Source organism: Podarcis liolepis, assembly GCF_965112155.1.
Source record: "Podarcis liolepis genome assembly, chromosome: 17".
NCBI lineage: Eukaryota > Metazoa > Chordata > Lepidosauria > Squamata > Lacertidae > Podarcis > Podarcis liolepis.
In genome coordinates this window covers 28,566,491-28,627,438 of record NC_139571.1, presented here as the reverse complement: position 1 = coordinate 28,627,438, position 60,948 = coordinate 28,566,491, and the positions used below count along the sequence as shown (strand labels likewise).

General features: G+C 43.3%; 1 protein-coding gene across 1 annotated transcript; it reads left to right on the top strand.

The window, feature by feature from the left end:
* Positions 1-1,556: 1,556 nt before the first annotated feature.
* SUSD1 (sushi domain containing 1) lies at positions 1,557-37,959 on the top strand (the record flags this gene model as incomplete). The annotated part of the gene is made up of 16 exons (XM_083481413.1): positions 1,557-1,851; positions 4,507-4,638; positions 7,343-7,498; positions 10,634-10,786; positions 14,735-14,911; positions 15,218-15,400; positions 16,501-16,680; positions 17,454-17,545; positions 19,240-19,426; positions 20,461-20,549; positions 22,308-22,494; positions 26,281-26,374; positions 27,841-28,099; positions 33,112-33,151; positions 34,360-34,453; positions 37,238-37,959. 16 exons carry the CDS (start codon positions 1,557-1,559, stop codon positions 37,380-37,382), a joined length of 2,463 nt encoding a protein of 820 aa, XP_083337539.1. The 3' UTR covers positions 37,383-37,959.
* Between the last annotated feature and the right edge of the window lie 22,989 nt (positions 37,960-60,948).

The following is a 60,948-nucleotide window of genomic DNA, read 5'->3' as shown; positions in this document are numbered from 1 at the left end:
TTTCTGGGGAATACACCCCACCACTGAATTCATCCGGACTTACTTCTGAGCAGGCATGGTTAGTGTTATGTACTGAGTTGAATAGGATCCAAAATGCAGCAGTCAGATTGGTCCTAGAACAATAGGATTCAGAATGCAGCAGTCTGATTGGTCCTAGAACAATAGGATTCAGAATGCAGCAGTCTGATTGGTCCTAGAACAATGCAGCAGTATGATTGGTCTGCAGGAGCCACCCAATCCAGCTCCAGATGGAAGTGAATCCACAACCTGATTGGCTTACAGGAGAATTCCAGAATTAGCCAATCACGTGCAGCCCATTGTGTAAATAATGTATATAAAGCAGATACTGTGAAGAAACAATTCATTTTCCTCCTCACCACTATGAGCTGAATAAAGAGCATGAAATCCACTCTCGACTCTATGAGTATATTTCAGTTAGAATTGCACAGTACAGCTCGGTAACATGTTGCAACAGACCTTTTGGTTTCCCTTTTTAAAATCCCATGTGCAGGGAAGCATATGACCAAGGAATCGACTGAAATGCTGTTGCAACCACTTCCAAAATGTGAGGTTCTCGTTTCCTGACCATGTTTCCCGCTGCAAGCATTGCAAAACACACTGAAGTGTGTGACAAACTGTAACACCCTGCAGCCCTTATGATCTCAAACATTGTAGCTTCCAAATAACTATCTTTGTCTATACTATTCTTATAATTTGGGCTCATCAGGTAGCCATTTACTTGTGACATTTGTTTGCAACCCTGTAACATAAAGTTATTGGGATTGCTTACAAGAAAGTAGCCAAAAGGAAGCAAACAATTGATTTATAGCTATTTTGCTTCAGAGCTCGCCCACTCACTGCTGATTTTAATTAGGTGAGAGAGATGACACTGGAAAAGGCTTTGTTTTTAAACTCTGTGCTGTTATCCTGACCTAAATTATACTTGTTAGCTGTCCTGCTGTGAAAAAAACAAAGGTATTTTTGAAGATTGCGACTGGATTTTTCAGATGCTTTTTTTCAGACTGTAACTACATATTCCATTTAGAAAATACGACTTTTCAGTTTGAACAGGAAGAATAAGGGGATTTACAGAAACAAAGAATCACCATTTTGGCTGCTAGCTGAAAATAAGCACCGTTTCGTAAAGCCACAAATAATTCTTATCAGTACGGCCACTTGTGTGTTTCAAACAGAGACCGCAAGCAAGGGTGGCATATGGAAAGAAGATAGGCAATATTCAAGGAATAATAGCGCAGGACTGAAACCCCAAATGTCGAAACAAAGCAAGGAAACATAGTTCAGAGTTGGGCTTAGTCATCATGACACGAGCTTAAAAGTTGTTGCACTTACACCTGGGCATGGGCATTGCCAAGGGAAGGTGGGCAGCTGCCCTCCCCCCAAATAAATAAAAATAAATAAAAATACATAGGAAACTGAGGTTCTGCGCCCCCACCAAAAAAATCCTGGCTGCTGCCCATGGCCCAGGCACCGAAATTTGTGGATGCCCTGCCTCTTCCTGGGGAATTTTGCTCGGGCACCCCAGGGAATTGGCACCTATGGGTGGGGACCAAAACAGTAGGCGAGGCCGCCTCCGCAGGCGGGAAGCGAGGCTTCGGGCAGGAGCCCTCCGCTCGCCGCCTGGCGGCCGAGGGGGCGTGGAGAGCGAGCCCGAGGCGCCCTTCACCCTCCGGGGCCTCAGAGCTGCGGGGAGGCGCGGAAAGGCGGACCTTGGAGGCGCCATGAGCCCGGCGGCGGAGACGCGACGGCAGCCACCACCTCCGCCTCCGTCGCTCCTGCTCCTTCTCCTCCTGCTGCTCCTCTCGTCCCCTTCAGGAGGAGAGGCGGACCCGGGTAAGCGTCGCCTCGGCCCCGCTAAAGGGAGAAATTAGCGCGCGCAGCGTGGATCTCTGCTGGAGCAAGAGTGCCTCTGGCCATGGGCAGAGGGGAGCGCGCGGAGGCGGATCTGAGCTCCAGCCACCGTGGAAACAGTGCAGAAGAAGGACGCGTTTCCAGCTTGCTTGCTTTAACTTTTCTCTAGCCCACCTTTAAAAAGAAGCTTTAAGCTAGAGGATGGTGGGATGGGGGGGGGGGTAGCACCGAAAACCAAATGTTTTCCCTATGAGTTGTGTGATTCTGTGTTGGCTGCCATAGGAGCCGAGGTCCCTTTGCCCCCCATATTTATTTTGAGGGGGTCAACCCCCCCAAGTTGATGCGCATTGCCATTCAAACGATGTGCATGTGAGAAATTATATGGTGAAGGGATTACCTGTCCCCCCCATCAATTAAAATACTTAACTAACTGACCAACTGCATCGCAGATAACTTGGTTCTGCCCCCCCAACATAAAGCCCCCCCAAATAAATCCTGGTTATGCCCATGCCCCCTCCTCCTATTTTCTTCAAATTCGCACCTCTGGTGGCTGCGCATACTTTGGCTCCAGCATGCTCCCCTTTTGGAAGCGGTGTGTGCAGGACGTGTGCCATGATCCATATCTATCCTGCTGTTCCTGGAGAAAGATGCCTGTTTGTTGCATTTCTCCTCCAAGCAGCTTCCATTGGGTTTGGAAATTTGATCCACGTTCACTTAGCAGCGGAGGGGTGTGTGTGTGTGTCGAAGACAGCCGTTGCATGTGCGCAGATGGTGACAGCTTTCACGAAAAGGGGTGGTTTTGGGGGGAGGTCTAGAGTGGGGAGAACCAGGGAAATAAAACAGGTTTAATGCACACTAGGTGAAGGCATCCCTGCCCCCTCTCTGGTGTGTACAGCAATACGTAAATATGATGGGGGAACGGACAACCTTGCCGCATTTTAAGCTGCTAATGTGTACAAATGTATAAATAGCAGTTCTCCTGAAAACCGCCCACATTTCTGCAGGGGTTTTGCCCGCTTCCAGGTTTTGTTTTGAGCGCTCAGCTGTGCATTTTTAGCATTCCGAGTAAAATTTACGTCACATCAAACAACGGTGCTCAGTATTTTCTTTAGAATGTATTTGCATGTTATGGAACCTTTGGGTTAATGTCTGCATTTAGCCTTCACTTTCCTTAAAAATGCAAATAGTAAGCGCTCATGGTGGGTAGACTAATAATTATTGGGATCACAGTTGGTGTTGTTCAAGATGCTAACCATTTCCTCCCTTGCCGTGGCCCTGAAAACTGCTGCTCCAAAACCAAGAGTTACTTGGGGACAACAGAGTAATCCTCAAAGAGTACTGGCCTACTTCCCCCCCCCCCAGTCCCCATGCCTGTGTTTGGTAGTTTTGCTCCTAGGCTGGCAGCAGCACAATGCCAGAGATGAGGGCACAAGCTTAGGCCAAGACTCAGTGTTGTAACTGGACTGTGGATTGCCCTACTTTGGAGCAGGTAGTGGCAGTATTATTGTTTTATTTAAATTTATATGTTGCCCTTGCTTCCAAAGGAGCCCAAAGCAACAAACACATCAGTGAATAAAACAATACAGTTAAAAATAAAGTAAAGCAAACATCTGACAACATTAAAAACAATATAAAATAATCCACGAGTGCTTGTTGCATCAATCAGGCTATCTTTTCTATAGTTCAGATTTCCTTCTACCCACCACTCTGTAGAATTCCAGTAAGAATTCCAGCTGATTTATTGTTCTTGTTGAATTTATACACCCAGAGGTCTCAGGGCAGTTCACTAAACAGATCACAATATATAAAAACAAAATAAAAACAATAACCCAATAATATCCCCTCCCAACGTCACATTTTAAAAGGGTATAGGATATTGATCAGGTCAACCAAAGGCCTGGTTAAAGAGGAACGTTTTCGCCTGGCACCTAAAGGTGTATAATGAAGGCAAACTTCCCTGGAGAGAGCATTCTAAAGACGGGGAGCCACTGCAGAGAAGGCCTTGTTCTCGGCTTGCCACCCTCCAGACCTCTCAAGGAGGGAAGGAGGGCCTCAGAAAATAATCTCAGAGTCCAGGTAGGTTCATATGGAAAGAGGCGGTCCTTGAGGTATTGCGGTCCTGAACCGTTTAAGGCTTTATAGGTCAAAACCAGCACTTTGAATTAGGCCTGGAAACTAATTGGTAGCCAGTGTAGTCGGACCAGAATTGGTGTAATCAAATATCTTTAATATGGTCAGTGACCAGGAAGAGAATCGGTGTAATATGCTCAAACCGTCTTGAGCAACCTGGCCGCTGAATTCTGCACCAGCTGAAGTTTCCGAACCATCTTCAGAGGCAGCCCTATGTATAACACATTGCAGTAATTATTACTCCTTAGCTTTTTCGTGGCAATGAGCCCATCCAGGCCTGTTATCTGGATAGAAGAAGGCTTGTGTCATTATGTCTGCCTTGCTTCTCTGCTCCTTGGCTCTAGAAGCACATGGTGCTGGTATGAGAACTAACATTATCTTGTGTACCTGTGTTGCAGTTATACCTGAGTGTGATTCATTGGGAGGCTGAAAATGCCCCAAATGTTAATTGTCCAGTGCATTGCTAGGTAATTACCAGTCCTAATTTACAGTGCTTTTTTTTTATAGATGCCACAAGTGCTTTACCTTCTGACGTGTGTGCCACTTGCCATGCTAATGCCACATGCCAGCAGCGAGATGGCAAAAACGTCTGCACCTGTAATTATGGATTTGTGGGCAATGGGAGGACTTACTGTCAAGGTAGGTGGACATTTGTGATTCCTTGCAACTTCACAAAGGCATGTGTGGAATAACAATTGAACTGTTACAATATAGGATTTGTTATAATAACCCAAAGGCCAACCAGGGGTGAATGGCGTGACATACTGCTGCTCACATAGAACCGCTCAGATATACTCCAGATATTAATAATATGCCTTTACTGAACAAACTGAACCCCATGAATCGTAGCTTGCAACTTTCAGTTTGCTCCACTTCTTCTCTGTGAAAGTTTGTTCCCTTAAAGAGATAGACACACCTACTAGAACATAAACCTACATATGTTAGAGTTTGGCAAGGCAGGTTTTGTGATGTGGGAAGCTTGCCCCACCAGCACTACCCTGGCATGCGAGGTTGTCTTCACAGATAGGCAGTGCCGGATTTACGTATAAGATAAACAAGCTATAGCTTAGGGCCCCACTCTCTTGGGCCCCCCCAAAAAATTTAAAGGAAAAAACCCTCAATCTACATTTCCAAAAAATGGGATGCGGGTGGCGCTGTGGGTAAATCCTCAGCGCCTAGGGCTTGCCGATCGCATGGTCGGCGGTTCGAATCCCCGCGGCGGGGTGAGCTCCCGTCTGCGGTCCCAGCTCCTGCCCACCTAGCAGTTCGAAAGCACCCTAAAAAAAGTGCAAGTAGATAAATAGGTACCGCTTTCTAGGGGGAAGGTAAATGGCGTTTCCGTGTGCTGCGCTGGTGCTGGCTCACCAGAGCAGCTTCGTCACGCTGGCCACATGACCCGGAAGTGTCTCCGGACAGCGCTGGCCCCCGGCCTCTTAAGTGAGATGGGCGCACAACCCTAGAGTCAGACACGACTGGCCTGTACGGGCAAGGGTAGCTTTTACACTTCCAAAATATAAGATAAAAAACAAATAAAATAAAACCTACATACAGTTAGAGCTTAATAGAAGACGAAGAAGAAGAGTTTGGATTTGATATCCTGCCTTTCACTCCCTTTAAGGAGTCTCAAAGCGGCTGACATTCTCCTTTCCCTTCCTCCCCCACAACAAACACTCTGTGAGGTGAGTCGGGCTGAGAGACTTCCAAGAAGTGTGACTGGCCCAAGGTCACCCAGCAGCTGCATGTGGAGGAGCGGAGATGCGAACCCGGTCCCCCAGATTACGAGACTACCGCTCTTAACCACTAGACCACACTGGCTCTCAATAATTATTAATTATTAATTAATAATTAATAACCTTAATAATTATTTCGCTATTAATATACTTTTTAATTGTATTTCAGTTCATCAATTGCTTTGATAAAATACCTATTTTGTTATGTGCAAATGGCTTTAGATACCTATTAGGTCCATAAATTAGGTTCATATAGCATATATTCAACACAAAAAACAGCGACAGTTTGTTGTTGACAAAGGACATATTAAGGGCCGCATTACCTTCAGTAGCTTAGGGCCTCATCAAACCTAAATCCAGCCCTGCAGATAGGACCCCCACAGGGGCTCACAGTAAATTGAGTGAATTATCTGAACAATTGGTTGTATACATCTAAGTTCTACTTAGAATAGACCCACTGAGACCAATGGACTTCGGTTAGTAATGTTCATTAATTTCACTGGGTCTATGCTGAGTATGGCTGAAATAGTCTTCTTCCCAAAACTACCCCGAGCCGTCGATGTGGTATGGGTGGGTGTGACAAAAAAATTTCCACACCGGGTACCACCTGACCTTGCTACACTTCTGATGGAATCAATTCTCTTTTAACAAATTCTCTTTTTAATGATGTATAGGTGGTACTTAACCCCAGTAAAACTAGCAAAGATTTACCACAACAGTGATAATCTTTGCTGGAAATGTAAAGAAAAAGAAGGCACCTTTTTTCATATGTGGTGGACCTGCCCCAAGGTGAAAGACTTCTGGGAGATGATTTATAATGAATTGGAAAAAATGTTGAGATATACATTTATTAAGAAACTAGAGGCCTTTCTTCTTGGGGTAACAGGTCTTGAATTGCCCAAGAAAGATGTTAAATTATTTTTGTATGCCACGACGGCTGCTCAAATTTTACTAGCTAAGAACTGGAAAATACAAGTATTACCAACTGTGGAAGATTGGCAGATGAAGATGATGGATTTTTCGAAGCTAGCTGACCTGACTGGAAGAATCCACGACCAGAAAGAAGAGGAATACCAAGAAGATTGGAAGAAATTTAAAGACTATTTGAATAAATAGTCTAATATAAAAAAATTAGAAATCACTTGAAAGTACCAAATAGGCCTAAGATTAAAATAGGATTTACTAAATAAATGGGGTTTAGAAAGTAAGAAAAGTGAATTAGCTAGATAATAACTGGAAATATTTTGGTTTAAGAATGATATTGGAAAGCTGTTACATAAAGACACAAGGAAATTCAGAAGGGAGGGAATGGAGGAAGTCAACCAATATGTAAATAAGTATGGGCTTTTAAAGGATTAAGTTAGCTCTTATTGTTTATCTCTTTTATGGTGGTGGATAAGATGTTTATTGTACTGTTTTCTTTTTTGATGCACTCCCCCCCCCCCTTTGTGTTATCTGTTCTGTTATGTTGTTCTGTAATTGTGGAAAACTTAACAAAAAAAAATTAAAAACAAAACAAATTCTCTTTTTAAATGGTAGAAAATAACTAGAGAATAATACTGATATTTAATGGTTTGCTTTAACCTCTGCAATTTTTTTTAATGTTTCGTCAGACAAAAACGAATGTGATATTGGGGCAAGCAAGATTTGTGGAGAGCATGCTTCATGCCACAATACACAAGGAAGCTTTTATTGCATTTGTCTAGAAGGCTTCCAGGCTTCCAGTAAAAACAAGATATTCATTCCCAATGATGGCACAAAATGTATAGGTAAGTACAGCAGCAATAAGTCATAAGGAATTTTTACTGTTTTCCTTTAAGTTCTTTTTAGAACACACACACACACACACACACAGAGAGAGAGAGAGAGAGAGAGAGAGAGTTTTAGTTTTCATCTAAAGCTGTTTCTCTCTTTAATGTATGTCCTTTCCACTCCTTGAGCATGTCTAAATTGACACTTTTCATTTTCAAAATTGCTGGGAGCTGTAATTGTTATGTAGGAGAGGGGGAATTTTCTGCTATATATTTTTGGCAGAAAGTATTTCATTTTTAGAAATGCATTGTTTCATAAAATTAATAAGATACAGGAATGACTATCATGCTGATTAAGCTGACAACTAAAATATATACCAGTCAAATCTAAAATAAAAGTTGTAGTTATTATTATTTTTAACTGATTTAGAGAAGCCTTCATTCCCCCACCTCCGAAACCTAATTAATGTTTAGGGAAGGGAATATTTCAGTCTGCAATAGATTTACAAGTTTCCCTGTAAAAATAATTTCCGGGTAAAGCTTTGAATTTGTTGCAATATATACATCTAAATCACATCAAATGTGCTATATTAGTGTTTTTTCATGAGGCAATTGGGAAACTGTTCAGATCCATGCTTTCTAAGGCACAGGACAACTGGAAGTGTGGACAAACCTTCTGTTTCCCCTACTTGCTTCCCCTGGGAAAACCAGCTCTTTCGTGCTAAATCGGAGCAAACATCAATCCACAGGAAATCCAATTGATGTTTGCTCCGGTCCAGCAGTAAAGATCAGATTTCTACAGGAGAAAGTGGCAGGACCAAGCGGGAGTCTACATGAGCCCTTATGGACTCTGGAGGCCCCAATTCAAGGCTGGTGTTGGTTTCTGTCACCCAGGCCTCTTGTGCTGCTGGTCTGACAGATCACCCCAGCCCCTCTTCATCATAGTCCAAGTCCAGGCTTACTGTTCTACATATTTTGCATCTGTTTTCTCCCACAGCTGATAACATAGCTGTTGTGTTTTGTACTCTGATATCTGAGGTCTTGTGTATGCAAGCGCATGGTTGTTACTTTCCATGTGGGAAAATTGCTTCAGTGCTGCAATATGTACGTGTGCAGATGTGAGAGACTGACTTCTTGAAGGGCACGTAGCAAATCAGTGGCAGGGGTAGAACTGGGGCGGAGGAAGGGGATGCTGGGGGGGGCAGGTTGCCCCAGGTGTCACCACTGAGGGGGGTGACAAAATGCCGGGTGGCACTCACCGTGGGGCCTGCAGCGCACCTGAGCCATAGGTCTCTCCTGGGAGTGATGCGGTGGCTTGGGTGCCCGCAGGCTCCACGCTGCCCCAAACGGTCTGCCCTCCCTCTCCCCCTCAGCTGTAGGATGGCTGAGTCGGAGGAGGCAGGCAGACTCGGAGCTGGCCCTGCCCCTCGGGTGGCTGCCCTCCCCCACGCACGCCGCCCCATGCGCCCAATCGGCTTGCTCCGCCACTGACAGGGGTAGAACATGAGTCCAAGATTTCCTGATCTAAGTCCAGCTGATGCCTTTTCTCGGATCTCTTTACTGGCTTTCCTTCCCCTTCCATGCCCAGTGTTAACTGTTTGCCCTTACCTTTGAAACTTTGGTGTGAGCTTGCCCCAGTCTTATTTATTTACATGTCTCTGATCTGTTGATATTTCCAATTTCAGCGACCTAAAAGTCCCCTGCTCTCTTAAATAGCCCTGCCCTTTCTCCCTTTCACCCCCTTCTCCAAATACTTCCTTACTGCCATCCTCCTCTTTTTCTCATTTATTTATTTATTTTTCCAGATTAACATTTTCCAGTCACATATCCAACATACAACATAAAAACAAGATTCCAAGGAATCTCCTGGACTTCCCTCCTCCTCCTTGTGGGTCCTATTGTTAATCATTTCCTCCTGCATCTTTTATGATAATCCAAAATCTTTTACATCTCCATTATGGCCAAAATTCACCATTAAACTACAAGTGTTATTCTAAACCTACCGACAATTTTAGCTGTTTACAACGGTTTTTATGATAAATTATAAATTCCCCCCATTCCTTATTAAGATTTTGGTCTTCCTGATTTCTGATCCTTCTGGTCATTTTAGCCATTTCGGCATCATCCATCAACTTAATCTGTCATTCTTCTCTGGTAGGGACTTTCCCCTCATTTCTTCCAAGAAGTCTTTGGCTTAATTCCATAGTCCTCTTATCATTTGAAACTAAGGGCGGGATTCCCCTAATGAGACACAAGTATTTCTGCTTGGGCAGTGGGGCTTCTCCCCCCTGAACGCTCCAGAATTGGCTCTGGGGGCATCAGGAGCAGGGGCGGAGGAAGGGGGGTGCGGTGGAGGTGGATCACCCTGGGTGCCTTCACTGAGGTGGGTGACATTTGGCATGCTGCCAGCCCACAATTCCCAGCCTACCCCGAGCCGTCAGGGGAAGGGGGGAGCTGCGCCGCTTTGCCGGCTGCATCCCCTCTTCCCCCTTAATTTTGACAGCTGGGGGAGGCTTGGGAGTCACGGGTGGGTGGTGCGCTGAATGTCCGCTATTGGCGGCTCGCTCCGCCCCTATGGGCAGCCCACTTGTGCCACTCTGTGCACCTGAGCAGCTATATCCCATGCCTGGGAGGGCACCCTCCATGCCCCTCCCTCTTTGGGAGCATGCCTGCCCTGGGCAGCATGGGCATATGCTCTGTCGCTGATCAGGAGAAACCCCACAGCAGCTGGAAGGGACGGGGACTTGTTCCGTCGGGCAAATTGCAATGCTTGTGTTCACAGAACAGTCATAATATTACAACACTGAATCCCACCCTTAGTCCATATTCACACACCCCGGTTATACTTCCCTCTTCATTTCTCCCCTTTCTTTTCTTGTTTCCCTCACTGTTGAAAGCCCCCTGACCCAAGGACCAGTCATTTTCATGTATGTTACAGTTTAAAGCACTATGTGTGGTAGTTGCTCAGAGCAGGCCCACTGAAATGAATGAACATGACTAAGTTAGGTCCATTAATTTCAGTGGGGCAGCTTGGTGCTAGGTAAGCTCTAAACAATAATTGTGGCTGCATGTTGGCTCTTGCCTGCCACCGGGTTCAAAATATTTGAAGCAGTCTTCATAAAAAGACGGTCACAATTGTATTACATTTTCTAGATCTTGATGAATGTGGAGTCTCAGGCATCTGTGGCCTTGGAGGACGATGTGTGAATACGTTAGGAAGCTATGAGTGCTACTGTATTGAAGGATACCAGACAGAAAATGGAGTGGAACCATTTCATTCGCGTACAGCAAATACTTCGTGCAAAGGTGAATGCTTGTATTTTTAAAAAGAGTAAAGTTTTAGGCTCCTTTGGGTATTGAAATACAAGGGAAAACATGTCTGTATGCTCTGCCCAATTGTGCAGTAAGTGGTAAACCCATCTTCCAGTATTCTAGCTGATGAGGCACCGGAATGATTGACAAGCACTCAATTACAAGGTTGAATCCCTAGTACAGTGGTACCTTGGTTCCTGAATGGCTTAGTTGTCGAACAAATCGGCTCCCGAACACCGCAAACCTGAAAGTTAAGTGTTCAGGTTTGCGAACATTTCCCCACAGTGTTTAGTGGGACTTACTCCCAGGTTCACAGGCATAAGATTGCAGCTTACATGATAAATAGGAATGCGGGTGGCGTTGTGGTCTAAACCACTGAGCTTCTCGGAAGGTCGGCTGTTTGAATCCGCACAATGCGGTGAGCTCCTTTGCTTTGTCCCAGCACCTGCCAACCTACCAGTTTGAAAGCATACCAGTGCAAGTAGATAAATAGGTACCACTGCAGCGGGAAGGTAAATGGTGTTTCCGTGCACTCTGGTTTCCATCACAGTGTTCTGTTGCGCCAGATGCAGTTTAGTCATGCTGGCCACTATTATTACTCATAGTGAAAGTAAGATTCCATTTTTTTACTAACGTAAAAAGCAAAACACTGAATGGTAGAGGTGTGTTGTTTAAAGTATTTTATACCCCCACTTTTCCTCATATAACTCACAGTGTCTTACAAAAACAAAGTAGTAGTGCATAAAATGAATAAATGCAGCAATGCATTTATTTATTTCAGTAATTAATTTTTTCCGCTCTGTTTAGCTGAAAAGAGAGTGGCTTAAAAAAAATAAAATCGGTAGTAAGACAGCCCCTGCCCTCAGGCTTAAAAGACCTGAAATGCAAAGAATAAGAGATGGGGTGGGAGGAGAAAAAATATATCCTTACGTACTAGTTTTTTATGTTAGATATATTATAACGACCAGCTGCGATGAAAAAGTTCAGGGAGATTGATGGAATGGTTGCCACTAGGTGACATCTGGGGAAGGCTGAAGGGCGGTTGGTCTCTCAGCAGAGCTGATAGCATAACTCTCCTTCTTTTCTTTCCCTCTGCCTTGTGGTCTGCAGTAAAACAGCTTAAAAACAACCATGTTATGCGCTGCTAACAAGAGAAAGAGGAGCAGAAAAGTCTGTTCCAGATACGACTCAGAAAAAATGTAGCTGCTTCTACACCCATAAAACAGCCCTCTGCTTTTTAATTTCTGTTTTCTGGAGCAGTTTGGTTTAAGACATTGTCGCTTGTGTGTTGTATGAGTGTCTGGGACTCTAAAAAGCGGAAGAACACGCAGAATTTAACTGCCAAGTTCTGTCACTTTTTTCTCTGTGAAAATGCCTAGCACGATAGTTATCTCATGGGAAAATATATAATCACAGTGACTTGTGTTTTCAGGGGGGAAATGTAAAGAAATGAAAGTAATAACAGCAGCACTGCTGCAAGAGTCAGGAGCTTTTACCACTTTGCCATGTGGAGCTGGCATAATCTTTGGATGACTCATTTTAAATAAGATAGCAGCACCTCCTGAGAACTGTGCTTTGGCAGTCATTGTAATAATATAGTAGAAATAATCATTATAATAATGATCATAAAAAGGCAGAATACTTCAAGGAGGCTATATAATTGCTTGAGTGCAAGACTCGTTGTACCAGCGCACAGGCTTTTGATGAGCCATGCCAGTAGGTGTGCCAGCACATTTCAAAAGGCAATGCTATGCAGGCATCTCAGTGGTATTATGGCAACATTGCAGGCAGGCGTGGAAATATTTTAGAACTGCGGTGAAAAAATCCAGGGCCTGTACCAGGTACCTAATTCAGCCGACTCAGGGCTTATGTGAAGTATGGGATTTTAGAGAGATGATGGTCCCATGTGCTGCAGCATGGGCCTATAGGAGCTGATAAAAGAGGGGATAGTTCCTGCCCTTGCACTAACACTGATCTGACCTAAATGCCACACCTAAAGTGCAAAAGTGTCAATCTTCTAGAGCAGTTAGTAGGCAGAGCTGGGCTTTGAATGGGCTAAATGGGCTTTGAAATCTAAATGTTTTCTTGTCTTTGTTTTCTGCAACATTTTTTTTATTAAAAAAGAGGCTTCTGCTGGAGGGCAGCTTTGGGCAGAGAGCAGAGAAGTGAATGGGAAGAGGTGCTTAGCTTCAGCTGCCATTTCTTTGCTACAGATTATCCTCATGTTCCTCTCATCTTTCAAATTAGGTGTTTTCCAGTGGTTTCAACCCATTGGGGAGAGAAAGCTGCTTGGCTTTGTGATGTGAGCAGAAAAATGGATGGGAAATGGTTTCAGGACTCTTCGCCTCCACTGCTTTTCCATTTTAAATTGACACATCACAAAGTTGCTCCCACCCCCCACCCCCCACCCAACCGCTCCAAAAAAAGTATGGCATCAAAACTATAAGCATTCTCATTAGTTACTTAACTGGGTTTGCAGGAGGGCAAGGATCCCCTAAAATTTCTGGGTGCCAGTTCTCCGCATAATGTCTGAAATCAGTAAATGTGGGGTTTGGTCAATGAGTTTAGCAAGGCCTACAAGGGACGCGGGTGGCGCTGTGATCTAAACCACTGAGCCTAGGGCTTGCCGATCGGAAGGTCGGCGGTTCGAATCCCCACAACAGGGTGAGATCCTGTTCCTCGATCCCAGCTCTTGCCAACCTAGCAGTTCAAAAACACGTCAAATTGCAAGGAGATAAATAGGTACTGCTCCCGCAGGAAGGTAAACGGCTTTTTTGTGCGCTGCTCTGGTTTCGCCAGAAGCAGCTTAGTCATGTTGGCCACATGACCTGGAAAAACTGTCTGCGGACAAACGTCGGCTCCCTCGGCCAGTAAAGCGAGATGAGCGCTGCAACCCCAGAGTTGTTTGTGACTGGACTTAACTGTCAGGGGTCCTTTACCTTTTTACAAAAGTCAAGCCAGTTTCCTCAGGAGACTGACTTGTGAGAGGTGCCATCAAAGAACAAAACAGGCGATGGCATAGTCGTTACCCATCGGGACATTCAGTAGCAGACAGGAAGTGAGGTGGAGTCCCTCCCCCAGCTGTCTGCCAGTTAGCAAAAGCCAATAGCAGAGCTGGGAGGGGGAGGTTGCCAGGGCTACGGGGTGTGTGATGTCACCACAGAAAAATGTGTCATTTTTGCATGAGGCTCGGGTTGTGTTTTAGCAAGGGTTTTGGGAAGAAGAACGGTGGAGAGAGATGCCATACAGGCTGAGGGATAGACATGGGGTGTGTGGGGGGGGGAGGCTCAGAGATGGTGTTTGGGCTGCTTTTGAACCCAATGGTGTGCTACTGTTGGGAGCAAGCCCCACGCGAGTTGCGATGCTCAGAATCCTCTCTCTATCCAAGCTCAGGTGTCAATATGTGCAAATAAACCATATTTCATAAAGGCACTACGGTCTCCACCATGCCTCATTTTCCCCAAAGGAAACACAAACTTTGATTAAATGCCGAGATCCCTGGGATCTTTCACTGCTCAGCAGAGATTGGAGTGGCTGGCAACAGTAAAGACATATAAATGTAGCAAAATGTGTTTGTAAATTCATGATTTAAGCAGCTGGGGTTGTCTCAGTTCTGTGTTGTGTACCCTAGGGCTACACACACACACACACACAATATATTTAAAGTACATTTTTCTCACCAAAGAATCCTGGATACTGTATTTTGTTGAGCGTGCTGGGAATTATAGCTTTGTGGCCTAAGCAGCCGTTCCCAATATTCTTTGGGGCGACGAATGTGCTTCAAATGTGTGATTAGTGGCAGCCATTGTTACTTTAAGAAATTGGGCCTTGCATGTTCTTTCTATGAGAAAAGAACACTTACAAATCATAGAGTGTCGTTACGAATCATAGAGTGTCTTTGCCTTATAGTGTCTTAACTTATCCCCCCCCCCTTTGTTGCAGTTGTGGACTGTGGGCTCCCGCCTTCCGTTCCAAATGCATATTCTGCAGTCAACAACACAACTTATGGAAACAAAGTTGTTTATACTTGCCAGCCTGGTTATGTCATCGAAAGTGGAAATTCCACTGCAGTTTGCAGTTCCAGTGGACAATGGAAGGAAGCTGATTTTGTATGCAAAGGTAAAGAAAACAATTAAAAAGCTTTAATGATTGCAGCATTTATTTCAACAAAGGCTATTTGTTACATTAGTTGTAAGCATATCTTAAAAAATTAGGCATGCTTAAATCGCAAGGAAATCAAAGTTTTTATAATTAAAGTCAATGGGACTTAAGTATGTAGTTAAATGGCTTGGTTCTCTTGATTTCATTAGGTCAAAGTGCTACTTCACAAAATGCTCAGCAGCAAATATTTTACTGATAAATAAATATTAATGGGGAAACCGTTATCTTAATAATGCTGTCACCTTTCTCTTTCTTTCCCATTAGAAATCGATTGTGGAAAACCACGGTGGTTTCCAAATAATACAGATATTATCTGGGATAACAGAACAACTTTAGGAAGCATGATATACTATAAATGTAGGGAAGGATTTCAGTTTTTTGGCGAGCATAATTTTTCACAATGCACAACATCTCAGAAGTGGGGAAACATCACTTTTGAATGCAAAGGTAAAAATATCATCTGTAATCTACATTAAAAACACTCATTATTTATGAATGAATACCAGCATAATAACTATCCTTTGTGAAGAAGAAAAAATGTTTTCCTGAAAACCCCAAGGTTTTCTTAATAATGGTAAAATGATTTTTAGGTATCTTGACAAGTACTAGAGGTTCAGGTTCAGACTAGTTGAGAAGTTAAGCAGCATCCCTGGAAAAAGCTTCACCTCTCATCTGCTCAGATGGCTGATTCTTGGTTTACATTTTCTATTTGGTTATGGAAATTGGAGAACACGGTATACAAGGCACGATGGTCATATTGAGAATTTTTTTATGCCTGATGTTTTACAATATTTTTATACATGCTGTAGCTGGGGAAACCCAGCCAGATGGGCGGGGTATGAATAATACAATTATTAATATTATTATTATTAAATATTCATATTCCCAGTTCTATCCCATTGCTGCTTGACAAGAGGTTTATTATTTTGTAGTCAGGTTTCTACCGTATTGGGGACACAGGTGGCACTTTGGGTCAAACCACTAAGCTTCTTGGGCTTGCCGATCAGAAGGTCGGAGGTTCGAATCCCTGCGACGGAGTGAGCTCCTGTTGATCTGTCCCATCTCCTGCCAACCTAGCAGTTTGAAAGCATGCAGTGCTTATATTTGGGCCAATATGGTAGATAAAAAAGGTAAAGGGACCCCATTAGGTCCAGTCGCGGACAACTCTGGGGTTGTGGCACTCATCTCACTTTCAGGCTGAGGGAGCTGGCGTTTGTCTACAGACAGCTTTTCGGGTGATGTGGCCAGCATGACTAGACTTCTTCTGGCGCAACAGAACACTGTGATGGAAACCAGAGCGCACAGAAACACAGTTGACCTTCCTGCCACAGCGGTACCTATTTATCTACTTGCACTGTGTGCTTTCAAACTGCTAGGTTGGCAGGAGCAGGGGCCGAGCAACGGCAGCTCACGCCATCACGGGGATTTGAACCGCCGACCTTCCGATTGGCAAGCCCAAGAGGCTCAGTGGTTTAGACTGGGATGACAAAAAGTCTAGACGACTGCAGTTGCATTTCTGAATTAAAACAGCTTCTGATCCCATTTAGAAATAAAATGTGGCAAACCTCCTGCCATACATCATTCCAACATGATATGGAATGGGATATCAAAGCCGGGAAGCCTTGTGGAATACAGATGTGTCAAGGGCTTCTACAACACGAGCATGAAAAAACATTCATTCTGCACCAAAAATGGATCGTGGGAAATCTTGGATCTAAGATGTGAAAGTAAGTGCATGGTGATAATCCTAGCACAGATGTTGTGGGCAAGTTCTAACTAAGGGACACTGGAGTTGTTATTGCTCTTGTGGCGAAGCGAGGGCACTATCCCTTTGGCAGGCGTCTACGGGTTAAGAACCAGAGGAGGTTGTTTCTTGGAATCTCCCTGGCTGAGGAGAAAGGGTTAAAGTGCTCCACTGCCTCCCGCAGTTTGGTCAAACTCATGCTGGTAGCTTTGAGAACACTGTCCAACCATCTCGTCCTCTGTCGTCCCCTTCTCCATCTTTCCCAACATCAAGGTCTTTTCCAGGGAGTCTTCTCTTCTCATGAACTACCCTCTCCCAATACTGTAGAACTTTCAGAGAGGACTCTTGAAGTTTTTGGAGCTCTGTGTTTAACAGAACAACAGTGGCATCCAGTGGATTTCTTTGTTAACAACATGCATGTGACAAATATAGTAATGATGATTGATCAAAACCGGGTTCAGCAAATAGACAAGATGTAAACTTAGAGAATATGAAGCGTTAGCAGAAGCCGTAACAGGTCTCATTCTAGAGCAATGATATGGCGGTTTCCTGTATTGTTGATGGAACAAGGTAAGTGATGATGGCAAAGGATGGCTGCCCTTTCCCTGTCAAGTTGCAAAGTTTGTACGATGAAAAAGCTGGATTTAGATTGCAGTTGTTACTAGATCCTGTAATTGAAACAGTGACAAGAAGAAACTGGCTTTTGCATGCCATTCAACAATGGGAAATGTTTTCGTTTGTTTGTTATTTTTGCAGAAGTTAAAGACTTTGTTGGTATTGCACTAAATAACTCTTGTTTGATGTGGAGGAGGCTTAATGGAAATGCAGCTGTCAACGAGACTTACCAAGTGCGTGAGTTATTTTAAATCTTTTTTTTTTTGTACTAGAAAGATTAGAGGTTCTTAGCTTTCTAGTGGGGGGCAGGCAGGTTTCTGTAAGTACGGGAGGATGTATAAACATTTTATTAAAATATTGCTAAATAACAACATCTGCAAATGTTTTTTTTTAAAAAGGATGTGATTTGATTGCTCACCGTTTCTTCTAGATGGCATAACATAGGAAGTAAAGCAGAAACAAAGAACTTCTGAGCTGCCTGGAGACATTTACAACTTGATAAATATATAACTGCTTCTTGATTGGCCAGAAGGGCTTCTGTTCTGGCAAAGTCAGTTCTGTCTTTAATGCTGATTAACCATCTTGGCCTGTCTCCTTTCCATCTCACAGTTATAGATACAAATCTAAATAGGATTTGTGGAATGATCTCCCCAGGGTCATGGGGAGGCCTGGCCGCCTTCATTACATATCCTTAGGTGCCTGGCAAAAACATTACTCTCCTCTCCTCTCAGGCCTTTGGCTATTTAAATAATCTATGGCCCTTTAAACACGCTGTGGGTGTGTTATTGTGGGCTTTCGTTACTATGTTGTATATTTTTCTGTTTTTATATTTCAAATGGCTCTGTGATCAGTGCCGGATTTATGTATAAGCTAAACAAGCTATATCTTGCCCCCCCAAAAAAAACCTAAAGAAAAAAAAACCCTGGATGTACATTTCCAAAATATAAGATAAAAACAAATAAAATAAAACCTAAAAATGATTGTATTAACTACAATTGCATTGTACAGGTTATAACACTTAATTTCATATTAATAAAGCTATTTATAATTATTAGAAGTTTGCATCATATATTTACACCTATTATTATTTCATGTTACAGCAAGTTTCTAAAGACTAGATTATGAGTCTTTGTAAATTGTGTTTCTAAAGGAACTTTTGTTATTGCCAAATGCCAATGTGTTTGCATTATTATGTTTGTTCTGAGTAAAAAATCATTTTAAATTAGAGCTTAATTATTTCACTATTAATATACTTCTTAATTGTATTTCACTATTAATATACTTCTTCTTAATTGTATTTCAGTTCAACAATTACTTTGATAAAATAAATATTTTGTTATGTACAAATGGCTTTAGATACCTATTAGGTCCATAAATTACCATATAGCATATTTTCAACACAAAAAGCAGCGACAATTTGTTTTTGACAAAGGACAGCTGGACATATAAAGGGCCCCATTACCTTCAGTAGCTTAGGGCCTCATCACAGCTAAATCCGGTCCTGTCTGTGATCCTCGGATGAAGGGCAGTATAGAAATTTAACAAATAAACAAATTTGTACCAGCTTATCTGTCTTGACTTCTTCCCCAAAGACTCCTGGAAAAACCCATGTGGTAAAAGTGTGGCCTTTTCAAAATGAACATCTCCGGAGTTCTTTGGGGAGACAAAATGGATCGTTAACCAAGTTTATATTATAAAGGTAAAGGGACCCCTGACCATTAGGTCCAGTCGTGACCGACTCTGGGGTAGCGGCGCTCATCTTGCTTCATTGGCCGAGGGAGCCGGCGTACAGCTTCCGGATCATGTGGCCAGCATGACCAAGCCGCTTCTGGCGAGCCACAGCGCCACCTGAGTTCCTCGTTTATATTATAGCTATGCCCTAAAGTTTTGTTTCTGAGAACTGACGTACTTTTCATTTCCCATACAGCTCACAATGAGAATGCTAGGGAATGATTCGAAGAAAACTGTGGCTGAATCAAAGATTAGCTATACCACAGCCGAGGAGGCTATAAAGATATGCTTGGAGCTACGTCAGGATGCAAACTACAGTGTGGAAGTAACTACAGGATCCACCAATTTGGCTTTAAAAGTCCGAATAATGCACCCAGTAGTTGGTAGGTGCTGCAGTTTGGCAAATCATCAATACTGATAGTTAGGAAATTTTACCTGAAAATCTTCAGTGCTGGTGATGACACAAAACAGTGTTCTTAAACTGGTGGCTGATAATACTGAACTGGAGGCCACTGCTCATGAGGAATGGGCTAAGATTGGCTAAGATCTGGCCATGCATCTCGTTTGCAGCAGATCATAGCAGCAAAAGGCTGCTCTACTAAGTACTAAAGATGCTTGCCATGAAGGAATTGAATAAAAGTAAGACTGGAGATGCCAGTATAAGTTGCAATTTCAGCTGAATTTGGGGGAACCACTTGAAGCATCCATTGTGTTGAGCTATTTCAATTGATTTGCTCATTTCAAACACCTGAAAGTCTGTAATTTTTTTATAATAAACCTGATTTGCAATGAGGGAGTTGAACATAGCTGTCAACTTTCAGATTTGAAAATAAGGGATCAGCAGCCTCACCTGTCCTGGAGACAGTCTATGGGATATCTAACAATCCGGGATAGCAGCGGGAAGCAGCGGGAAACGGCACTGAAATAAGGGAATTTCCTGCAAAAAAAAGGGAAGGTTGACAGCTATGGAGTTGAATAATTTCAATTGCAACTGTATGCTAAAGATTCTGTAGTGCAATGGGCTGGTGAACCCTTGTGATAATGATTAGTGGATTAAAACAAGCCAAAGAACCAAATTGGAAAGCTACATATAGGGCCTAGAGAGACTGTGTGCTTTGGACCAGGAAGAAAGAGGGCAAGCAAGGGAAGGGGCCAAAAGAGAGTTGGGTTGCAAATGAGGAATTATGCCAAATGTGTCTTCTGCAGTAGCGTTGTGACCTGGCTACCCAAAAATAGCCATGGCAGTCAAGAAACAGGTGAGTGGGCCTGAATTTTTCATATTGGATTTGCTCAAAACAAGCAGTTCTGATTGCAGGCAACTTCTTTGGTGTTGCGTTACCTGTTATTATTAATAAAATACCAGCATAGCATAGTTGATTAAGAGTTTCTCTTGCCTGCCACACTTTTCCCTCCCCAGAAAAGAAAGCTGCATTCAGCAACATCTCCATATTTAATGACACCTGTATTAAATGGCAAAGAGAATCATCATCTGAGGAAAACTATGTAGTAAGTGATGTACAGTTTCTGATTGCAGTGGGAAGTACTGGGACTAAATCTCATGTTGACATGCATGTTTCAGAGTGTTGACAGCAGTGCAGCGTCCATCCCATTGTCACCCCTGATACATGTTTTGCAGATTTTGGGTGAGTTTCAAAGAAACGGTTTGATCAGAGACAACAGGGATCTCTACTTATTCAAGAAAGTCAACAATCCCATTGTTACTGGGGCCTAGGGGCCAAATGCAGCCCCCTAGGTCTCTGTTTCACAACTGGAATTCTTCTCAGGCCACATCTGTCAGCAGCCTTCCTTCACATCCTCCTTGAGTATTTTTGCCTGGCTGCAGTGTACCCTCGAACTCTGATAATGCCTCACAGTTGAAAAACATACCAGATATAACTGTTGCAGTGACTGATTAGGTAGTGTGTAGATTTGCAAGCAAACTGCTGAATTTTTGTGAGGGACTTGCGTGCCATACATTCTTATTTGCAACATATTCTGAGGTAGATCATGTGGACATAAGATTTCTGTATAGTCTCTTGTGTGTTAGCGCTGCAGCCGTGGAGATTATCTGCCACCCTCGTTAAAATTCAGGCCCCTTTCCTGGAGTTCCATGGTGCTTATTACTCTTTTTAAAGCCAAACAGCCTACCTAATGCAGAACGCTTTGGGGGAAGAGAGAGGGCTGTCAGAACTTCTTGATCTGAGAAGCAAATTGCCAGTCAACAAAACATGCGAACCTTTATATTGTGGGTTAAGACCAGTGCTGTTTTTCTAGAGAAAGAGGTGTCAAGAGCTAAGCTCCGGTGAGCTCCAGCTGGGGAAAAAAAAAGCCCTAGTTAAGACCTTGCTCTGACAGCTCATAGAATGCTACGTTTGTCTTCACACACAGCAGGCCTTCCCTCAGGACTCAAAATGTGAATCCTGGAAATCTGGTCAGGCTGGATGAACTTGCAGGTGTGACTCAGCTGATGATGCTATCTGAAACCTGGTCTGCACAAGCTAAAGAAGGAGGTGGGAATGAGATGGTAGAAGTGGCCCAGAGGTGGTCGAATGGATTGTACCATTTCAGACCAAAAGCAGGAATTCACATTTTATTAACAGGCCCCAACATAAAAGACTCTCTGCAAATACCAAAGCTAGTACAGCAGGAAACAGGTTGTTGTTTAGTTGTCTTAGTTGTGTTTGACTCTCTGTGACCCCACGAACCAGGGTATGCCTTGGAAATTCTCACTTTCTTCTCAAAGCTCCTCCTTTTTTATGTCCATGGAGTTTTCTTGGCAAAATACTGGAGTGGTTTGCCAGTTCCTTCTCTAGGTGGATCACATGTAGTCTAAACTCTTGGCTATGACATGTCCATCTTGGGTTGCCCTGCACGGCATAGCTCATAGCTTCTTGAAGTTATTCAAGGCCCTTTGCCACAACAAGGCAGTGATCCATTAAGGGGAGGAAACAGGTTAGGTTAAAGGTTAAAACCCTTCTGTCCTGTTGTGCTAGTTTTCCATTTTCAGAGAGCACTTTACAGTGGGGCAGCATTCAAAATTGGTTTTGCACTTCCTTTCTGCTTCGTTCTGCTGGCCTTAGAAGCAGGCACTTCCAATAGATCGAGGACATTCAGACCAGACAAACGTAGTGTATTCTGCTTCCTGCTGCAACCACCAAAACATTTGCTTAGTGCACTTAAATTTAAGAGGCCCCACTAGCTAATAATATGTGCCAAATGTTTAAAGTGTTTCATTCTCGTTTGGGTCGCACACTCCATTTGCAGCTTCAGATACACGGTCTACGGTGGTATCAGAAACAATTCCGTGATAACATGACCTATAACTTCACCACAAGTTCTCAGACTCCAGCAGTGTGCCTTGACTTACTGCCGGGCACCAATTACACCGTTAACATCTCCACAACAGATCTCAACCACAGTGCTCTCATCTACATGAGAACCCCCATCACTGGTAAGGCCTTGCTTTGTATTTTTCTCCTAGTATTTTGACAAGGTTGGAAATTTAAAAGTGCAGGAGGTCAGGTCAGTTGATTTTTATACCATCTGGAAGAAAGCCATAGAATTTACTACCTTTCACTTTTCCATTCTTGCTAAGGAAGCCCCTCCCTTACTTGATCAAATAATTTTCTATGCCACTTACCCTACCGACACCACAGTGACAGCAAGTTGTGGAATATGAAGAGTGAGGTTTAGTGCTTATGTTGAGTCTTACTGCAGCAGAGGCACCAGCTCTTGCCATGATGGAACGAGAGCTACCTTTGGACTTGAGTACACGGATGGAGCTGTGGTCTAAACCACAGAACCTAGGGCTTGCCGATCAGAAGGTTGGCGGTTCAAATCCCTGTGATGGGGTGAGCTCCCATTGTTTGGTCCCAGCTCCTGCCCACCTAGCAGTTCGAAAGCACTTCAAAGTGCATGTAGATAAATAGGTACTGCTCTGGTGGGAAGGTAAACGGCATTTCCGTGCGCTGCTCTAGTTTGCCAGAAGCGGATTAGTCATGCTGGCCACATGACCCAGAAGCTGTCTGCGGACAAACACCGGCTCCCTTGGCCTATAGAGCGAGATGAGCACCGCAACCCCAGAGTTGTCCGTGACTGGACCTAACGGTCAGGGGTACCTTTACCTTTATACCTAGATTCAAATACAGTCATACCTCGGAAGTCAAATGCAATCTGTTCCGGAAGTCTGTTCGACTTCCAAAATGTTCAGAAACCAAGGCGCGGCTTCCAGTTGGCTGCAGGAAGCTCTTGCAGCCAAATGGAACCCATGGAACCCGCGTTGGATGTTCAGGTTCTAAAGAACATTCACAAACCGGAACACTCACTTCTGGGTTTGCGGCGTTTGGGAGCCAAAACGTTCCATTTGCAAGGCGGTCGACTTCCAAGATACGACTGTATATGTTTTTCCAATAACCTGCTGATTGCTGAACTAGCAGTGATGATGACAGGAACATTTTGTTTCACGTGCCATTCTTGTTCACTTATGAATAGGGGGGTGAATGGGTGGGTGGGGATTCTCAAACAGCAAAAGAAGCTTGCTGATCCCTCCCCATTCCTTACCTCCCCTAATTTTGTTGCTCCAGCCACTTTTTGCATTCTGGACTCTTTTCTGATATCAGAACCAGGAAGAGAGAAAAATGGTTGTAGCCACCAGCTGCAGGAGAGATGAGGCCCAGGAAGGAGAGGGTTGAAGTCTCCTCTCCTGTGTGCTCCTTTTACGCCTCTCACCCCTTGCTTTCAGGAGTGCCAACTAGGCCCTGCAACTGTGGGTGCCCGGGGCCGTGGGTGCCATGCAGTGTGCATGGCCTTGGCACCGAAATTTGTGGATACCTGGCCCCTTCATGGGGAATTTTTATGGGTGCTTGGGCAATCAAGACCCCAGGGAACTGGCTCCTATGCTTGCTTTAGATATGAATGGGGTAGATATGTGAGTGGGCTTCGGGAAGTTATTGACTGATTGAATAGCTTCTCTGTATGGAACACCATACGGTCTTGGTCATTGTTATGTTGCATAAACCTGAAAAAACATCCTCCTTTCTCATGCGCTGTGTGGAAAGAGGACGAGACATTGCCATTTCTCGTGCACTTTGTGGTTACTCTGTTTGCTAACCAGAAGAAGGCAGTCTTTGCAATTTCTTTACATTTCTCCCCACTCTGTAATCATCCACTAGGTGAAGCTGTTTATCTTTGGCAGATAAATTGTTTCAGCGTCTTCAGCTGTTCCTTCCTTTGTTAGGATGAAACAGAGAAGTCCCCCCCCTTAATAACCTTAACTGCTCCCACCCTTCTTTTCTTCTGCCTGTGCACTGCAGCTGAGCTTAAAACGTAAAACACAATCTAAATTTTTTATTCCGATTGATAGTCATGTGCTGCATTTGCCACATATTGTGGATAGTTCTATATTTAAAATAGCTGCTGCTGTTCTTGTCCACCAACTCGATATAACCATCTGCTGAATTATTCATCTGCCTGTATTCCAAGCCTTCAGAATTTGTGACTCACCAAGCAAAATTCATCATCATCAGCCATTCATTGTGTTCTTCCAGCTGCCTGATGCCCCCATCCCTCCCTCCATAGTTCCTACATTCCCAGGCAGCATAAACAGGAGATGTGCTGAGCTGGACTGAGTTCAGCTTAGGGCTCAACCATGTCTCTGTTTGCCCCACTGCTTTCCCCTGGGAAAACCCGCGGTTTAGCGCTGAATCGGACCAAACGGAAATTGGGTTTTCTGCCGATTGCCGTTTGTGCTAAAGAGTGGGTTTTCTGACGGGAAGCAGTGGGGCAAGGCAGAACCACTCAGACTTCTGCCTAGAGAGCGCAAGAGAGGCAGGAAATGGGTCAGATTTGTGCTTTCTAGGCACTAGTCAAGCGGAAATGTGGATGAGCCCACTTTGCAAGGATGCACAGCCTGTGCTCGTTTCCTTTTGCAGCCCACGAACAGGAAACTTCCTTATTCTGTCTGCCGGTACCCCAGTCTTTCAAATTACTGGTGCTCTCAATTCAAATACCTGCTCTTTGGGTTATGAGAAAGGGATTGATGGGCATGCTAAACAAAGCCCTGATACAAGTTTTTGTAAACAGACACAGCTTTGAGATGTGGCAGTTTTGCAGGGAGACAGAGTGGAGTTTGTGGATGTTGAGGACGTGTGGAATCCTTTCTTCAACAGCTTTTCCCCCACCTGCAACTTTCACCATTGCATATCTTTTCCCTTCGCACAGAGCACTAGTTGTATGTTTACCATTGCAAACAGGGTGGGCTGATTTAATTAATGGACAAAGCTTAAAATATAGAAAAGAATATCTTTTTAGTTGTTTGTAGAAAAAGCAACATTCATAATTCCAGAATTGAATGAATTACAGAGATTTAGAAAGGGGTAAAAGGTAAAAGTTAAAGGTAAAGGACCCCGGGATGGTTAAGTCCAGTCAAAGGTGACTTTGGGGTTGGGGCGCTCATCTCGCTTTCAGACCGAGGGAGCTGGTGTTTGTCCATAGATAGCTTTCCGGGTCATATGGCCAGCATGACTAAACCGCTTCTGCTGCAACGGGACACTGTGACAGAAACCAGAGTGCACGGAAATGCTGTTTACCTTCCCTCTGCAGCGGTACCTATTTATCTACTTGCACTGGTGTGCTTTTGAACTGCTAGGTTGAAAGGGGATAAAATATTAGGCAGGAACATTTAATTGATTCATCAGACCCATCTTTTTTTTTAAAAAAAGCAACAATGTTTACTTACCTAAAAAGGTAGCCCAATTAATTGGGAGCAGAATCAATAATTTTAATAGAAATACTTATAAAAATTAAAGATGGCACTCATAAGCCTTCAGTTTATTATCTTTAAAATGGATGGCAAATAATAGTTTTTTAAAAAGTATGTACAGCACAGTATAAATGGTCGTGTAACACATGCCTGAAGGACTAACTTGCCCTGCTTGTTCCTCTGAACATCAGAGGCTTTGCCCTGGATTTCCCAGCCAGCTGAAATGCAGTGTTGGTCTGTGAGGACCAGGGCCGCCTTGGTTGTGGCACCAATATAAGGAACACCCTTGTTCTGTTTTTTGTTCTGTTACTTTTTTGGTTTTTATCATTGCTGTTGATATTACCGTGCATTTGATTTTGCAAGTTGCTCAGCTTTCTTTGTGAAGTAGACCAGGTTATGATTTTTTTTTTAAAAAATACAAATTTAACGCATGAATAATACCATTGTAATAAGAACAACACGTGGTTTGTTTTTTAGATCCACCATCTCCGGAAGTAGACTTCATATCAGTACAAGGTTCTGCACCGTTATTCAGCCTGAGGAAGGCAGAAGACAAAAATGGACCAATAAGGTCTCTGGATTTTTGCTACACATTTAAGATACTCCCCAAACACATAATACTTACACTTCAAACTTGATTTGCTTAGATTATTTTTTTCCTTTCACATTTCATTACAATTCAAAGGATTTAATTTCCTCCATATCTGGATTTACTTTCTATCACATATAGCTAACTGCTTTTTGACCCAGAGATGCAATAATCAACAAAAACACAGAATCTTGTGCCATGTATGCAAGATTTATACCCCTTACATTCTTCTTTATTTAATCTAGACAACCCCCCTCAGTTCCATAGCTGTAGTCCACAATAGATTTTGATCTCCATTTCACCATAAGTAAGTACTCATTCCGTGAGTTCATTAGTACGGTGGTACCTTGGGTTACAAACGCTTCAGGTTACAGACTCCGCTAATCCAGAAGTAGTACCTTGGGTTAAGAACTTTACCTCAGGATGAGAACAGAAATCATGTGGTGGCAGCGGGAGGCCCCATTAGCTAAAGTGGTACCTCAGCTTAAGAACAGTTTCAGGTTAAGAACGGACCTCCAGAACGAATTAAGTTCTTAACCAGAGGTACCACTGTATGGGGAAAAGATAATAAGGGATACCTAATTTGCATTAGGGCTGGACATTGGAGGTGAAGAGGCAAGCTTGATTTACGTGGCCTCCATGGAAGCAGGGAAACCTCACAGTTGCGTTACCCAAGACTGCTAGAATAGGGGCCAGCCTGTTTTTCAAAGGGAGGGGATGGGTTTAGCTGTCTTCACCCAAATGGTTCCAGAGAGTACTGTCTTCCCTGTAAATGAGAAGCTACCATATACTTGTGTGGATTAAGGCACTGGCTGTAGCATCACCTGTCCCTAATGGTGGTTGCCTCTGTGTTCAATGGAGAGAGATGCTTAACAATAGATGGAAACATAGCTGTCAACCTTCCCTTTTTTTGGCTGGAAATACCCTTATTCCAGCACCGTTTCCCGCAGCTATCCCGGATTGTTGGATATCCCGTAGACTGTCCCCAGGACAGGTGAGGCTGCTGATCCCTTATTTTCGAGGCTGCTGATCCCTTATTTTCAAATCTGAAAGTTGATAGCTATGGATGGAATGGATCTCTCTACATGGAAGGCAAGGAGACACACTACATTCTATTGAGATCCCTGCAGTATATGCCCCTCTTTCCCAGTTTCCCAGCATTGGTAAAGTAAGCAATAAAGTCCCCCAGTTAACTTGCTCTTTTGTAAATCCAGTGCTCTGAATAGTGTGGTTTAGCCTAGCGTTATTGAAGAAAGCATAACAATTTAGGATTATAGGGTTTTTTAAAAAATAAAATAAAATACAGTACAACAAGCCATTCAGTGATGGCCTGTGATTGAGAGCTTTTAAACAAAGCAGCACGTTGAAGAAAATCAATGCAGAAATCAAAAGGCAATTGTGTATAAATCACTTCTGACACTCCTTGATGCTCTTCCATCTCTTTCTAGTTCATACCAAGTGATTGTCATTCCCTGGAGCCTACAGTGCAACTTTGATTGTTACTCCTTGACTAGGCTAGACTATTTCAGCAAAGGCACTGACTCAGAAGGCTATGTGGCAGCAGAAATCCCAGCCAAGGTCGTTGCTGACAACATGCTGGTCTTTGCCCTCGGAGACAGACTTTACTATGGGGATTTTTACAATGCTCCCCTGAAACAAGGAAAAGATTATTGTGTTATACTGAGGACAATCAGTAAATGGAATGGGGTAAGGACGCAGGCCAAAATTCTTCCTGAATAAGAATGATGCATTTATTGATTTGATTTTATACCCTACCTTTCAACAGATTCCTGTGACGACTTACAAAAAGTTAATAAATTAAAACAAAAACATGAACTTTGCAATCAATGCCGGGTTTACGTATAAGCTAAACAAGCTATAGCTCAGGGCTCCACTCTCTTGGGGGCCCCCCAAAAAATTAAAGAAAAAAACACCCGGATGTACATTTCCAAAATAGAAGATAAAAAACAAATAAAATAAAACCTACACACAGCAACAGTGTTTTGTTTTGTTTTGTGCAGGCTCCTATGGTGTAAATAATGGGCCCAGCCTGCTAGCCTGCTACCTAAAATATCACTATCACTATCACTATCACTATTAATATACTTCTTCATAATTGTATTTCACTATTAATATACTTCTTCTTAATTGTATTTCAGTTCAACAATTACTTTGATAAAATATATATTTTGTCAATGTGCAAATGGCTTTAGATACCTATTAGTTCCATAAATTGCCATGTAGCATATATTCAACACAAAAAACAGTGACAATTTGTTGTTGACAAAGGACAGCTGGACATATAAAGGGCCCCATTACCTTCAGTAGCTTAGGGCCTCATCACACCTAAATCCAGCCCTGGTTGCAATCCTATACATGTGTTTTCAGAAGTAAGTTTTATTGAGTTGGGGATGTCAGAAGCTGCCTTAGATGGAGTCAAATCATTGGTTCACCCAGCTCCTCATTGTCTACAGGATAGACCGGGTACATTCTCATCCCTACCTGGAGATGCTGGGGATTTAACCTGAGACCCTCTGCATGCAAAGGAGATGCTCTGCTACTGAGCTACAGAAGTCAGTCCCACCCATGAGGCCAGGTGAGGCGACTGCCTCAGACAGCAGGATCCACCCAGGCAGCAAGTTCTGATGTCAATCTATCTCCCCTCCCTTGTGCCTGGTGTAGACCTTTCCTCACCCCTTTTTCCTTGCCAGGGAGAGGGGCAACATTTGGGGGTCCGTCTCAGGTGACAAAATGTCTTGGGCTGGCCCCAACTCCCATTGAACTGAAAAGCTGTAGATCAGTGGTGGAGCATCTGCTTTCGGATGCAGCCTAAAAGACTACAGTCACACCTTGGTTCTGAAACAGAATGAGTCCCGGGAGTCCATTCAACTCCTGGAACCATTTGGAAACCAAGGCCCGGCTTCCAATTGGCTGCAGGAGCATCCTACATCCAATCAGAAGCTGCAGAAGCAACACCGGATGTTTCATTTTCCAAAAATCGTTCGGAAACCAGAACACTCACTTCCAGGTTTCGATCATTCGGGGGCCAATTTGTTCAGGTGCCAAGGTGTTTGAGATCCAAGGTGCGACTGTACATTGTAAATGCAGTTAGCGGAACTAAAAAACAGACACCAGGAGGCATAAAAGACTTTGTTCAGAAGATTAAGGAACTTGGGAAAATAATAATAATGATGATAATTACAGTACCTTGTGCCAAAATAACACCCGCAAGGATCCATGTAGAGAGCACTTTGCAGTTGGGCTATAACTGTGGAATTGCCCTTTGTGTACATGTAGAGATGAGCAAACCTTCAGGCATCCTAATCCCAAACTGATGGGTTTTATATGGAAAAGTTGGTATTTTATAACATGATATTAAACATTGTATATAAACATTGTATTAAATAACATTAAAGTTTTTTTAATTTTTAACATTATAACTTCTATACCCTAGTTGTCCAAAACAAGTTCAAGATTTCCAACAGAACTCCCCCAGTGTTTTGATGTAATAGGGCCTAGCTGCTTCAGTACCATAAAACTTCTAATCTATCATTTTTTTAAAAAAGGTATCCAAGTGCACTATATCCCCTGTGTGAAAATAGAACTTTCATTTATTGAAATGTCTGGTTTTCCAAATTCTTCTCAAGTCACTCACCCTTTTCAAATGAAGAAAGCTTAAGTAGTGCTTTCAGAAATCCTCGTCACATGAATAGACATATCCTTTTATATGTTAAAATAGGATTAAAAATAGAAACTTAAAGAAAAAATGATCCCGTGAGGCACATGTACCAAATCTTATTAACAGTGGAATTAAAGTTGTGCATTTTTGGTGAACAATAGTTGGTTATTGTGTGGCGTATTCTTCCAAATTGTTTCATTCCAAGATGCTGTTTTCTTTAAAGCTTTGTGCTCACTTCCGACTGTGGACAGGAAATTGAAGCTTTGTATCAGGACAGGTTTTTTTCTTTAGTCAGCCCAAAGTATAATTCCTCCAGGCTAAGCCATTTGTTTTGCAGGCCATTCTGTGCGATAAAATATTTTCCTCAAATCACATCAATGATACATTTGGGTTTTTCCTTCCGACCAGGTAGGAAGTAATTACAGGTAGGAGTTAGAAGAGAGACTGAGGCTGGTGGGACAGGGCCCCATTCATCCTTATGGACCAGTCTTCACTGCTTCCAACAGCAGTGAATTTTTAGACAAATAGTCTAAATCAGGGCCAGATTTAGGTTTGATGACGCCCTAAGCTACTGAAGGTAATGGGGCCCTTTATATGTCCAGCTGTCCTTTGTCGACAACAAATTGTCGCTGTTTTTTTGTGTTGAATATATGCTATACAGTGGTACCTCTGGTTGCGAACGGGATCCGTTCTGGAGGCCCGTTCGCAACATGAAAAGCCCACAACCTGAAGCGCTGTATCTGCGATTTAGTACTTCTGCGCATGCGTGAGCGGTGAAACCCAGAAGTAACCCTTTCCGGTACTTCTTGGTCACCATGGGACGCAACCTGAAAAAACGTAACATGAAGCAAATGTAACATGAGGTATGACAGTATGATAATTTATGGACATAATAGGTATCTAAAGCCATTTGCACATAACAAAATATGTATTTTTCAAAGTGATTGTTGAACTGAAATACAATTAAGAAGTATAGTAATAGTGAAATGCAATTAAGAAGAAGTATATTTTGGGGGTTGGGGCCAAGAGAGTGGGGCCCTAAGCTATAGCTTGTTTAGCTTATACGTAAATCTGGCACTGGTCTAAATGAAACATCAGAACAGTGAGTGCTATTAAGCAGAACAAAAATGTTGGCAAACACCAGCGCTCTTGGCAATTAGAAACTTGCTTTGCTCATCTATGCATTGTCATAAGCTTCAATCACTCCCCTTCAAAACATTATTAGCCAGTGTAAAAAACTTGCTCAATTGTTATTTTTGTTTCTAGTAGAAGCTTCATTTATCCTAATACCCTTTTGCTTTTCACCACTGGCTTCTTTTAAAGAAAAGATATTAGCTAAGCACTAGTAATCCCTTCTGTGACTGCTATCCTTTCCCATTGAACTAAATGAGTAAACTCACAAAGGATTGCATCTAAAACATGTTGTTGTTGTTTAGTTGTTTAGTCTTGTCCGACTCTTTGTGACCCCATGGACCAGAGCATATCAGGCACTCCTGTCTTCCACTGCCTCCCGCAGTTCGGTCAGACTCATGTTTGTAGCTTTGAGAACACTGTCCAACCATCTTGTCCTCTGTCGTCCCCTTCTCCTTGCCCTCAGTCTTTCCCATCATCAGGGTCTTTTCCAGGGAGTCTTCTCTTTTCATGAGGTGGCCAAAGTATTGGAGCCTCAGCTTCACGATCTGTCCTTCCAGTGAGCACGCAGGGCTGATTTCCTTCAGAATGGAGAGGTTTGATCTTCTTGCAGTCCATGGGACTCTCAAGAGTCTCCTCCAGCACCATAATTCAAAAGCATCAATTCTTTGGCGATCAGCCTTCTTTATGGCCCAACAGGACAATGACTTCAGTATAAAACTTCCGTGGATTAGAGCAGCCTAACTAGGTCCATCATGAACCCAGATGAATAAAGATATCTCAGGCTGCTGGCGATGGAAGCGCCACAGCGAGGCCGCTGTGGGGATGGGAGCTCCACTGCGAAGAACAGCCCACCCAACCTCCCCACAGATCTCAAAACCTAGGCTGAAATAATAGTACGCAGTGGATACTTGCCATGGCCCTGGATTCACTGAACAATGTAACTAGTTCCAGAAGTCCAAAAGAGATTTTGAATGTGGTTTCTGAGCAGCCCCATTCCCAATGATGTATGGCAAACTTCATTTGAAGCCAAAGGGTGTTTCAAAAGTCACTTATGCGTCAGCATAGGGAAAAGGAATAAAAGGAAAACCCCACAAAGTATGTCCAAACCCTAGGTTGCAGCTAATGGACCTTAGGCATTATACCTAATGATAAATGCCATTAATGGATACAATACATCATACTCAAACCTCTGAAAGAAGTAGGCTGTATTCTAGCCCATTGATGTCAATGTAGCTAGCAAGCAGTCATTGATGGTGTGCTGGGTTGCAGCCAGAGATGGACATCACAGTAATGCAAGGGTGGCAAACCTGAAACCCTAATTCCCATCTTGTTCTTGAACTGTATTAATTTGGACTGCAGGCGCAGTTCACGTGACAGAATTTTCCTCCATACAATAAATAAATAAAATTCCCTGATAGGTTATGAAGCAAGGCTAGAACACTCTCCTTGACATGCCAGCATTCTGTGTTCAAGAATTTTAATTTTCTTTATGGAGGAATATTTAGTGCTCCCTCTCCCCACTCTGCAATCTAATATAATGCAGTTCACATACACATTACAGAAAGGCTTGACCTTGTGCCTATGTTAGGAAGTTTTTGGCAAATATCTTTTTTATTCTACCAGCCTTTTTGATACATTTGGTTCAGTGCATTTTAGTCCCCTTGCTGGGTTTTATTGATTCTTGCGATGGTTTTATGCTGTGTTCTTTATGTTTTGATATTTAATTGTATGTATTGATTTTGTTTGTATTCAGTTTATTGGTGAGGGTTCCCCCCAAAAAATGTCCAGAAGACCTGGCAATTTGGTGATATATAAATGCCAAAATAAATAATTATATCTGTGTGAGCTTTCAGCCTTTGTCCCTTAGGAAAGCAATAATGCAGGTTGTGTTATTTCCCCCCCTCAGGTGAAAAAGCAATCCTGTGTAGTCTGGGCTCAAATTAAAGGTAAGTTTTCTGTTGACTGAGGAACCAACAACTAACTTCCAGTTGCTCCTGTTATGAAAATAGCAATTCATGTGGCCGTTATTTAACGAATTTATATTGTTACAAAAGTCGGATGCCTTCCCCCTCCCTCTGCCGAGCGGTGGCAAGAGCCCATGGGGTCCCAGGCACCCACACAGCGTCTCTACTCCTTTGCAGAATTGAAGACGCAGCAGAGACAGTCGTGGCTTTCATAAATATGGTTTATTCACCTATTTACACCTTCAGTCTGCATGGAGGGAGTCCAGATCTTACAGCATGGCCAACCCCAGTGCAGGCAACCTTCAGCCTGCCTGTCCAAGATGGATCTCAGCTCTTCTTCCTCTTTCTTCCCAGAAATGCTTTTCCTGTCCCCTCAAACCTTGGTAACATCTCACTCCCCAATGGCCCATCAACACCTTTTGTCATGTTAATAGGTTTGACCTTCACTCAGTCATCCAGGCTGTTTTGCATAAGCCAGCCCAGGAATTCACTGAATTCCCTATCTGGTACTGTTCTGTATTTTAACCCCTATTCCAATTAATCCAAACCCTAGCATCTATTAATTTCTAGGGTTCCTGGGGGTTCCCCCTCTTAAACCTATAACAATATGTCACACTATCATACTTCAGAACTAAAGAGGTGAAGGTCTAGAGCAGATGGGTGAATGTGACAAAACTCTCAAAATGTAGAGAAAGGAAGTCCACTCACTCACTCTGCTGGGTGCTATTGCAGGCTGGCATTCCCCTGCACACTGGGATGTGATGTGGGAACTCCCAGGGACTGTCTCTGGACCTTAGCAATCAGCTGGTCACCACTGCATGCAGTTAACAAGATCTACCTTTGCTTGAATTCATCTGCCTTGCTCAGCGTCCTGGGGATTCCTATAAGCCCCAGGATAAATGGGGAAGTTTGGGGATCACCACATTACCGTAAAGAAAGAGTGAAGCAAGAAAGCCATGGGTAAGAAGTACAACTGCTTTTGAGAAAGACAATTCCATGTAGTTCGTGTCATTTCTTCAGTTGGGTACTGGCTACTGTCTGGTTGATGTCTGGAGAGAAAAAAGCAGGAAACCCAGCATTTGAGCTTTGTTACAGTATGTAAACTTCAGTCCCTTCTGACAATGAATCACAAGACTGAACTGCGTCATTTGGTGGGCGCCTACTTGAATTTTAATTTACTTTTCTTTCAGATTTATCATCCCAGCCACAGCGTCTGACTATTGTTTTATTGGGGTCAGTTGCTGCTCTCTGCTCCATCCTGTTACTGTTGCTCTCTGTGGCATGGTATGTGGTGCTAAGAATTCACTTTGGTAACTTTCTTCTTGTCTGCTAGACTTAACTGTGTACAAAAGAATGGATAACACAGTAAATTTCTTGGAAGCTAAGAGGGAGACAGATGTAGAATTCTGAAGGGCAGTTACAGGAGACCTTTGCCTACAATGTGAACCCACTTTGAAACTTTTGTTACAGACATACATATGAGGGAGCTGAATGCTCCTCCAGCAAGTTGCCTCCCATTCCACAACATTGTTGTCTCCCCCAACCCCAAATTATGTTTTGGACGATCTGTGTCCTTTAAAAGAAAAAAGCAGTACTGCACATGCACACAAAACTGATACCTTTCACCTTCATCTTGCAAAACTAATTTGGGAACTAGGGAACTGGGACAGGCAGTGAGGTTCCTAGTGATGTCACTGACACTATTCATAAGGCTCTTAGCACCATCAGGTCAAAAAGACTCAGAGTGGCATTCAGTTAAACAATTGCGCAAGCAGAAGTACTTCCGTTTGCACAACAGGACTTCCCCATATGTGCCCTGCGTTGTCTCCAGATCTGCTCTAGAGGGTTGGTGGAACAAATTTAGGAGGGCATGGGAAAAGGAGAGGGAGGAACCTCCCACTGCACAATGAGAAATCCTTTCACTGATGGAACATGCACCTTAGAACTGTCTTGAAAATCTCACGCTGGAAAATCTGCGGAGCCTTTCAGTGACAACCAAAATGTGGCAAAGCTGTGGTCCTTTGGATTTACAGCTCCCTCCATCCCTGACCATTGGCTGGAACTGATAGGAGTTGGAGTCCAACCACATCTAGAGGACAACGTGGGCAACACTATCAGACCACCCCTGTCTCTATTACTGAGCCAGTTGTTTTGATCAAGGGAGAGAAACAGTAATTGTTTCATGCTTAAAACGTATTTCAAGGCTAAAAAAATATGGACAAGTTCAGACATAATGTGGAACCACAATTTCCTGTTATGCGAATAATCCTCAGGTTCATACGTTCCTTTTTTCTCTCTTCTTGTTTGGCCACAAGGAGGATATCAAAAGCTTCTGCTTTTAAATAAATCATTTCCCCTTTATTTTGTCCACACAAAAGGAAGTTTAAATTGTGCTTTCTTAGAACAAGCCAGAACAAGCTGGAACCATGATTTGCTCCTGTTTTGTTTTAACAATCTACAGTTTAAACAAACCACAGTTCCTGGGTTTTAGACATAATGGAGAACAGTGGTTTGCTTTAGGGCTTATTCACACTTAGCTTTTGCCCCGCTCTTACCAGGCACAGGTCCATGTGCCCAACAGCATTGTATTATTATTTTTTGCTGTGCCGCTTTCTCCATGAAAACCTGTTCTTTAGTGCTCAATCAGAGCAACCATCAGTTTGGGAAAGCTCCAGATCTAAAAAAGGATGCTCAGACACAGAGCTTCAATGTGCGGACTGTGCCTGGGAAAAGTTAGTGTGGATAAGCCCGAAAATAAGTGGATGCTTCAGATACCATCCTCATGGCCGCTCAAAAGGAGGCAGGGTAAGGAGGAAGTGTGCAATCCTGATTCTTGCTCAAGCTCTTTTACATAATCCATAGTTTCTCATTACGTCTGAACAGGCCCTCTTTCTTCAGGTAACTCCATTCAATATACAGTGGTACCTCGGGTTACAAACGATTCAGGTTACAGACTCCACTAACCCAGAAATAGTGCTTCAGTTTAAGAACTTTGCTTCAGGATGAGAACAGAAATTGTGCTCTGGCGGCGCGGCAGCAGCGGGAGGCCCCATTAGCTAAAGTGGTGCTTCAGGTTAAGAACAGTTTCAGGTTAAGTACGGACCTCCGGAACGAATTAAGTACTTAACCCGAGGTACCACTGTATAAGATCCCCTTTGCCACTTAGCTCTGCTTGTTTGGTAATTTTAAATACGTTTTCAACCAAGAGGTGTGTTTGTAGACACTTTATTTCTGTTCTCCTGTTTCATGTCTCACCCGAGAGGCAAATGGCCTGCTTATTTTTGCTTAGGAACTGGGAAGATCTAGTCAATTTAATCTGCATGTTTGGCATTCAGAATTGCACGAGAGATATTTGGAGAGAGAGGGAATAGCGAACAAGGAGGGTTTTGCTTTGGGGGTGGGGAGTTAATTAGATTCTCATGATTCAAATCCCAAAGCAAAGTTTCCCCCCCAATAGTGCCTTTGTGCTCGTAATTGGTAGTTGACCAGGAAAGCACTGATACCTGTTCCCTCCTGACTCTGGAGTGTATGATAAATCTAATGTAATTTTAAAACTCCCAACTGAGTTTTTGTTTAGAATGATAACTATCTGGAGTGCGTATTTATTTATTTATTTTACTGCAGAAGGCATTTAACGATAAAGATGATAGCAGATTAAGATAGGATTGTGCCTTTATTAGAAACGCAGGAAATTGACTTGATGTGTTGAACGTGGGGGGACTGCTAGGGAGCCAGTTGTGGGGAGGGGGAAATTGGAAAGCTTTGCAACTTTGCCTTCTGCTCAAGGGCACTATTCAGCAATATAATTTATACCCAGTTTTGCAGGACAATGTGTACCTTTTTATCATGGAGTCTTGGCTAAACAAACCCTGGCCAATTGCAGGGTTGGGTAATTATGTGCTGGATAAATTCCAGATACTGTATATTCTGGGATGTGGCCAACTGTGAATCAGATTCTTCTCTATGCAGATTTTGTAGCTCAATGCACAGAGTATTTTAACTTTAACTGTTGTTGTTTTTCCTCCCTCTGTCAACTCCTTTTCGTGGTTTCTTATCTGTACAATGCAGCACGACACAGCACATATCTCCATCTTCACTGCCCAGAAAAGCATTTTCCAACGATACTGGACATTTATCAATCACTGTCGATATTGCCAGGAAGAACATTGCATCGTCTTCTTCTCCCATGCTTCAGACCGTCTCTCTTCTCTAATGTGTGCATCCACTAATAACCTGTAAAGAGAGAATCATGTTTTTAAAATGGCAGTCCCTGTCTTGGGTGCTTGGAACAAGCAAATCCACCCACAGAATGTCAGCTACTGTTTCCACATTAGGAAGCCAAGGGATATTTTCTGTTTTGATTCCTCATTTCCTTTTCATTTTTGAACTGTGTTGGGGGAAAAGTTCTTCTGTATACCGACATCTTCACTTGAAATCCTTAGCAAGTGTGGCAACTTACCCTCAGCCTCTGTTTGAGGCTGTTTTTGGGGTGCTGGGGAGGTAAACAAAGGGAAAATTGCTTTTACATGCCCCAGTAAAAAGTATATATGAATAAGGAAATACTGTCTCATTTTTCAGCTGAGCTGGTCTGTTGCATCAGGCTGCAGTCACAAAGCACTGAGCCATCTAAATCTGAGGCTTTTTTTGATAATAAAACATTCTTCTGTACTTTAGATACTGCTACATGCTTTTGATCACACTGCTGTCACTGGAAGCCTCTTCAAGGCAAAATGTTTCCAAAGCCACGCTGTTCCCTTGGGAATTAAAAGAAGAAAAGCTTTTATTTTTCACCTTGTTGTCTTTTTTCGCTTTAAAACTTGGTTTCAGTATTTCTTGAGGTGAAGCTATATATTACACCCAAGTATATAGAACTGTAGCCTTAACAGTTTTCGTCATACTGTTTTAGAAAAGTACAAGTAAAGCATCGTTAATAGTTGTCTTTTGTGTTTTAAAACCTATTTTTAGTTGAAATTTATATGAAAGGTCATAAACAAACAAAAATAAATTAAGAAAATAATAATTTGAAATGCCACTTTGGGCGGGAGAAATTAAGAAGGAAGAATTGGCAAGAGAGGGATCGCTTAACTCAGGGGTGGAAATCCTATGACCCTTCAAGTATTGCTGGAATCCAACCACTTTGATATATTTTTAATAACACAACTGATTACAAATATTTTTCAATTAATAAACATTTGTAGAGCCATGGGTTCCACACTCCAGGTTTAACCCTTTATCTACCTGCCATTGCCCTGCTCCAAATTTCAAGCATATGTTTGCAAGCAGACCTTCGTGGTGCTGAAACTTGGAGCAGCATTCATTTCTATGCAAGTGAGAGAGACTGAGCTTTCAGATGCCCCATCTCTCCTATGCCATTTCTCCTCCTCCACCGCCAACCCCCCCCCCCCACTTTGAATGCTGCAGGTTGTAGTACAGCGTTGTGCCTAAGCTGGCATATTAGAGATGCTCTGCCAAGCATCCGATTGCCACCCTACTTGCACTGGGAAAAGTTCCTTATGAAGGGCTCAGGACTGTTGATGCCAGAATACGAACAGTGCCCACTTCACCCGTGCACAAGGCAGAGCTGGATGCCAGGGCCAGAGTGAGGACATCTCCAGAACGATGTGCTGCTGGTTCTGGAGAACCAAATACATTTGTCTGCAGTTCTTCAGCCAGAAAGCCCTATGTAAGGACCTAGTTGTATGTTAGGCTGCTGCTGCTTCCTGTCTCTTCCCACTTGTCCCTTGCAGTTGTGTTACCTCCCTGTGTCTGAGTGGGAATCATTTCTCAGAATCAATGCCAGCCACATGGAAATAGCTACGTCCATCTATCAAGCTTGTGGCATAATGAAACAGTGCCATGGCAGTCTTAACTGCCCTCAGTTTCTCCTGCTTGTCTCTAGCACGGATCCAGAAGTTAATGTGCTCAAAATCCTTGTAACATCTGCAGTGGGTTGTCACATGGCAGCTGAGGACTGTGTTGACACTCTATTGTGGTTTTCACTCTATTAATGCTGCAGATACAAACCCTTCTTCTACAGCGTGAAAAGAAATCTCAACAAACTCTGTTCCAGTTAAGTTCCTGGCTGTTGTCCATCCAGCCATTTTCTCTTACGTTGCAGTCTAGTGGTTTGTTTGATTCAGAAGGAAGCTTTCTAGAGGACACCCTTAACTGAAGCACATGACAAGTCAGAGAAAAGTCAGGCGGGCATCCTTTTGATGTGGGAAATACCCAAAAATTGTTGGAGAAGGAGGTGAGCAATGACATGAGGCTTAGTGGGGATGCGGGTTGGGGCCTGGTTGGAGTCATGGGTCATGCCCAAACCCAAATATCTCTGCCACAAACATGCTGTGGGTTGTCCTGCTTTTGTCACACTGTTTCAGAAGTTCCCCTCAAGGCAACACTAATGTGGCAACACTGAGGAAGCGTCACAGAACAACTAATAAGTGAACAACTAATAGAACAACTAATAAGGGTTTTCCAGTATAAATCCACCACTCACGCACTATTATTGTGTCAGTGGCATGTTGCAGTGTCCACCTGAGGAAAAGCCAAACCATCTAGAGGGGCCTGTCGTTTAAGCTGGCAGTTAAGAATAAATATGCCATTCTTTTTACCTCTATGTTAAATAGCTTGCATATATTTTATACGCTCTGTTTTGTTTCTCTTTGTTACTGTTAGGACAGAGCACTGGGACAAGCTAGAAATAAAAAGTTGGGATATCAGCCAGAAGTTTGGAGAAGGGGTGGGGTGGGGGAGATGGCTGTTTTGCCTTCCAGTGATACATGTCTTCTCTGAAGAAAGCCTCGCTGAGCTCCACTGAACTTACTCCTAGGGAAGTGTGTATCCTATAGGATTACAGGCCTGGTTATATGCCTGAGCTGAGAAAGATGGCATTTCTCCTCATCACCACTAATAATGTGATTTGAGCTTTTCAATTTTAGGGTTTGAATATGATCTTGTCTGTTCTGGCAAAGAGGTGTGTGTATCCTTAAGAGTTTTGTGGGGGTTTTTAAAGAAGTCATATGACCTTGTGGTTTTAAGAAGGGTTTTCAAGCTTCATCAGAATACCTCTGATGGCAATGGGAGTGTCTCAAACCTTTGCACAGAAGAGTCTCAGACTTCAGCTTAAGGATGCCACCCTGGCCACAACAGTCCTTGGCAGTTTGTTTCAGGAGCTACTTCAAGTTGAACCTGTTTTGAGTTATTATGTTTTGTAACACAAATGTTGGGGCATTTGTCTCTGTTCAACAATTACTGAAAATCTGTTTAAAGATAAACAGATTCAGTTAAATTCAGAGGCTTCCACAGATGATGGAATCCACAGTTTTTCACTGGATTATTTTTCAGGATTAGGGGTAACTACTGCAAAACTGGAATTTAAAAGTAATTTGCGAAATGTATACAAATCTGTTTCTTTTGGACAGTGCCAAAGAGGCATGCTATTGTGACAGAAGTTAGCTGGTTATCTCTTTATTCAGTAAACAGCTTGTTAAGAATATTGAGTGGGCAGTTGATATCCTTTTATGGGCTTGTTAAGTGATGCATAGCTCCTAGATATAGAGGTATTTCTTATGTGTTTTGAATGGAAGATCCATCAGAATTACGGGAAGGTGATTCACCGCCATACCAGCTCAATGGAGGGGGCAGGAGTGTGTGTGTATATAGCGACACACAGAGAAGCAAACTGAGATGTGAGTTAGCTAGGCGCTATGGGTTAAACCACAGAGCCTAGGACTTGCTGATCAGAAGGTCGGCGGTTTGAATCCCCGCAACAGGGTGAGCTCCCATTGCTCGGTCCTTGCTCCTGCTCACCTAGCAGTTCGAAAGCACGTCAAAGTGCAAGAAGATAAATGGGTACTGCTCTGGCGGGAAGGTAAACGGCGTTTCCGTGCACTGCTCTGGTTCACCAGAAGCAGCTTAGTCATGCTGGCCACATGACTTGGAAGCTGTACGCCGGCTCCCTCGGCCAATAAAGGAGATGAGCCCCACAACCCCAGAGTCGGTCATGACTGGACCTAATGGTCAGGGGTCCCTTTACCTTTTTAGAAGCAACATGGGGCAAGACTAAGCATTGGAATATGGAGGGCTATTCTAGCAATGCATTGCTCAGAGGGTCACCATCAACACTGGGCATCTGGGGGCAGCCCAAACACCCTATGGGGCCCACAGCTGATGAAACTCCCCCCCCCTTTTTAAAATAATAATAATAATCCTGATATAATTATCTGAGCCATGCCATGTGACTGCGTCTATCTGCCATTTAAATTTCCCACAATACCCAGGATGTAGCATCATTCCAGAGCATTGTATGAAACTGAAATAATGGCTAGACCCAGAGTGCTGATTCTGGTCGCAAGACAACTGCAAACCATAGGTTATGAACTGATTTGTGTAGAGCAGGGTTTACCAAACTTGGGTCCCCAGCTGTTTATGGACTACAACTCCCATCATCCCTGGCTGGCAGGACCAGCAGTCAGGAATGATGGGGATTGCAGTCCCCCCGTTACTGGCTTCCAGCCTGATCTAAGGTGGGTTGCAAGTTGCAACAGCAATGATAGCACCATAGAAATACAAGAAAGAAAGAAAGAAAGAAAGAAAGAAAGAAAGAAAGAAAGAAAGAAAGAAAGAGGAAGGATGGATGGAAGGAAGGAAGGAAGGAAGGAAGGAAGGAAGGAAGGAAGGAAGGAAGGAAGGAAGGAAGGAAGTCTCTTTGGGTTGAAAGAGGTCTGAAGAGGTCAAAGACTAGTGAGTTAGAGTTACCTGCAAATGTGAGTTCTCCAATCTCCGCAATTCATTTGTAGTCTCTGACACTTTAAGACATCATATATACTTTTAAGGTTGCTTTGAGTTCTTTGCAAAATAGCTGTTTGGCATTATATATGCATTTATTGGTTACTTTTTGTTAAGTAATATTCATTAAGTAATAATGGAGAGGAGGAGAACCATGTACCCCGTTTTGAGGTCCTCAGAAGAGAAAAAAAGAAACTGACACACAGTGTAGCCATTAAAAGGTATAAAACCATAAAATGATCCCAACAGTATAAAACGCCGGCACTGCATGATTGCTAAAGCATACCTGCTTCATATCAGACTTCCAGCATAGACCAATAATAAAGATCCCCTACCTATTATTTATTTTAACACCACACACTCACAAGAGCCAAGGTATAACAGCTCAAATTACTCCACTGTGAATCGCAACAAGGACTTTCTCTTACAGTATAGGCCTCAAGGAAACACGATCTGAAAGAGAAGGGGTGTCGATTGGACAGAGCCTCTGTTGCTACTCCTTGGGAGAAGGGGGTGAAAGAACGCTTTGAGTCAGTCAGTGACTGAATCAGCAGTGCCAAAGTCCTTTGCCCTTTGTCCTTTGCTAAGAGATGGATAACCTTTTCCAGCATTGCCCCATTGTAACCCCTATGGGGGCTACAGGCTGCCAGAGGGCAGGGCACAAAAGTGGGTGTAGCCAAAAGGGATGGGAGGAGGAATCTACCTTGCTCACCTGGACTGATCCTGGTAAGTGGGATCAATGAACTACATTACTTCAGAAGCCCACCCACCCACCCACCCACCCACAAGTGCTAGCTAGCCAGGCTGTGGGTGGATGAACACACCATATCAGATGTTTTAAAGAGAAAAAGTTGGGAGGGGAACGAAGCAGCATGCAACCATTCGACTGCCTCGTTGATTTGAGCTGTGGTGAAGTAAAAGATAAATCTTTTGAACATGAACTCAGCTGGGTTGGAGAAATAACCAATGGAAAAGAGGAAGGTGTCCCAAAAGAAATTAAGGAAGAAGCAGAGAAATATGCTAAGGAATCTCTGGAAGAAGAAGATGAATCAGATGATGAAAATATATTACCGGTACTTTAAAACAAGGGTTTTGATCTATACTGCAGACCTGTGCATGCGTTTTCCATGATCTATGTGCTGGAAGACTATTTTGAGTGACCAACTCACACTAAAAAACACCAAAACTCCAATTGATGTTATTTTTTAAAAAGTGTGTTGCTAGGCTGATTTTTAAGGTACCCAATGGTATGGACACAGGGCTCACCCAGACTTCCTTCGTGTCACATTTATAGGCACAGGTCTGTGTTTTTAAGCTCCTGTGGCTTTCTCCAGAACACTCCCCCCCCCCCGCTCTTTAACACTGTGTTGGAACAAACAGCAATTCATGTTTTCTGTGGAATTGTTTTCAGTGGTAAAAAGATTTTGGCAGGGAAAGCATCAGGGCAAAAAAAAAAAAGTAAGTATTCAGACATGGACTGGGAATGCATGGATCTATGCCTACAAAGCACGGGCAAAAGGTAAGTTTGCATGAACCCCTTGTTCCCCTCTGACAACTGGGAACAAAATAGGCTCTAATGGACCCCTGTACACGTTACACATGTGCAAACCAGCCCCCACACAAATATGACTTAGACATTTAACCAAAGGAGTTAATTAGAATTGTTAATAGTTGAAGGCGACCAGGTTAACGGAGAGCCTGGACTGAAATGGAATGCTAGCTTTATTTGCCTCCCCCTTTCTCCTTGCCCGGGACACGGGTGGCGCTGTGGGTTAAACCACAGAGCCTAGGGCTTGCCGATCAGAAGGTTGGCGGTTCGAATCCCCACAACGGGGTGAGCTCCTGTTGCTCGGTCCCTGCTCCTGCCAACCTAGCAATTCAAAAGCACGTCAAAGTGCAAGTAGATAAATAGGTACCACTCTGGCGGGAAGGTAAACGGCATTTCTGTGCGCTGCTCTGGTTCGCCAGAAGCAGCTTAGTCATGCTGGCCACATGACCCGGAAGCTGTACGCCGGCTCCCTCGGCCAGGAAAGCGAGATGAGTGCCGCAACCCCAGAGTCGTCCACGACTGGACCTAATGGTCAGGGGTCCCTTTACCTTCTCCTTGCCCAGTTGGTGTTTATACAGCTAATACCACAAAGACAGCTTCTGGGAACAAAAACATTTTCACCTTTCTTGAGAGGCACCTTCAAGAAAATGACTTGTGGGTCATGGAAGGATTTCCAAAGAATCGCCATTCCATTCTGAAAATCCACACAAAGCGTTCCGTGCTTCAATCACGCCCTCACCTTAATTGTCTCCTTGCCCAAGCTAAGGAACCCTGCCCTTTTCAGTCTTGAATTATAGTCTCTTTTCAAGGACCTGGTGGTTGGTATTGTTCTCTTCCCTTATCTCTAAAAATGGATTTTTTTATGACGTTAGCCGCTCTGAGCCCAGCCTCAGCTGGGGAGGGTGGTATACAAATAAAAAATCATCATCATTATTATTAAAATATTTATTCTCTTGTGAGATGAAATGACAAGAACTGCATTAAGTGCACACAGAGGACCCCGTGTGTCTCTCGACATGACGATATTTCTCTCTTACTACTTTCTATCCTGTCACCAATTATCTCTTAATATTCTATTACGAAATCTGGGACATTGTTTGCTATACTTTGAACCAATGAAAAGCAGAAGGCCGGCCGGAGCCGTGATCTCTCCTTGTTCTGTTCTGACACATGCTTTGAGCCACAGGGGACGTGCCAGGATGCTACAGACTCATCGGTCCAACGCTGAGTTAAGGGAATGAGGTCACTGCTGTCTTTATCTCTGTACTGGGTGCAGACATCACTGCCTTTATGTTTTGTTTTGCCAGCAAGGACGCTTGGACAGTCTTCCGATGTATGCCCCGGCAGCTGTGCTTTAGTTCTCCATGAGAGCATTGCCAGGTTCTCATTTACACTGTAGGTCGGATCATGTCTCCCACACTGAGCAAGTGGCAAGACGTAAGCCAAGCTTCCTCTGGGAATCTGACCAGACTTTCTCCCCAGCCACCTGTGCCTAGGGATGGGTGACTGAATCTCTCCGTTTTGGTTTCTTATTCTCCCAATCAGTTCCAGCTCAGCTGGTTCTTCCCCCACCCCAAAAAGGTTCTCATGAAAATTAGCCAGCATTTTAGTGCTAATTTCTCATTGGATGGCACCCATCTGTCTTGGGAGACAATGGAAGACTCCACCTTCGGGGGTGAAGTCAAACCTGCTGTAGCTGTAGAGACCAATACAGGAGGGACATGTTTTGTTGCAGTTGGAGCAGATGAAGGCGTCCGGTTGTGAGAATGGGCCATTGGCAGCTACCTGATGGTGCTGAGTTCTAACACCAAGACAGTGAAGACATATTTCAAAGGAACAATCCCTCAAAAGCATTACATAAAAGCATTGCTCTCGTGCAAACATGCTTGCTTTCCCAGCAGAATCTCTGGAATGCGTTAGCTGTGCAATGACAATCTTACTGCAAAATCTGGGCGTGGGTCAGACTGAAATGGTAGAATATTAACCCGACCAGATGTCTAATACTGCTTCTCACCGTTGTTGAACGAAAGTCCCCCACACAGTCTGGGATGACAAGTCCCGTGTCCTTTAACAAGCAATGCTTCAGTGCTTTACCACGTGAATGAGAAATTCCTCTTGTCTGCGGCTGCTATAAGAACCTCCTTTCCGCTCTGGCTTCATCACGGGAATGTGATGTTTATTTTCAAAGTCTCTTCTTTCTTGGCTGGGTTTTCATGTCAGTTTTTTTTTTTTTTTTTAGCCCTTGAAATCACTCCCGACAATAATTGGTTGCAGTGAGTGAGAGGGGTTTTTTCTTTCTTTCTGGGACTGATTAGCATGTGACACACATTCCGAAGTCTTATAACATTGCTCTGACAGATTTGAGAGTCACACTGGGATATTTGAGAGAGTCACACTGTTAAAAGGCTCCTTGGTTCTACTTAGGAAGCTTTGCCACCAGGAAGAAATGCAGAGATCAAAAGCAGGATAAGCACACACAAAAAGCTTAAACAGATCATATACATAGTTTCTGCTTATGTGATAATATTCACGTATTATTTACTTTCTTTGGCTGTTGATCAGCTGGCCCTCAGTAACGGGACACGATGGGTGGCATATAATTTAAAAACCAACACAATTAAATCATCCAGACGATAAAACCACAGAATCATATTAGCAGCCAGGTATGGTGTGGGGCTGCCCTCTTTCTTCCTAGCAGGATTCTTACCTTAAATAGAACTTCACTATCTGAAATCATCACTACACTTCCACACTGGCGGAAACTGCACCAGCACATTAGAATAGCCTACCTGCTAATTGTTTCTTACTGTGTATTTTTTATATGTTTTGTTTTTGTATGTTGTTATTCTTGAAGTGCTTCTTATGTATAAACTTTGAAACTTTTTATTGTCTGTGAAACTTTAATAAATATTATTTTAAAATAGAATAGCCCACCTGTGGTGAACCTGTGAAAAGATCTAGTTTTTTGTTAGGAGAGCTGGGGGTGGTAGCAATCCTTCAAGTAGATGTATCTATGCTCTGAATTCTTCAAACAGAACCTGGACTTCAAAGCAGCCATTGGTTGGGCTCTTTGTCAAAGTTTTACTTGCAAATGGAGAGGAGCAAAACTCCATCTTATGTTAGACAGACAGTGCTTAAAGCTGCTGCTTGTTAACACTGGAATGTGATCCAGGTTCAGTAATTTCAGTGGGCCTACTCTGAGTAGGAATTAATTGCCCACAACCCCAAGTCCTCATGGGAAAAGCTTTAATTTTATTTTAGCTCTGAAAGAGAAATGTATTTTTGTTTCTATAAAAAAGACACCTTAATAAATGCTTTCTGTCAGTATTTTTTTTAAAATTATCTCTATCAGAGTTGTTAAAAAAGTATAAATCAAATGCCTTTCTTGGCAAAAGATGCTAGTTGTTGTTGTTTTTAAATGTTCACTCCACAGAAAATATGTCCATTCCACTGGGTCACTGAGGTTTATCATGGTACTGCTGCTACTCTCATGCAGCTATCCGGTCGTGTCCCTGCTGGAACATTCAGTGTCCTTGTCATCTAATTTCCTTTCTCAGTGAAGGATGATTTGTTGACAAAGGAGAGGGAGCACTTTTTAGAGTTAAAGCTATGATCAGTATGTTAAAAAAAAAAAGCTATGAATTATAAAGACCCAGTCCATCTACTAAATTGGTAGGGCAAATATCAGAATTTCAGTTTATCTCGGTTTTTCCACTATTAAATTCAGTCCCCCCCCATATATATATCCCATGAAAATGCATCAACATTTTTACAACAATTTGTCTTAATATACATGTTTCCCCTAATAATATTTTTTTGCAGTAATATTTCCAGTAGAATAATGCTTTGTTCGTGGTTTTCACGACTATACACATTTTTATGCTCACATTTACCCCAGCAATATGCATATTATTTTTTTTGGCTTAGCTGGCAGTTGTGTTCCACTGTGAAGCTAGTGTGTTGGCAGTGAATGACAGGGCCTTTTCTACAGTGGCCCCCAGGTTCACTCTCCCTAGCTTCATCATTGTATACATCTCAGTGTCAAGCCAAGGCACACCTTTTTGCACTGGCCTCCGGGGATGGAGAGTGAGTTCAGAACACCCTTCCCAACCGATGCTTAAAAAGGTAAAGGGACCCCTGACCATTAGGTCCAGTTGTGGCCGACTCTGGGATTGCGGCGCTCATCTCGCTTTATTGACCGAGGGAGCCAGCGTACATATTGCATAAAAAGATATTGACCCAGACTTCACACTCACCTACAATGAAACCTTGGGCCTCTTCTAGCTTCTTAGATTGGTTTTTGAGTCAAAGTAAGTTACTCCAAAATGTATTCTGGGTTTGCAACACACACTGGCACAGAGCCAAAGTAAACCTTTTGGTGCAGCCTTGCGTAGAGCTGATTTTGGGCAGACACACTGACAAAGCAACTGACATGTATTGTTAAGCATTTTCTTATCACAGGCTCCAGCTGCGGGAGAGTTGCATCCAAATATATTTATTAGGCTGACAGAATGCCAGCTTCCCTTCTCTGATTCTACATCCATCCAATTGATAGTACATATGTACTTACATGTAAGAGAGTTTGGATTTGATATCCCGCTTTATCGCTACCCAAAGGAGTCTCAAAGCAGCTAACATTCTCCTTTCCCTTCCTCCCCCACAACAAATACTCTGTGAGGTGAGTGGGGCTGAGAGACTTCAGAGAAGTGTTACTAGCCCAAGGTCACCCAGCAGCTGCATGCGGAGGAGCGGGGAAGTGAACCCGGTTCACCAGATTATGAGTCACCGCTCTTAACCACTACACCACACTGGCTCACTACTCCTTTCAACCCAGCTGGGAAGCTGTATGTGATTTTTTAAAAAACATGTGGGGTGAGTGGTGGGGAGAGAGATCTTTTCAGTCATCCTTAAGCTAAAATATTCCAGGAAGTGCAGCTCCTGAGCAGTAGGGGACTTTAAGTTTTAAAATAAAATAAAAAGTGGGAAAGTCTTCTCCACCTTGTAAGGGTAAGGAAACGACAATCCCCTCCCCAAAATTTTTTGGGGGGGAACCATCTTTCCTCTATGTTTGTTTTTGCTAAGCTTTTGGTTTGTCCCCAACCGTCCAGCAAATATTTGAAAAAGATATGCACCTCTGCTGGGCATTGTATTCTGTTGCACCTCCTGCCCTTGACACTATCATTACATACCCTCAGTTTAGGGAAAGGAATAGAATAAAAATGGGAATGATTTTTATTGTTATTATTTATTTGATTCATATACCACCCGTTATCAAAATATCTTAGGGCAGTGTACAACATTTTCAAACATTTTACGGAGGTTAATTATAAAACACATAAAACAAAGCATAATATTAGACAGCATACTAATAAAAATAGTCATAATAATGGTCCCCCGCCCCACAACTTTAACATTATTTAGATTATTTAATGGTTGAAGGCCTGGGAAAAGAGGAACATTTTTGCTTGGTGACTAAAGACCTGTGATGATGGTGCCAGGTGAACCTCTCTGGAGAGAGCATTCCACAGATGGGGAGCCACAGAAAAGGCCCATTCTCATGTTGTCACCCTTCAAACCTCTTGGGGAGTGGGTACATAGGGATGGGCCTCTGATGACAAGCAGAGGGTCTGGGTCAGTTCATATGGAAACAAACATATTAGCATAAGTTATCCAGCGATATGGATAGTAAAAGAGACGCGGGTGGCGCTGTGGGTTAAACCACAGAATCTAGGACTTGCCATTCAGAAGGTCGGTGGTTCGAATCCCCGCGACAGGGTGAGCTCCCGTTGCTCGGTCCCTGCTCCTGCCAACCTAGCAGTTCGAAAGCATGTCAAAGTGCAAGTAGATAAATAGGTACCACTCCGGCGGAAAGGTAAATGGCGTTTTCGTGTGCTGCTCTGGTTCGTGAGAAGTGACTTAGTCATGCTGGCCACATGACCCGGAAGCTGTACGCCGGCTCCCTCGGCCAATACAGCGAGATGAGCGCCGCAACCCCAGAGTCGGCCATGAATGGACCTAATGGTCAGGGGTCCCTTTACCTTTTTATGGCTAGTAAAGGCAGAATTCACAGAGTAGTTTACATATGGCAAAGATAGGGAACCTGTGGCCCTCCAGATTCCCAGCATTCCTAATTCTGGGTGGGGCTGATGGGAGTTGGAGCCCAACAACCGATTCAGAGACGTGAGTTCCCCACCTCTGCCCTATAAATGAGAAATGTGGAAGGTAGGATGAGGCTTTCTCACACCCTCATTAACCACTGCTTCCCTTATGTGATTGTTGACTGAGAGCAATAGTAAAATTCATGAACAAACCGGAGAGGGGAAGTTGAAAGAATGACTGCATTGAGCACATGATGAGTCACTCTGGGTATTCAGCAGCCTTGAGATGTTGATGTGGCTTTGATATGCTTTTAATCCCCAACCATTACTTCTTTTACAGACTTTGGAAAGCACCGCCCTTAAAACAAATCTTTCCATGCTCTGTTGGAATGAAGGCCACAAGTACCTCATATATAGCTTCTATGCTTTGGTCTACAAGGCTTCCCATGCAGAGGGTGTGCATTTATGTGCCTACTTATGCTTGGACATATATTATGCACACAACCACCCATCAGAGGGATATAAAACAAGACTGAGTGCTGGAACTCGATTGATGTAAACAGGGCCAGTCTTAAACATACGTTCTAAGGCAGGCTTCCTCAGACTTGGCCCGCCAGATGTTTTTGGCCTACAACGCCCATGATCCCTAGCTAGCAGGACCAGTGGTCAGGGATGATGGGTATTGTAGTCTCAAAACGTCTGGAGGGCTGAGTTTCAGGAAGCCTGTCCTAAGGAGTAAGCCCCACTGAATTCAACTGGATTTGTTGTTGTTTAGTTGTTTAGTCGTGTCCGACTCTTCGTGACCCCATGGACCAGAGCACGCCAGGCACTCCTGTCTTCCACTGCCTCCCACAGTTTGGTCAAACTCATGCTAGTAGCTTCGACAACACTATCCAACCATCTCGTCCTCTGTCGTCTCCTTCTCCTTGTGCCCTCCATCTTTCCCAGGGTCTTTTCCAGGGAGTCTTCTCTTCTCATGAGGTGGCCAAAGTATTGGAGCCTCAGCTTCAGGATCTGTCCTTCCAGTGAGCACTCAGGGCTGATTTCCTTCAGAATGGAGAGGTTTGATCTTCTTGCAGTCCATGGGACTTTCAAGAGTCTCCTCCAGCACTATAATTCAAAAGCATCAATTCTTCGGTGATTAAGCTTCTTTATGGTCCAGCTCTCACTTCCATACATCACTACTGGGAAAACCATAGCTTTAACTATACAGACCTTTGTTGGCAAGGTGATGTCTCTGCTTTTTAAGATTTACTTCTGAGTAAACATGAACATGCTTGTAGTGCATATATTGATTTGCATGTCACATGTAGTCCTATGCTGCCCAGATCTTTCGTCACACTGATTTATCAAGAGTGCCTATTCTGGAAACTCCTGAGAGAAACAAAGCTTTTTAAAAAGTCATATTTGTTTGTTTTCTTCTGGTACACAACCATTCCTCAGTGCACTTCTGTGCATGTTTACCGAGAAGTAAGCCCACTTTTGTTCAAAGGGGCTCACCCCTCTGCAGCGATGGACAGTTTCAGTCTCTCTGCTTTTTCTTATTTCTTCAATCTTCGGTTCCCTTCACCACATTTGTTATATTAAGAAAAATGCAAACCGATGCTTGAAATTGAACTTAATAACTGAGAAGAACAACAACAACAATTTCTAGGCCACCCATCTGACTGGGCTGTCCCAGCCACTCTCGGCAGCTTCCAACAAATTAAAACACCCAATGCAGTAAAACATCCAACATTAAAAACTTCCCTCTACAAAAACTTGAAATTGACAGATCCCCTGATGGGATTGGACTCAAGCAAAAAGAATTCTCAGAACAATTAGTCTGCTTTTTACTGTGTATATATATAAAGTGCATTTTTGCAAGTGAACCCTGAACAGTGAGGACTGAGCGTGCTCTGTGGCCACGAAATGCCATGGGTTAGATTAGTGAACGAGAGTCTTTTTCTATTCAGTAGTCTGTGTTTGCCTGAGCTTGAGACTGGACTAAGGATTCTGAGTCCCTGTGATCTGATTTGATACATGATATCCAATCACAGAACATTTCAGGATCTGGCCCTCTGCCATTGGCCCTTAAACTCTGAGTCATGATTTGCAGCTTGGGAGTTTAGGCAGCCAATCACGTTGAGAGTGGCCCAGGCCTTGTGAAATATATATAAGCAGTTACTTTGCCCCTGTTGTCCAGTTCTGTTAGTTCCTGCTGTTATCACTTGTCTGACTCAGCCATTCACGGGATGCTGCCAGAGAAGTTATCTCCCCCATCGTCCAAAACATAAAACTTTTTTGTTCCTCAATAGCACATGAGATTGAAAGTGCTTATCTGCACTAGGTTCCGGGTAGATTACCAGCTTTGGTTTGTTCAGCGTTTTTAAGAGCTTATTTCCCACAGTTTGTTCAAACCTTGAAATCTACTCTGATAGGAAGGGGAGGCGGTTTCAGGACTGATATAAAACAGCTACCCCCAATCCACACCGGCTCTGATAGATTTGCTTCATGATTGATAGCAGGTCTGTGCTGTGGAAATTTGTTTTCTGTTCTAAACTAGAAGAACAGGCTCAACTGAGTCCAATCCTCAGAAGACGGCTTTACACTTATCAGATATGTGATGGGTATACTTTCACATTGGGCTCACAGCTGAACTGATATAGTGGTGCCCCGCAAGACGAATGCCTCGCAAGACGAAAAACCCGCTAGACGAAAGGGTTTTCCGTTTTTCGATGCGCTTCGCAAGACGAATTTCCCTATGGGCTTGCTTCACAAGACGAAAATGTCTTGCGAGTCTTGCGATTTTTTTTGCTCCCACCCCTTTTTCTAAGCCGCTAAGCCGCTAATACCCTTTTAGCCGCTAAGCCGCTAAGCCTTTAATAGCCGCTAAGCCGCTAAGCCTTTAATAGCCGCTAAACCGCTAAACCATTAATAGCGCTAATCCGCTAATAGGGTTGCTTCGCAAGATGAAAAAACCGCTAGACGAAGAGACTCGCGGAACGGATTATTTTCGTCTTGCGAGGCACCACTGTATATATATCTGTATGCAGCCTTACTAGCAAACATGCTAAATGAAAACTTTTTAAAGACTAATGCATGCCTCCTACTTTTTAGTTTGGAAACAAAGTGTGCTTCAGCGGTCAGAAGTTTGGGAAATGCTGGTCAGACTAGGATATATCTGTTCATTTCACAGGAAGCAGTTTAAAACACTTTTTTTAAGGGAGTGGAGGATTGAGAATCTACCACCCGGACCAGTGCTATTTTACTAGAAAATGAGGAACTCACCATGAACATTTGCCTCATTCACTTAGAAGGGCAATGACGCCCAAATGAGAGGGGTTGGAACTGTTGTAAACAAAAAAATGCCCTTTTCCCTTATGGGGTATCCAAGAGCCCATATAGAGTCCTTGCATAGGTTCCCTATTGGTAGGAGAAAATAACAGAGGCCGACCAGAGAATATTGAGAAGCAAAGCAGCTAGTAAGCTTGATCTTTATTGATCTGTTGCAACAGGGTGCTCCCCTCACCCGCAGGAGAGAGGAGGAACCCAGAAAAATGGCACCAAGGCCTTATAAAGACTTTTGAAATTTCCATCCTGTAGATCAAGACCACCCCCAGAAACATCATACATACATCACAGAAGGGTGTAACCTAAAACCACCCCTCAGATACATCATACCTACATCACAAAAAAGGCGGTCTAAACAGAAATTTGAATGTTGTTTTTCTCCTGTCCTTGTTTATCTCCTGTCTGGCAGGTTACTTGATTGGATTGCCTGGGGAGCCTGGCCAGTCTTTTATAATGATAAATACCGTACTTAGTTCCAGGGTCATGTCACAGGCTCACACCCTATTCAAACACAGACATACCCTTAAGACAGGATTTGTGAAGGAAAAGACAATGGGCAGGCTTTTCCACTTTGACCTTGCAGAGAAAACATTTGCTCAGTTTAGGAATCAAAATGGCTTCAGGTCGGTCTTCCTGTGCTGATTTATGTATGTGCAGTTATGAACATTACCATATATATAAGACCTCAAAATTCCTATCACAGAACTGAGTTCTGGTAAGTTTCGCTTGGGAAAAAAGCCCTAACCCTGACTGATTTTCCAAAGAGCAATTCCCCCCCCCCCCCGAAAGTTTGCTGATGGTTTGGAATCACGTGGGAGAATTCTGGGACAAGAGAGTTCTGATCGGAAAAAGAACAATAAACATTTTTCTCTGCGTTCCAATGCCAGAGGAGAATTTTTGACGGGTAAGTGGGAGATACACAAGATGTTAGTTTGCAGCTGCTTTTTGGAAAACATGCTCATCATTCTGTTAAAAGTGCACAGGACTCTGTCCTTGTTGGCTGAACAAGCAGGGGTGTGAACTTCTTTAAAAAAAAATAAAATAAAAATTTGCTCCTTAATCTGAGTACCTTTAGGTTCTCTAAAGAGTGCCTTTTATTTCTGAAGGGAACTGGTGTCTGCAGAAATGAACCCAAGATCACAGTTCCTCTGAGCACACACAAAGTGTCTTTCACCTCTGATAGGCAGCAGCAACAATAACAACAGAGTAATAGGGATGACCAAGGGATGCGGGTGGCACTGTAGGTTAAACCACAGAGCCTAGGACTTCCCGATCAGAAGGTCGGCGGTTCGAATCCCTGTGACAGGGTGAGCTCCCGTTGCTCGGTCCCTGCTTCTGCCAATCTAGCAGTTCGAAAGCACATCAGAGTGCAAGTAGATAAATAGGTACCGCTCCGGCGCTGCTCTGGTTCGCCAGAAGCGGCTTAGTCATGCTGGCCACATGACCCGGAAGCTGTATGCTGGCTCCCTCGGCCAATAAAGCGAGATGAGCTCCGCAACCCCAGAATCGGTCACGACTGGCCCTAAGGGTCAGGGTCCCTTTACCTTTAATAGGGATGACCAACCACTCACCCATCACCAAAACGAGAGAGGAAACGAATCGCCAAAAACAAACAAACCGAAAACCAACCAAGGACACAGATTTCAATAAAGTTTGCAAATTCTAATTGACATGCATTGATGTAAATTTAGAAATAATTGCGATGATTTAAGTACAAATGCAATACATCTCACCACCGTGGTGAAAACTGAGCAGGTGACCTGTTGATGGGCAGCTTTAGGGCTTTTGCCCCTCTCCCTTCTTTATCTTCAAACCAGATCTTCTTTATCTCAAAACCAGACTCCTTCAAACAGAGCACTATCCTTTGTAAAGTAAGACACATGTTCATCTTTCAAAGCAAAGCCTTTAATGGTTTTCAGTTCTGAAAGCGTACTTTCATTTAAAAACCCTAGAATTCTTCAATAGAACATTCAGTAAAATATTAATAAATAATAACAATTTATTGGTTTGATTCCTTCCTGTTCTCAGCATGAGGGACAGAGGGCTTTGAACTCTCAGCCTCCAGGCTATCCTTGCATGGGGGAGAGGCAGTGTGGTATAGTGTCTATAGCATTTGCCTAATCAAGTAGAACTCCCTTTGCATTCCTATTCAACTATGAACTGCCCTGTTTGAGCTTAAGTCCACAAGCAGCCATCTCTCAGTCACCAACCCAGGGCTCTGTGTCATGACAATGGCTACATCTATATGGAACCCAACATGGGTATCTCTCTCTCTCTCTCTCTCTCTCTCTCTCGCTCTCTCGCTCTCATATAAAGGTAAAGGGACCCCTGACCACTAGGTCCAGTCGTGATCGACTCTGGGGTTGCGGCACTCATCTCACTTTATTGGCCGAGGGAACCAGCGTACAGCTTCCGGGTCATGTGGCCAGCATGACTAAGCCGCTTCTGGCGAACCAGAGCAGCGCATGGAAACACCATTTACCTTCCCGCCAGAGTGGTACATATTTATCTACTTGCACTTTGATGTGCTTTCGAACTGCTAGGTGGGCAGGAGCAGGGACCAAGCAATGGGAGCTCACCCCATCGTGGGGATTTGAACCGCCAACCTTCTGATCGGCAAGTCCTAGGCTCTGTGGTTTAACCCACAGCACCACCCACGTCCCTTCTTCTCTCTCTTATAGAGATGGCTATTATGTACATTACTTCCTTTGCACTTCTACTTCCACTGATTATGATGCTCACAACAACATACATATTTTCATGCCAGATAAAAAATAAATTAAAATTATTGGTCCTAACAAGAGCAAGCAATAAAACTATCATCGCTTCACCCATGAGCAGAAATTATAACGAGAACCTTACAGAAGAATATACTTGATCATTCCTACCTCTTTTAGTCCCAAATTATAAACACACCAGGAGCACGGTCTCAACATTTTGCTAACATTTCTCAAAATAATAAAGCATATCTATATCTACTTACCATAAGGCGCCATAAATTTGAAACCCATTGTCAATTTTGCAAACCCATTGCTTTTCCGTATCTTTTACTATAATAAATAAACTTCTGCCATTTTACCAAAATGTGTTATCTTGTCTCTTTCTTCCTTCTCGATATATTCTCAATTTGTCCATAACTGCAAAATTCTGACGTTTATCAATCCGTTCTTTGATTTTAGGTATAGTTTGTAATTTCCAATATTTGGCATGAATAATTCTGGCTGAGGCAGCAATATAAAAAACTAGTTCTTTATTTTCTGGCCTAGACAACTGTTTCATATACTGGAGGTTAGTAAAAAGAAAACAGGGTGAAGTGGGACTTCATATCCCAAAATGCTTGTGACTTGATATTTTTATTATCATCTTCTAATATTTCTGACAGCTTACATTTCCACCACATGTGCGGGTGGGTTGGAGGGGGGGGATTGCCTCTCTCTTCTTGACAAAGATGGATAATTTCTATTATCTTTGCTGGTGTAATGTACCAGTCGCTCATAATTTTACAGGAATTTTCTAGATTACCCATATTGAAAGTGAAATTGTGAATCTGATATGCACAGATTTTCCCAGATGTCCAAAGGAATATTTTCTGCAATACTTTGAGCCCATTTCACCATATATAATCTTTGTTGGAAGCCGCCCAGAGTAGCTGGGGAAACCCAGCCAGATGGGCGGGGTATAAATAATAAATTATTATTATTATTATTATTGATTTGTTCTGGTTCTGTATCAAATTTGAGCAGATTTTGAGTAAAAAAAATTTGCTAGTCCATATCTATTTTTTTTATAAGCACCTTTGTAGAATGGGAAATGTTTACCTTTGTTGGAGGAAAAGTATGGTGGCAAGAGGAAATTTAGATGGAAGAGATGTATAACAGTGGTGTTATCTTTCATCAGAAAAAGGGACTGAAATTCTTGCAGGAAGGACGTGTAGTGTCAATGGAGCCTTTTGTAATTCTACCTTTGTGATTTCCAATTCATGTTTAGACCAATGAAGGCTAGAAGCTTATTTTTAAAACATCAAAGATTGCAAAAAGAGTCCAAATCCAAGTTTTGAAAAATAAAATAAAAATAAAACCAAACTCTGCTGAAGAATTCAGAATAAACTCTCACTGTTTCAGAAGCTGAAATAAGGGGACCACAGTTTCTCTCCCACAAGTGTGCAGCAATGTATTAGAGTTGTATAGTCTTGGTGTATCGTTTCTTATTTCTTTGCCTTTGGGGGTGGGGGACAGCTGGCAACATTGCCCTGCTTTTGCATCTTTTGTGAAGGGGAAACTTACCGTATTTTTCGCTCTATAACACGCATCTGACCATAACACGCATGTAGTTTTTAGAGGAGGAAAACGAGGAAAAAATATTCTAAATGAAACAGTGGATGTATGATTTTTATGGTTCATGCTGTGGCCACAGACATGTGATCTGACAGTGAGTTTGGGGTAGCCCAATGCAAAAATCCTGAGGATCCATGTGGATCCGTGCTTTGTAACCACGTTTTAAGTGGGGAGGGAAGGAAAAGAACTCAAGGGACAAGGAGCTTTTCCGCGGGGAGGAGGGAGGGAAAGAGCACTGTTGCTTTAAAGGTATACTTAAGGTATTTGCCCTGTGCCTGGGTTTTTTTTCCATTTAACAGTTTGCAGCCTTTTCCTTCCGCTCCTTGTTTTGAGGCAGAATAGATTTGAGCAAGTGAGGAGGACTTGGATTGCAGGGGATTCGCCATAGAATGGAGCACAAAAAAGCGGTAGGGGCACTAGGACCCAGACATTGCTCAAATCTATCCTGCCTGAAAACAAGCTGCTCCATCCCAGCCGATCAGCTGAGACGCGGGGGATTTGCGAAGTTTTCCCCTCTCCCTCATGCCCTCCCCAGCCTTTTTTTTTACTTCCTGGTTTTCACTGCGCTGGCTCAGAGCTCGAGGTTGGTTTTATTTTGCTGCTGGTTGCTTAAATTTTATCTTTCCTGCCGTCTCTCTGCAGCCTCATTGCTCTGTTTAGAGAGCGCGCAGACCTTTGCTAGCGTCTCTCCCTCCCGTGTAAGCGGCTGCTGCCGGCTTTGCTGCTATGGCTCTCCTTCCCTCCCTCCTTCCTGGCTCCAGGTCGCTTTAAAGAAAGCAAAGTGAGAGCCTCGTAGAGCGTGTAAGTGGCTCCCGCTTTGCCTGACTGACGGCAGCCATGGCTCTGATCCGTGCATTCGCTCCTTAACACGCACAGGCATTTTCCCTTACTTTCTTGGAGCAAAAAAGTGCGTGTTTTGGAGTGAAATTTACGGTATATTTCCAGTGTTGACAGGTTATCTGCTTTTAGTGCCTCTTTTTCCTTGAACAGAACCTATAAGATGATGCTACAAGCAATGACAAAGTGGCTTTTAGTTTACCCCTTTCAAGGCATCCTGTTGTTGTAGATTCTCCACACAATCTGCCAGGAAATCCTTTTGCAGGAGTTCCCCTTTCCCTTCCTGGCTGATTTCACGAAGGCGCATGAAACCAAGGGTTAAACAAGGCAGGCCTGGTTCTTGGAACCTGTCTGGTCAGCTGTTGTGGGAAACGGGACGCTGCACTTGTTGTTGTTTAGTCGTGTCCGATTTCATGACCTCATGGACCAGAGCACGCCAGGCACTCCTGTCTTCCACTGCCTCCCACAGTTTGGTCAAACTCATGTTTGTAGCTTCGAGAACACTGTCCAACCATCTCATCCTCTGTCGTCCCCTTCTCCTTGTGCCCTCCATCTTTCCCAACATCAGGGTCTTTCCCAGGGAGTCTTCTCTTCTCATGAGATGGCCAAAGTATTGGAGCCTCAGCTTCACGATCTGTCCTTCCAGTGAGCACTCCGGGCACTTAGCAGTTCTAAAACTGCACTCGTTGCCATTAATAAGAAATACTAATGAGATGCTCATAAGAAATGGCAGGAGGGCTCTTAGATATAGTCTACTGACCGTACTCCACTGCTGCTTAAAGGCCCATCTAGTGCAGCATCACCTTGCCAACAAAGGTCCATATAGTTAAAGCTATGGTTTTCCCAGTAGTGATGTATGGAAGTGAGAGCTGGACCATAAAGAAGGCTGATCGCCGAAGAATTGATGCTTTTGAATTATGGTGCTGGAGGAGACTCTTGAGAGTCCCATGGACTGCAAGAAGATCAAACCTCTCCACTCTGAAGGAAATCAGCCCTGAGTGCTCACTGGAAGGACAGATCGTGAAGCTGAGGCTCCAATACTTTGGCCACCTCATGAGAAGAGAAGACTCCCTGGGAAAGACCCTGATGTTGGGAAAGATGGAGGCACAAGGAGGAGACGACAGAGGACGAGATGGTTGGATAATGTTCTCGAAGCTGCAAACATGAGTTTGACCAAACTGCGGGAGGCAGTGGAAGACAGGAGTGCCTGGCGTGCTCTGGTCCATGGAGTCACGAAGAGTCAGACACGACTAAACGACTAAACAACAACAACAATGGGAGCTGAGGTTCAGCTGGAGGACCAACGATTCCATACACCCGCTCTAAACTCTCTAAGGAGAGTTGAGCGAGTGCAGTTCTCCCATTTACAGGAGTGGCTAGAGTTAGGATCTAAGTTATAGAGACTTAACACATGATTGGGCAATTGTAACAACGTCATTATATGAGCAGGCGGCATCCAACATGAATTTTATGATTTTAGGGTTTTTAAAAAATTAATATTGTTACCGTCCTTTTTAAAAAAAATAAAAAACACCCAAATGAGCTGGAGAATGCAAAGAGCTAAGTAATGACCTTCAAATCTCTTCCAACTCCATGATTCAGAAAGCCACTAGAATATGTTCCAGTAGATGGTGCTCAAGAACACCAGCATGGTTTCAGGAAATTAAACTTCCTTTCCACTGCAAGATTTTACTCATGGTGCTCATAATAATTCCAGCCAAGGAGACATGCTGGGGATGAAGCCAGTTTATCAGGGCAAGCAAAGTTCAAGAGAGTTGTTTCTATGCAAATATTGTTCCTTTTAAAATTGCAAAGCTATTAAGACAGTCTCCGTAAACAGCTTATGAGGGAAAGTGAAAGATTATGACTGCAATCCCTTTATACACACTTACCTGAGACTAAGGCTTATTGAACTCATTGGGGCTTGTCCCCAAAGAGACAGGGGCAGGATTGCAATGTAGGACTGCTAGTTTATGCACTTATTCCTTGGCGCAAGCTCCTCTAGGATTGGGGTGGGCTTCTTGTTTGTAAAAGGGGGCAGTACAAATGAAGGACATTCATTATTTTGCTTTAAAATCAGAACAAACAGCGGCTTTATTCTGCTTTGTTCTGGCAGATTTCAAAGCCACAGAATTTGAGAGGGAGGGGAGAGAGACAGCTGCACACCCTCCATCATTTATCCGGTGAAAATAAGGACGTCCCATTGCATAATGATAATTTTACTATTTATACCCCACACACGTCTTACTAGCTTGCCCCAGCCACTCTGGGCAGCTTCCAACATCTATAAAAACATAATAAAAACATTAAACATTTAAAAAAAACCTTCCCTATACAGGATTGCCTTCAGATGGCTCGGGGGTCGGATAACTCCAAACCCTCCAACATTTCTCCAATGAAAATAGGGATGTCCTAAGGAAATGTGGGACATTCCTGGATCAAATAAGAAACTAGGACAGCTTTTCTAAATCAGGGACATCCCTGAAAAATAGGGGCACTTGGAGCTGCTGCACTAGATGCTTAGTTTGATAACCTTTCTAGCAAATCCCACTAGCCACAGAGGGACACTCCTCAGGAGACAATGCAAGAGGTATGTGGGTTATTTAGAAGTAGCAGTTATCGTGAGGACGTGTAATCTTCTAGTTATATGTTTACCGTTCTTCCCTTCCTGAAGAACAAGGGATCCTTTTTTCGCAGTGCAAAACAGGAAAACACAAACATTCGCAAAGGGTAGCTCTCGGAGCAGGTAATATTCCATCAGCAAACACAAAGCACAGAGAACCCATTCGGTTTCATGCTCACATTAAAAACAAAAAACTATATCCAGCATGGAAGAAT